Below are 53,772 nucleotides of genomic sequence, written 5' to 3' on the forward strand. Positions count from 1 at the left end.
GATTCTGAAGAGCAGACAGGTCTAGAGAGGCGTCTAGAAGAGCAAGTCTGAGCTCGGAGCATGGCACTCAGAGCCCTCCATGGCTGCCCCTACCAAGCCCACACGGGACCACCTGCTGCTTCCATACACACTGACCCACCTCTTTGCCCTCCGGCGGGGAGGCCCCGCCTCTTTTCTCAGCCACTAAACGCTGCGCATGCTCCGAGGCGTACCACGAAGCCTGAAGATTCCCACCGCTGTGGGCTGGGGCTTTGCTTCCCCACCGCTGGAAGACCCCATGCCGTTCTGTTCCACGTCCACGCTTCATGTCCAGCCAGACCGTGGGCTCCCGGGTGGAAGGCTGGCTCCTCCTACCACGTGGCACCCCAGAGGGAATGACTTGTCCCAGTTGAAGGAATACCAAATCTACCCCAGCCTCTGCTGGGCACAACTGCTCCCACAACTGGGCCAAAGGTAGCAGGGTTGTGACCTGCTCCTCGAGATCCCTGCTCCAACCTCTTCTCCTGCCCTGGGTCCCGGGACTCCTCTGCTGGAGTCTCACTTCTCTCCCTCCCGCTGCACTCTTAGCCCTACGCTAGGGGCCAGGCCCTGGGATGAGAGACATTGCACAGTTATGCCCTCCGAAGCAGAGATGCTCCAGAATACCGCCTCTATCCCTGCTGAAGAATCAGGGCCCCTCCTTAGCTGCCTGGCCTGAGGGACGCCCACCCCTTGCTTTTGGGAAGCAGCATAGTATAGCCATACTGTCTGCGTTCAGATCCTATCTCTGCCACTTCCTAGCTAGTGATTTTGGCCACCTCCATGCCTCAGTTTCCCCATCTGTAAAATAAGGATAAATAGTACCTCTCTTAAGGGTCGTTATGGGCATTAAATGAGTTAATATTTGTAAAGAGTTTAGTAAACACATACATGGTAATCACTACGTGTGGTTATTAAATAATCTTTAAAATTCATGATTCTAAGAAGGTGATGCTTTAATCAGTCAACAAAGTGGGCCCTGATGATGTGCTAGGTCTGGGAGGCTGGGATTAAGATTCCATTTTACAGGTGAGGAGACTGAGGACCAAGGAAAGGAAGTGACTTGCCCAGATGACACCCAAACCTTGGGTCTGTGTCACTTCAAGCCTCCTCTCCCCAAGCAGCCCCAGGCCCACTTTCCTCACTCCTCAGGCGCCTGGCCTGGCCCGGCCCAGGTGGGCTCCATGCCTCGCAACAACAGAGGCCCTTTTATACCCCTGCCCAGGGTCACACCCTGAGCTCGGAGCCACGGGCCGGACAAGCGCCCTGTGTCTGGGTCTGTTTCACTGCCAGGTCTGCGGTTGCCCTGGCTGCTCCAGCCACGTGCTCTGGGTGGGCAGATCCAAGAGCCACCCCCCACCTCTTGCAGTCTCCCACCCCAACCTCGGCAGGGCATCCCTGACTCTCCCTCAGCCCCATTCAGCCAGGAGATGGACCGGGAGGGAGCCCCAAGGAAAACACCCTGGTTCTTTGGCTCCATCCTGTGCAAACTCTGAGTGGCCAGACTTTGGGGTGTCTGGGGCCTCAGAGGAAGGGAGGGGCAGGAGCTGAGGGTGGGAGGTGACATCGAGGTCACTCTGGGCACATAGGGAGGACCATGCTGGGGTCCTTGGGAGTGGGACAGGACCCTAATCTTTCTTCAATCAGTTCACTTCTCTTTACCACCCAGATTAGTATCACAGCCTCCTCATCAGCGTCCCTGCCTCCACTTCTCCACTTCCAGCCCTTCCGGTCTGCTCTCCAATGGCCAGAGGAGTCTTTTAAAAAGGCAAATCTAATCGTGTCACTCTCCTGTTTAAAACCTCCGAAGGCTTCTCCTTCACTTTAGGAGGAGCCTTACCCCAGCCTGGAAGATCTGGCTGCTACCTGCCTCCCCAAAGTCCTTCTCTCCCGACTGGCCCCTCCACCTTCCCTCCCACAGATTAACTGAGATATAAACACAATCCTCCATCTAAGAACATCACTGGTAGAAGTAACACTGACGATGGCTAGAACTGGAAAAAAAAAACTCATTATTCACTAAAATGGACAGAATTCAATCTTGACCACACATCTTGTTTTAAATTTAAATGTTCCAGAATTGGATGCAATTGATTATCTGCCAATCAATCACAGAATGGCAGAGACTAGGGTCAGGAGCCTTGGATCGATCAATGAGTCAAATCTCGGCAGCAGAATTTATACAGAATTGATGCCAATGAAAATAATTTCTGTAAAATTAAAAGGGAATTTAAAAAAATGGAAATTTGTTTAACTGCACCATAGGGGAAAAACTGAAAAATCTGACTGCGGAATTCAGTTGGATGAATAGAGTTCGAACTGGAAAACACTTTCTAAAAAAGTCTTCAGTGTTGGTATGTTTTGGTTTAAAATGTTTGCATCCAAAACATTGTTGGGGTCAAAATGTCCAGGTCAAAATATCCTATGCCCCTCCGATCTGTTTTCGAACCACTCCCTACCTTGCTTACATCCTCCAGCCACACTGGGCTCTTTCTCTCCCTGGAGCACAGCAAGCTCTCCCTCACCTCAGGGCCTTCCCTCGGCCTAGAGGGTGCTTTTCCTTCTGGCTCCAACCTCCCCTTCTCAGGATGATGCTGAAAGAGCCCCTCCGTGAGAGGCCTCCCCGGTTGCCCTCCTTAAAGTAGATTTCCTTCCTGCCTCCTCGTGTTCTCTCATATTCACCCTGTCTTCCTCCTCCTTGAATTCCCAGGGAAGGCCTAGCAAGTATAACACATAGGAGGTACTCAATAAATATCTGTTGAATGAATGAATGAGGCGGTGTCACTGGGTGAGGGGCAGGGGAATGGACTGGGGCTTACAAGGGGCCCTGGGAGAGAAAAGGGTCAGGCCAGAGACACATTCTTCTGTTTCTGCCTCCCCTTACTCGTGACACCAAGTTCCAGAGAAGCCCATTTCAGCAGGAGAGAAAAGTGGGACAATACCAGTCTTGCTCCATTTCTGCCCCTTGCCCAGCTTCCCAAGGTCCAGGTCCAAGTGCCAACTGGCCAGCTGCCCCCCAGCTGGGCTGCCCCCCTCCTCCCCCAACTTGGCTCCCACATTTGGCTGCTGGCCAGGCTATTTGGGGAAACTTCCTGATCTCCCCTCTGGCCTCACCGCCCCCACACTTCATCCTGCAGCCCCGGAATAGCTGTCCCCAGCCTTAACCTAGGGACAGTCACATTCCCAATTAGCACCCAGATGGTTGAAACCATCTCTAAAAGGTTCTCGTGTCCCTCTCCCCTCAGGAAGCTGCTAACTAGCACAGCAGATCTTAGAACAAGGTCACAAGAATGTTACCTCTCCCTACACTTCCTCCCCAGCCGGAGACCCGGGAGGGAACCAGAGGTCTCCATGGCAGGCCTGTGAAGATGCAGGAGATGTGGGTGAGAGGGAGATGCAGGGAAAGCCAAGAAATGGCAAAAAAAAAAAAAGGCTCCTTTTTGCCCAAGGAGCAGCTCTGGCTGGCCCGGGGGGAGGCCTGGCTGTGTGGAGTGGGGAGGTGTGGGTTTAAGCCCAGACTCTGCCTGAATCGGGATTTCGTTCCCTCTCCAGGTGTTCATAGGGCAGGATGAGACAGTTCTGTGTACAGTACAGTACCACACAAAATCGAATGGAAAGACCCTTGGGGTCCCAGGGAGATCATTCTGGGATGGATCCTGGGAGGGGCCCCAAACCCATCAGAGAATTATTCCTCTGCTGAAGTCTCACTCTATCACTGCCTCAAGGCTCAGCCACCGAGAGCCGGACAGGCAGGTGGGGAGACTTCTCCACATTCTGAAGACCACACCCCATGGGTTCCTCTTTGGGAATCCCCAGAGAAGCCAAGGGTTCCAGTTCCCAACACTTTCTCCCGTATATCCCCTCCACTAGGCAAAGGTTGGGGGGATGCAGGGGTATATCTTGTATCTCCCGGTGCTGCCCGCCCAGTGGGAGGGGTCAGCTGGCATCAGATGTAGGAGTCAACAGACCTGAGATCAGGAGGGTTGAGAAATCAGGGACCTGAGGATGTTGAGAGGCACGTGGGGGGCTGGAGGGAGGGCAGCGAGGGCAGTGGGAGCATGGCGGGGCTGGCCTGGCCTCCTGCCGGGGCATCTGAAGTGGGGAAAAGGAGCTATGGAGTCGGTCCTCACCCCACCCAAGGAAACTTTAGTCAAATAAACAAACAGCCAACACAGCCGCTCCTGTGTGAGGAGCCATGGCAGTGAGGAGAGGCCCGTGGAGGTGGGGAGGCCTGGGAAGAGGGCAGGGAGGCTGCTGGAACAGGTCCGCAGCCCTGGGGCAGTTGGCGGAAATGTCTGGAACAGGGTGGGGAGCACCGCCGTGGTTTGGAGCAGGAAGCTGGGGCCTGGGCTGGGTGCGCCAAGCTCGGCTGCTTCGAGGAAAAAGAAAAGCGTCAAATTGCCCCACTCTGGTCAGTGCCTCTTCTGAAAGAGACTCACAGTCCCCAACACCCTTTGCTCGGCCCCAAGTCAATCAGGTCAACCACACAGACAAAGTGACCCCCCAGCCCTGCTCCCAGGCCTACGACCCCCGACCTTATCACTGAAGAACAACATTTCAGAGTCTGGAGTCAAAGTCCCCACATTCTCAAGTTCTCAGCAGAGGAGCTGGGGAGATGGGCCAACATCTGTCCTTGCCTGGAGTGGAGGGGCCCAGAAGTGGTGGCAGGCCCTGCGATGCTTTGTCCCCTTCTATGCACCCAGGGACATCTGGCTGTCCTATTCCCCTGGGGCACCTCACGAGAGTAAGACAGAGAGAGATCAGAGAGACACACTCAGACTTAGAGGCAGAGAGGGAGAGATAAGGACAGAAACAGATGCCACAGAATCAGAGACACAGAGAGACAAGGAGAGAGATTGAGAGTGAGGAGTGTGTGTGACAGAGAGACAGACACACAAGGGCAGAGACACACCCAGAAAAAGAGAGAGAGACAGAGACACACATCAGAGAAAGGAGAAAGAGAGAAAGACACACAGAAAAAGACAGACTCAGAGTCAGGGAGAGAGGAGAGACAGACAGAAAATGACAGGCACAGGGGCAGGGGAAGGACCAAGCAGAGAGCATGCACGGGACACAGGGACAGACACACTTACAGGATGAGAGGCAGAAAGAGGCTCAGAGAACTACACAGGGACAGACGGACTGAGAGACTCAGGACTGGAGACTCTCCTGTGGGACTTGGGGGAGCAGAAGTGCCAAATGTCGAGCCTGGCGGGGTTTGCGAGGAGTCCCAAGAGAGCGACGCTGCTACGTCCTGTCCCTAACACCGAACCAATGCAGGCATCTGGCCCCCAGCCACCCTCAAGTAAGCCAACCCCTGGCCACTGGAGCTGGCAGGTCACCCAAGGTGAATGAAAAGTCACTGACAGGGAGAGTGAGAGTGACGGTGGGGAAGGCGTGTGGTCAGCAGAGTGCATGTGTCAGGAGGGTGTGCAGGGGGCCCGTACCTGAGACTGCCCTTGAGGCAGCATTGAGGGGTATGCAACTGCGTACAGCAACATCTGTGAGTTAGTGTCAGCGGGCATGCACCCTGGGTGTGTGAGAGTGTCTGAGTGTGAGTGTGCGTGTGTGAGGGCATGCGTGAGTGTGTGTGTGTCCAGTTCCATCAAGCACTTCGCAGCACTAATGAGGCCAAGGTGGCAGGTGTGATCCTCAAACAGCCCAATCAGAATCCATGAGTGAGTCAGGGACAGCCACAAAAAGGCTGCGTGACTCTCTCTTCTGAACAGACGGTGTGTCCAGGTGCCACAGGGCACTCAACTATGGTTGAGACCGATATGCCATTCATTCCTGCCAGGGATGACTCCCACCATCTGGCCAGCTGGCCCCCACCCTCTTCCCCATCCAAAGCTCAAGATCCAAACTTACAGGAGGACCCACATTACAGACACATGGCCCCCTTCCTGGCGGCCGGCACAGCTCCTTCTGAGAAGGGCAGCTGGAGGGATGTGGGGTCCAGCCCTGATCCTCCCCCAGTCTAACTTCCATCTCTCCTGCTGCTGCAGCCCCATTTGGCTCCCTTGTTGCTCTCTGGGTCCAATGAGTGCCCACACCCTCCCCACACTCAGGAGATAAGCAAACTCTCTCCCCATCATCCCTTCCCCCTAAGCATCACAGGACATTTAAAACAATTGTCCCAATTTTGGGGTAGAGAATGAGGTCAGGAGGCCCAAGGGGGAACCGCTTGTTGGCGACAGCTGACAGTCTTCATTTCACCTTGAAACTCCTTCCTGGTCCAGGTGGTGTGTCCTGAGACCAATTTTACAGGGGCGCTACTGTATCGGGGGACAGGGAGAGCAGGAAGGGAATGCACCAAATAGCAGCTTCGGTCACAGGTGCTGCCAGGACCACCCCTAACTGTGCAGGGACTGGGGCAAGAGGACAAATGGGGGCCCACATACATGTTTCTAAATATTTAAAAGTTATAAATCAAGTGAACAACCTGTTAATTAAAATATGTTCTAAGCTCCCACCTTGACAAATACAATTTCATAATGACCTGGAAGACCAGGTTCCAATTTAGAGTCCTCTGACTCCTGGGAGTTTTGCAGGAGAACAATGCTGTGTAGGGAGAGACACCTCCACTCCCACCCTGGCCCCGGCCAGCAACCCACTTCCTACTGCCAGCAACTTTCTGCACCCCAAGCGACTCATATCCACATATGTGTTCACCTGGCCTCACATCTGAGTTCCATCTTCATGCCTAGCAAACAGCTGCCCCTTAGCTGTCTTCAGTCGTCCCTCAAATCTAGGGGTGCAAGTACTAGTGGCATAACGTGCCCTGAGGAGAACAGGCCCAGGGAAGATGTTTGCATGGGCTGGGAGCAAGCTGGCCACCATCTGGGCAGGGAGCTCCAGAGTGACAGGTCTGGAGAATGTGGCCTTGAAGGGGATGCATAGCCTCATCCCCTTGGCCCTGCTTACTCCTCACCCTACAGGGAGAGGGATGGCCAGAGTGGAGCCCTTGAAAGCGCCCAGCTAGGGCACGGGCACCCCCTCCCTTGCCCAGGTTTAAGGGTGCTTGCTAGACCCAGGCTTCCCTGGCAGCCTCCAGAGCTCGGGCCAGGGACTGAAGCTGTCTTTCCATTGGAGGGCAGCTTGGACAATCCCCAAACAGGACTTTCAGTCCCTTGCATTATTTATCTTCCTGGAAAAGTTTAGTGCAGCTCGACCCCAACTTGTGGGTTTCTGGACTGGGCAGGGCAGGGAGGTGATGACAACCAGGCATTTTTCTCGGTTGGGTCTCTAAGCCAGTTTGCTCCCCAGAGACACAGCCCCAAGTGGGCTCCTCCTGCCCCTGGTCCCTGCCCTGCTGGGGCCCCTCTGCTCACCCTGGAGACAAAAAAACAGGGCGATTAAGAGAGAAGGAGGCGAGGGGCCCTGGGCAGCCCAGACGGGTCCAGCAGAGAGCCAGGGACCAGCAGGGGGCAGGGGCTGGTGGGGTGATGTCGGTGAAGGGCATTGCTCTCTCTGGCCAAGTGAAAAAAAAACTTCCAACCACCACCACCACCCGCCGCAGACTGGCTTTGCTGTCCCACACATGAGGGGACACTTACACTGGCTGAGCCCTCACCCGGCGCCAGGCACTGGCTAAGCACTCTACGTGCATATTCTCATTTAATCCTTGCAGCCACCCTATGAGGCGGGTTCTATTATTATCCCCATTTTACAGGTGGGAAAGTGAGCTCGAAGAGGTTAAGTAACTAACCCAAAGTCACACAGTAGGTAGAGGAGACAGAACTCAAGTCTAATTGACCCCAAAGCCCCCACTCTTTCCACTATAGTGCATTGCCTCCCAGAAGCAAGAAGTTGGCATGGAAGCAGAAAGGATGAAGGGCAGAGCTGAGACAGAACTTACGATAGTGTGTGTGGTGGAGGGAGACAACAGAATGGGGGAACTAGATAGACAGAGCAAGCTCCCCCATCTGAGGTGGATCTTGGTCTGTCCGTAGGCTTGTGATGATCCCTAGGAGGTCCATGGATCCTGGATGAATCCAGATGGCAGCATACTGACTTCTCTCTGTTCTACAATCCGGGGCCCTCTGCTCTACCCAGACCCAGCACCCAGGCCCAAAGTCCGACTCTCCTTTGTGGCTCAGAGTTCTAAGTATCACATCTGAGCTGCCAGCCCAGGACCTCCTCTTCCAGGAAGCTTTTCTTGAGGTCCTAGGAGGCAGGACCCATTTCCTATAGCTCAAATCCCAACACAGAGGGTGCAAATGCACCCCACATCTACTATAAGGTCCGCTTATGTGATCACCTCCCCCAGTTGGCTCTGGGACACGGACACAGAAAAAATCTACTCAGTCTCCAGGCTCTGTGGGTTCCCCAGGCCATCTGGACGATCCCCCTCTCCCTTACTCGCGCACATCTGTACCCAGGTGTAAATACAAGATGCAGGTGTCCTGGGGCTCACCAGGAAAGCCAGGCCCCAGCTCAGCTAGGCAGTGGCTCTTACCTCATTAACCCACAGCACAGAAGCCGTTTGGGCCACTTCATCACTCCCTAAGGGAGGCGGTAGGATGCTGCACTCGGATGAGGCACGGGGCACCGCCAGTCAATGAGGTTCCTTACCCAGCGGAGGACTGCAGTCACCACCCCCAATCTCTCCTCCAGAAAGCTGCGTGCCTGGGGCCCTGTCGCTTCCCATCCCTCAGAGCCCGCCCCGGCATCGGCGACAGCCAGCCGGGACCCTCTAAACTTCCCCAGAGTTTAGTCCCACCTGCTAGATGCCTAGCGTCGGTGCGCAGAGCCGAGAGAGATGTCCTTGCTGTCCTCTGGGGTCCCCCAGTTTTGAGACGAGGGCACAGGACAGGTGGAAGGGGCTGCCTTGTTCTCCTGCGCTGCCCTCGAGGTCCTCAGAGTGGACCAGCGCGCGTCGCTGACTTACCTGCGGGGCAGAGACCGAGCTCGCCGCGCCACCTGCTCTCGCCGCGCTTCGGAGCTCAGCGGCTTCGGGCTGGCGGGGGACGGGGCGGGGCCCTGCTCGGGGGCGGGGCCTGGGAGGGGGAGCCGCGGTCGAGCCCCTCCCTGAGTCTCAGCCGGGTGGGGTGGGCCAGTCCGTCCAGGTGGGCAGAAAGGGCGGAGCATCCGGGCCACGGGGGAGGGTCTGGAGCTCTGGCTTTTCTGAGGCTGGGAAGTTAGGATGCCTGGGTCCTGAGACCTCACGGAATCCCGTCTTTCGGGCAGCCTTGCCCAGAAGACCTGGAGGCAGTGGCTCCATGTGAAGATCCGTCATTGGAAAAAGAAAACCCAAGAACCTCTTCTTGCCTGAGTTCCCCCTTGCATCTGAACTCAAGAAAGCTCTCCCAGCCTGGCAAGGTGGGTGAGAGAGAGAATACTCCCTCTAAAGCGAGGGTCACGCATCCAGCGGTCAGCTGGCTATGTATGGGCTCAGGCCACTGAGGGGACCATTAGGTGCCCAGGTCATCTTTATCCTCAATCCATCTCTCTCCCTGCAACACAGCTGCCCGCTCTGCCCCCAACACCAGCTCAGGTCCCTCAGCTGTCACTGTTTAGCCCTGGAATGACAGGCGTCCGGACTCCGTGCGTCCAGCCGCATTCAAGGCCATTGAGCTTAGCACCCCTAGGCCCCTGCCCCCCTCCCTCTGCCCCCAGTCGCTAATTTTATTGAGCTGTAAAAGGCACGTTCCTGGCAGGGGAGATAACAAGTGAAGGCAAAGTGGGGAGCAGATGGGCAGAAGAAGGGGCCCCTGGAGGTGGAGATGGGACAGGAGGGAGGAGAAGGGTGACTCCTGGAGCCAGGGCCAAGGGACACCAGAGATCAGGAGGAAGAAGGGCCCTAGGGAAGAGGGGAACACTCTGGGGGTATGGAGACCCAAAAGACTGGAACTGGAACTTCAGCCCCTAGTCGGACACGAGGTGGACTAAAGAAAGAAGATGCTGGGGGAGGGAGAGTGCACTATTTCCCATCTACCCTGAGGCAGGACCACTGATGTAGCAGGAGGGAAGCAGGTTAGATGGCAGGAAGGACTGCCATCCTGCTCTCAGATCTCTGCCCTAGCCCCCTCTCTTCCTCTTGAAGGTGACTCCTGCCTGCTGGGCCTCTTACTACAGAAATAGCCTTTCCCTGAAGAATCAACCTAGATCTTGCCTGTCTTTTTCTCTTTCTTTCCTGTTAAAATGAGAACAGAAAATTTAGGCCTTTACAACTCCCTCCACCCCCATGCCTACCTGAGCCCCACCCCTCGAATCCTGGCTCTCAGCCTCTCCCCAGCCCAGGGGAGATGACCTGGGGATTAAGAGAAGGTAGACAGCGGGGCATTGGGGTTGGAGCCTATTATGGGGTGGAGGGGGCAGGAAGGCCTCATTCGTGATGGCTCTCAAATCTAGACTTTTGATGTTCTCTCCAAATAAGGTTACATGAGAGCCATAAAGTGGGGTGTTAAAAAAAACTTTTAACATTAAAAATATAGCACAAAGCAGATCAGTGGATGGGGGGTGGTGGGGTTACAATGGGAACAATGAAACTTTTGAGGGTGACAGCTATGTTCATTATCTTGACTGTGGAGGAGCATGCAAATGTTAAAACTTATCAAATTAGACACCATAAATATTTACGTACAGTTTATTTTATGTCAATTATACCTCAACAAATCTGTTTTTCAAATACCACATGTTGTCTACACCAATTTCCCACTTCTTTACTTTTAATTTATGGGGAGCCTCAAAAAATAGAAGTGGCCTTCGCAGGGAAGGAATATCGAGGGGCCGAGAGAAACTGGTGATTCCTAGTACAGTGTGGCCATTCTCCTGCCTCAGTCTCCCCTCCATCCAGTGCGTAGGAAAGGGTCTGTGTGGTGTGAGTGGGGTCTGGGGCTGAGATGTGGTCCTCCAGCTGCTTCACCAGGGTGGGGGCCCAAGCCCGCCTGGGCGCCCAGGGTTCCTCTGTACCTGGTCAGCATGGTGCCCCCAGCTGGTGACTCAGGCAGGAGGGGCCTGGACTCAGGCTTTGCCCAGGGGAAGATGGTGGCTGCTGCGGACTCTCCCGCCCCCTGCAGCCTGAGCTGAGCACTGCAGCAACAAGGTGGTCAGTCCAGGGAGAGGTCCGACAGGCTCTGGGCACAGTGCTGCAGGTAGTTGAAGTCAGGTACCGGGAAGGGCACGTGGGACCACTTCTTGGCCTGGACCCGCCCTCGCGGGGTCTCCAGCAGCATGCTGCGGACTTTGATCACTGGCAGCTTCACAGACTTGTAGATCATCTGCATACCCCAGGACTGGGGGTGGGACAGAGACGGCCGGGTGTGGGTCTCTGTCCTCAGACTGGGCTTCTCTCCTCAAGGTAGCGTCCATGAATGCAGGGCCTGTGCCTCCCACCTCAGACTGAGAGCTATCTCCCCCATCACACTGTGGGCTCCCTAAGACAGGGAGTTGGACCACTCTCCTCAGACTGGGGGCTCCTAGGGGAGGGCTGTCTCCCCCATGCCAGTGGGGGCATCCTGATGTCCTGATGGCAGAGGCTGGGCCTCCTCTCTCAGACCGAGTCTTCTGAAGACTGGAGCTAAGAGCCATGGCCCCAGCACTTACCTCCCCACAGTTCCTGCAGCTAACGGCGCCCCCAGGCTTCCAGTCCTTGAACTCTCTGTCGATGACCACAGCCTTCTGGGAGACTTTGTAGTAGATCCTGGAGAGGAACGGGAGTGGCCACAGCCCTCATGGACCCTCTGAGCCCCAGCTCTCATGCCTGCTTGCTGAGCCTCTGCCTGGGCCTTTCTACCTTTCAAGAGGCCCAGACACCTCCCAGGACCAGGAAATCTGATCTTCGAAAAGCTCTGCCTGCGCTGCCTCCATTGCACTCCCTTCTGCCCACGTTCAGGCCTCAGCACTACCCACCTGGGTGATTTCAACAGTCTCCCAAGAGATCTCCCTGCGCCATCCATCCTTCCATCCCATCTCATCCTTACTCCCAACCCCACGCCATCCTTCCACCAGCTCATCTTCTAAAATGAGTGATCTTTTAGAGCGATCTCCTAAAAATGTAAATCTGGCCCTGACATTCCCTTGCTCAACATCCCTCCGGGAGCATTGAGTGCCTCCAGGACGAAGGCCCGACCTTCACGGTCCTCCACAGGCTCGGCTGTCTTCTTTCAGAATCTCATCCTTCACAGCCTTCTGCTCAGGTCAACCAGAATTATTCCTGTCGCATCAGCCCCGCCTATACTCATCTCACACTCCAGCCCGATCCACCGTGCCAGACCTAGCCGAAATGCTGCCTCCTCAAATGTGAGCCTGTATGAAGATCCTGGGCACAGTGGCCTGCACACAGTAGGTGCCTAATAAACACTGAACAAATGAATGCATGGAGGGAAGACAAGGGAAGCTTACCCTTTAGGGGACAGAGGAGGAGGGGGTGGCTCAGGGACAACTAGCCCCTCTTGATGTCTTCAGAGTAGGTAGGACCCAGGGGGCCAGCTTGTGGCCCCTCAGCATTTGGCTTCCTGAATTCCAGCTCTTGCTCAACCACATAGTTGCTGTGGGAGCTTGGGCACAAGCCTCTATTTCCTCATCTGTAAAATGCGATGGTGATAAAACCTGTCTGACCAGACTACTGTGAAAACGCTCTGTAAGTTCCCAAACCCTCCAAGCACCATCTGGATGGGAGGGATTCTTAGTCCCCCTGCACACCCCTCCCCCCGTCATCCAGACAGCCCCTTCCATAGGTCTCACGAGAAGTTGGGGTTCACGTTGACGTGGTGGGTGCCCTCCACCTTCCGCAGGTCACTCCCATAGCCCACAGCCACCATGCAGTTGATGCAGAGGAGCTGCACCTCGTCCGCCAGGAACTGCCGCCGCTGGCTCTCCCGCTGGGCCGCCTGGGCTGCCCGCTTGACCAGGGCTGCCCGCTGCAGATCCCGGATCTGGGGTGGGAGGGGACACTAGGCGTGATTGGGGCCCAAGAGACCCAACTCCAGGAATGCTCCCAGGGGACACAGAGCTCCCAAAGACCTCAGATCATTAGGACCCAGAAGAGACTTTCCTCGACCCTCCCTGGAGCTTTTAGAAACAGCTCTGGGGCTGGCCCCGAGTGTAGTGGTTAAATTCAGGCACCCGAATCGGCAGCCTGGGTTCGCAGGTTCCATTCCCGGGCGCGGACCTACACCACTCGTCAGCCATGTTGTGGCTGCAACCCACGTATAAAATAGAGAAAGACTGGCACAGATGTTAGCTCAGGGCTAACCTTCCTCAAGCAAAAAAAGAGGAAGATTGGCAACAGATGTTAGCTCAGGGCAAATGTTCCTCAACAACAACAAAAAAGGAAGCAACTCTGTGGAGAAAAATAATACAGGGGTGGGGCAAAGGTGGGGGCGGGGCAAGCTTTCTCATTGAATCTTTGGCCCTGCTTTGGAGGATTTTGTGCAAAGCTGATTCTTTGAGTCTAACACAAGGCATCATTAATAATTATGCTGGGACAACAGGAGTAAACAGGGACCATCCTGGGCAAGGGGACAATGGTGACCCTGCCTCACGGGAACTGATTCAAGTCCTGGTTCTGGGCTTATTTGTACATGTGTCTTGGTTTCCGCCCCCCCTCCACCCCCCCGCCCCCCACCACCTGGCTCCAGAAAGGCTGTAAGGCGGCTCTCACAGATACACTAAGTATTTAGTAACAAGGATAAATTAAAAGCCCTGGACAAGGCCTGTTCCCAAGGCAACTGGAGAACAGCCATTGCCTTCCCTGGCAGCCCCACCCCTGGCCTCTACCCATCCATCCATTCACACCCTCCCCAGGTGGGCCAAGAGGGCCCTCAGAGGAAGAGGGGTGCGCATGTGTGTGCAATCAGAGAGCTTCCAGGCAGAGCATCCTAAGCCCCTCTCCCTGCAGGGCGAACAGGCTGCCCACAGACCTTGGCCTGGTACTCAGCCTCATCCATCTCCTGCACAGCAGCCACTGCCCGTTCCATCAGAGCCTCCAGCTCCTCATTGGTCAGCTCCCGCCGCAGCTCCCGACTGTCCTCAGTTGCCACAAATGAGTACACACTCTGACCAGCCCGGGCACGGCCCCTTGCCTGGAGAGAGAGAGAAGGGAGGGGCCTGAGTGGGGCTGGGGTCCCACCCAGGATCCTTTGAGGGCTGTTGAGAGCGGGGTGGTTGGGCACCTGGACCATGGAGATCTCGTTGGTCAGGAGCCCATAGCGCACCACCACATTGCACTGGGGGATGTCCAGGCCCTCTTCCGCCACACTCGTGGCCACCAGGAGGTTCAGGGTGCCGACCCGGAACTTACGGATCACTTCTTGCTGTTCCCTCTGGGGATGGGGGAGGAGAAAGAGGATGGTGCATGAGGTGGGGTCAGGCCCACCCTCCTGCCAGCCCAGCCTCTTCTGGTTCAGCCCTTTGACTCACAATCTTGGCCCTTTCCCTAAGGACCCTGTGTCTCCACCTCTATCTCCAAGTACACCCCATCCCCACCCCAAGATCTTGCCCGTTTTCCCAGGTGACCATCTAACCCCTCTCTCCCCTAGGGACTCCCTATGGGTCCCTGCCTCTCTATCCAGGAGCTCTCAGGACCTAGCCTTCTCCTGCAAGGGACCCCAGGCCCCTGATTCCCTGTCCCAAGGACATCATTCACCTCTTTTCCTGCAGCTCCCCAAGCCTCTGCTTTTCTGCCCCCAGGGAACCCCAGACTAGGGGGACCTTCAAAACTGGGGATTTCAGTGTCCATCTCTCTCCCCCAGCTCTCTGCCCTCTGCCTGGGGATAATCAGCCTCCTATCTCTCTGTGAAGACCCCGACCCATCCCCTTTTCCCCTAGGGAGCCCCCCAGCCTCAGCTCCTTTCCCCAAAGCCCACACCTGGGTCATATGGGTGCTCTGGCTGCTGTTCCCAGCCCCAATCAGTGTCTGGGCCTGGATGTCCACTGTCTGCAGGCCAGGCTGGTGCTGGAGCCAGAGCAGGAGGGAGCGAGCGCTCTGGCGGGTTCGGGTGAAGATGATGCCCCGGGGGCTCTCGTTCCTGAACTGCTTCTTAAGGATCTGTTCCAGCTTCTCCAGTTTAGGGTTCTCTGGGCCACAAGTTGCCAGGCGGGCCAGCTCATTCTTGTGCTCTGCCAGAAAAGCCCAAAACAGGGACAGGACTCAGGCCTGGAGATGAGATGGGATGGGATGGGATGGGATGGGATGGGGTGGGGTGGGGTGGGGTGGGGTGGGCAGGGCAGGGCAGGGCAGGGCAGGGTGTGTGCTCACAGGGATAGGATTGCAGGAGTACAGAGGGGGACTGAGGATAACTGCTCCTGCCTAATTCCCCTTGAGCAGCACCAAGAGCACACTGAAGGACACCCTATGCCTGCGCAGCCTCAAGGCCAGCCAGCCTTACACCAGGGGCCTACCGTAGAGGACTTTTTGCCCACATACCTCAGGCCAACACTCCTCTTCCACCTAAGTACCAGGATGACCCTTGACCTTTTCATGTTGACCTCTGCTACCCAAGACTGACTCCACCTCAGGTCTCTTCAGAAAGATCCTTGCCCCCCCCAAACCCCTTGTGCTAGGGCCTCTAGCCTTAAATTTCATCTCTGGCCACCTCATGTCCCAGTTCAAAGGTATCACACACCCCAGACTTTCAGGGACAGTCCCAATTAAATGGTTTAAAAAAAAATCTTTGTCAATAACATGAATTAGTTTTTACATCTATGCAAACCTTCACAAATAAGGGCATACATCTTTTGTCATATCCACAGCTTTGACTTTAGGTTAGAAAAATAGGGCGCCCGTACCCTCACTGGTACCTTCCAAATCCGTGTTGGCGCCCGGTTCTCACCCCTCCCGCCTCCCCGAGAGCCTCACCATCGAACAGCGCCAGCAGCCAGCGCTCGGCATCCAGGACCTGCGTCTTAGTGGCACGCTCCCAGTCGTAGAAATCCTGCAGCGTGGCCAGGGCGTCCACGGCGCGCACCGTGTCGTGGATGAGCAGCGCGTCGTTGTAGCGCCGCAGGTGCAGCGCGTACACCCGCCGCTGCTGGAGCCCCGCCGCAGCCGCTGCGGGCGGCAGGGGCGCAAGGGCTGAGTGGCCACGCCCCTCCAAGGTCCGCCCCCACCTAGGCTCCGCCCCCAGGCAGGCCCGGTCCACAGCGCCCGCACAGCCGCCTCGCCCTCCGCCCGGGCAGCCCCTCTCACCAGTCTGGCTCAGCTCCACCACCTGCTGCTCGTACATCTGCGTCCCGAAGTCCCGGCTCAACTCGGGCATCTCCAGATGGTCGTGGACTTGGTCCATGAGATTCTTCAGCTTGTCCCCAAATGGGTCCTGGAGAGAAGAGTGCAGGGATTCCCATACACCTCAGGGGAATGGGCACCCAGCGGGGGCGCTGATCTCCACGGGAAGCCGCGCCGCTACTGGCTACTGCCGCCACGTCGGTGTTGGAGAGCAGGGAGCTCCTGGCTAGAGGCAGGGGTCAGGTTCCTGTACCGCTCCTGCTCTGTCTGCACCTCCTATGTCCCCTTGACCTCTGGCCTGAGCACAGTGAGGTCTAGTCCTTGCCCAGCCCTGTCCTAGCAGACACCAGGCAGTGTTAGCATGGCAGGAGAGAGCTCCTAACAGCCTTGGCACAGAGAGCCCCAGCTTTATGGTTTGCAAAGCACTCTACAGTGTGCCCAGGGTTTTGACAGATGCTCACGGTGTCATCTGAGTCAAATCAAACAGAGGCTGTGGGCATGGGCTGCATGAGCCCCATTTCACAGAAAGGAGAAATGGAGGCTCAGATACATAAGCAAGTAACCTGAAGTCACAGAGCTCCTGAGGGTAGAGTCAGGGCTCAACCCTGGGGGCCCTAATTTCACACCAGACCCCACCTCCACCCCGTGCCCATCCCTTCACACACCTGGCTGCGCCTTTGGCAGACATCATACTGTTTGCAGGGCTGGGGGCTGTGTTCCTGCAGCTGGGGGTGGTGGTTCTGGGGTGACATGATGCGCCACGTGTCCAGATTGGCACAGAGCTGGGGCAACAGAGAGGGGCTCATTGGAATGGAGGGAGTCCCGTGGGGACAATGGGCAGAGCTCTGGGGCAGGATGGGTCCAGCTGAGGCAGGGCCATTGGGAGTGGGGATTCATATATTCAACAAATATTTATTGCCCGCCCTCTCTGTCCTGGTGCTGGTGTCTAGGTACTGGGGAGACAGAGCATCTTAGACTGGAGCTGGGGAGACAGAGGATAAACCATGAAGAGTAACAAGAGAATTTTAGTGTTAACGAGCTCTGAAAAGAATGAAATTGGATGGTACGATAGAGTGCAGGGGGGTGATCAGGGAAGATCAGGGAGAGGTGACATTTAAGCTGTTCCCTGAATAACAAGAAGGAGCCAGAAAGGTAAAGTGCAGGGGGAAGAGCATTCAGGGCAAAAGGAATGGCAAGTGGAAAGGGAGAACAGCCAGGCTGAGACGCTGGAGATACAGAGAGAAGGCCAGTGTCATGGGAGTGAGGGCAAAGGGGGAAGAAGTGAGGCTGGAGAGGCAGGCAGGGGCGAGGTCACAGGGAACTTTGTAAGGCAGAGTAGAGAGCTGGCAGTTTATTCTAAGTACAGTGAGAAGCTACTGGAGCCTGGAGCTTAGGTGAGGAAGGGGCCCGTCCCTGCCTGAGGGAGCCTGGTAGGGCTGGTGGGCATGGGGTAGGGCAGGCCAGGGAGGTCCTAGGGGGTCAGGTTGGGGGAGGGTCGCAGGGACCAAGCTGACCTGCAGGATGTGGTCAATGGCCCCCTCGAGCTTGGAGGCCCCGCCAGTGCCTGGGGAAGCTGTGAGACCTAGCACCTGGGGCAAGGGCAGTGTCCTCTGGAGTTTATGCTCTAGGTACCGGCTCAGGATGATGTTGTAGACAGTGTCTTTGTGCGTGTGGTGACACTCGTCCACCACAAGCAGGGAGAAGGCTGGGAGCACAAGGGGAGAAGACTGTGACCCACAGACCCTTCCCCCCCCCCGATAAGTTTCGTTTCATGTATTCCCCACAACTCATCTACGAACTCCTTCCTCCTTTCACAACTTGCAGCCAGTCCCCAGAGAATGGGCCAGGCAGGGATAATTTATCTCCATTTTAGAGATTAGTAAACTGAGGCTCAGCTGGGGGACGGGACTCACCCAAGATCCTGCACTGTAGCCAGGTGTTTCTACTAGGGTGTATGCTGGAGTTTGGCAAATGGGGAACCCCTCACATCTCTACTACAAGTGCCCTGGGGGTGGCAGGCAGGGGAGCCTCAGGTGCACACCCTTTCCCCCTGCCCACAGCCCTCACCATTGAGCTCCACGTGCTCCTCTTCCTCAGAGCTTGTCAGTGCCATCTGCAGCAGCTCAGCTGTGCAGATGAGCAGGTCATGGTGCCGGGCCAGGTGGCCAAAGCCAGCTCGTGGCCCCATGTCCCCGCTCAGGGTTGTGATGGTCCAGCGTTTGTCCAGCATCCGGCTGAACTCCTCACAATGCTGGGTCACCAGGTGCACCTGGGGATGGAAAATGAGATGGGGAGAAGCAGCTGCATCAGGGGCAAGTGGGGTTGGGGGAGGCAAGGACCGGAATGGGTGAAGATAGGTGAGCTTAGAGTTGGCCACAGCAGCTCTGGAGTTCTGTCTTGAGGCACCCATGGAGCTAAGACCCCACTGAGGGGAGGGCAAACCACTCACCCTGTTGACCAATACGACCACCTTGGCTCCATCCACAGTCTCCAGATGCCTCTTGGCCACATAAGCAGCTGCCCGCGTCTTCCCAGCACCCGTGGGCAGCCATATGATGATATTCTTGCCCTCCAGGGCAGGCATAATCACCTCCCACTGGTAGGGTCGCAGCTCCATTCTGGGAATGGCAGGGGATTCAGACCGCCAGGCCCCACACCCCTCCCCACTCCCAGCCAGCCCAGTCTGGTACAGAGAGCTCTCTTTGCCCAGGACTCTATCCTGCCTGAGGGAGGTGGGGCAGGGCACCGCAGGGACCCACCAGGAACCTGATCTGGCCAAGAGGGGAGACAGGAGTAACAGAGACTACACCGGCCCCCTGCCCAGCCAGGTCTCACCTGTACCACCTGCGGAAGGCAGCCCCCCTGGGTTTGCTTGGTTTATTTAGCCCAGCCCGGATGCCGCTGGGCTCTGCTGAGATCGAAAATGGAAAGCGAAACTTAGGGGAGGAGCCAGCCCAGCTGGAGCTTGGCTTCAGGAATCTCCCTTCCCTGCCCCCCAGAAAAAACTCCTTGTGCACACTTTGGCAAGGGGACAGAAACACTGACAGTGAAGTCGAGTCTCCACACCCACACCCCTGCCCCTTCTGGAGTCAGCTGTAACCGTGTCCACCCAGGCAGAGGCAGCCAGGTAGAGATTCTGACCCCCGCCACCCTGGAACCTGGAGTAGGAGCAGGGACAAGCAGGGGTCTGCAGCCAGGCAGGTCCCATCACCCCAGGGGCCCAGGACTAGGCATGAGGCTTGCTGCACCGGGTTGGGGGGGGTGTCCCAGCACCACCGGGGGCTTTACAGGCTCCAGCCTGCAGGAGGTACTGGTCAGGGTCAGCCTGCTATGTCCGAGGACTCTACCCAAGAAACAACTACACAGAAGAAAAAAAGAGCTTTATTGTTCCCTCCAAAGGATTAATGCCAGGAAATGAATGGTCCCCACGCCCCCCACCCCTGGGGGACAGACAGAACAGTGCAGGGGGGGCAAGGAGTGGTCCCTCCAGTTCAGGTTGAACTTCCAACCTTGAAGCCCCCTCACTCAAACTAAAATTGGCAGTCCTGCCCCTGGGGAAACAGCGACCAGGGCCACGCCCTGGCCTCCCAGTCTCCACAGCTCCACAGGGACCAGGCCTGGGGACCACCAGCCACTCTAGCGGGGCTGGGTCTCACACCCAGGAGACCCCTCCCCAAGGTCAGACACAATGAAGGGTGGGACAGAGCTGCAGGCTTTGGGTGCCTGAGGGTCCCGAAAGGGCTGCAGGGTCCCTGGCTGGAACGTGTCAAGCTGAGAGGGCCCCGGGCGCCAGCTCAGAGCCCGAGGTGGAGATGTCCCAGTGAAGGTGGTCCAAAGTGGACTACTTGTCGATGAGCCCCCCCTCCTTGAGCTTGAAGTAGAAGAACTTCTCCAGGGCACTGGCGCAGCGGCAGTACTCGCTGTCCGGGGGGTTGTACTCGCGGCAGTTGGCGATGACCCGCTGCAGGTCAGCCACAAAGAGCTTCCGCGTCACATAGTAGCGGCTGCGCAGCCGCTCCGTCATGGTCTTCAGGTCTGGGCAGCAGGAGAGAACGGGCACGCCTTGAAGAGACTGAGGAGAGCGGGGCTGCCCGCCGGGGTGGGTCACCGGGGCCTGTGTGGCCCAGTGAAGGCAGGAGCAGGAGTCGATTTGGGGGCAGAAGTGGAAGGAGGGGATCGAATGGAGCGTCCTCACCGATGGGGAAGCGGATGACCTCATAGTAGTCCGGGGCCTCCGACTTCTTCACGGGCTCCATGAAGGGCCAGGCACTGGGGTGTGACTGGAGAGGAGAGCCAAGCTGGGGCCAGGCCCACGCTGCCCCATGCCCAGCTCGTGACTGCCACCCACCCCACACTAGGCCATAAAGCCACAGCCACTGGCGCAGGGACCCCCAGAAGGGAACCTGGTCTCCCCACCTTGATCTGGGCCAGCAGGTTTTTGAGGGTTGTGTAGAGCTGGTCAGGGTCCTTCAGCTCCTTCCTGGGGTGAGAGATGCCACGTCTGCGGCTCCTGATCCCTCTGCCTCCCCCAACACCCTCTCCCGCCACACAACACTCACCCCTTCTCCTTCCCAAGCGGCTTCCAGCCCGTCTCTCCTGCAAAGCGGGCAGTGGGGAGAACATCCCTAAGAAAGCCTGATACACCCCAAGCAGCGCACCCTGCTCCCCCCACCAAAACCCCTGCTCACGGATGCCAGGGACGCTCTCCACAGGGATCTGCCTCACGCCTTCCTTGAAGCAGCTGAGCCCGGGATAGACCTTTCGGATCTGGGCCTGTTTGCGCTCAATCAGCTTCTTGATGATCTGAGGAAAGGAAGGGTCTGAGGGGGAACCCGGCCCCAGCCACAACCCTCCCAGGGCCACTGCCAGGTCCTGCCCCTCCCCTCCTAACTTCTCCAAGAGGCAGAGCAAGAAGCAAGGTCTTGGCCCGTCCCCACCTCACACACGCACATGTGGCACCCATCCACACGTGTGTTCACCCCGACTTGTACATTCACGAAAAGCCCCATGGACAAGTCCAAGAGTGTGCGCGCGCGCGCACACACACACACACACAACCTCCTTCTGCTTCTTGATGATGTGGGACAGCTCCGTGTAGGGGATCCGAGGATTGAGCTCACACTCCATCAGTGTTGCACCCTCGTAGTCCTTGATATAACCCAGGTAGCGGCTCTTGGGCACCTTGATGTCCTTGGAGAAGCCCTAGGGAGGGGACAGTTATGGCCCAATCCATCAGCAAGGCTTTTCCAGCTTCAACGGGCCCCCCCCGCAGGAGCACCTGAGGGGCAGGGCATGCCATGTCCCCTCTTCCCAATTCCTGGACCCCCTATGGTACCCAGCACAGAGCTCTGCACTGTGCAGCCTCGATTACTCTGTCCCTGGAAAGGTTCCAGGTCAGCTGCCCCTCCCGACTCACCCCTGGGAGCCTCCCGATTCTTCCCTACTGCCCGACAGGGCCCTGTGCTTCACTGGGGCAGCAGCAGCGGGAGGGAGACGGGCATGAAGGACTTCCCCACAGGTGCTGAATGGAACAGGGGACACGAAGGGACTCCCACTGCATCCACACCAGGGGGCTGGACAGAATGACCCACAGACCCTGGTAGAGGGCGGGGGCGGGCTGAGGGTCACCTGCTTTTTAAAGTAGCCGATGGCGTACTCGTCGGCGTAGGTGAGGAAGTAGAGAATGTTGTGTTTGATGTGATACTCCTTCAGGTGGTTCATGAGGTGAGTCCCATAGCCCTGGGGGGAGGGGAGCAGGGCTCAGCAGGGGGCGCGGGCCCAGCACTGGAGGGGTCTCAGGAGGGCCCAGAGCAGAGGGGGCGGACTGGACGGGAGGTGGGGGGGGGCAGCAGGTCCAGGGCAGCTAGGAGGAAAGGCGGCCAGAGGAGGAAGAGGAGCTTATGCGGAGAAGAGTGGAGGACCCCAGATTTCTAAGCGCCTCTTCTGGGCCAGGTGTGGTGCTTCACAGACCACTTCTCACATTACCCCAAGAGGCAGGTATCACTACCCCCACGCGACAGTAAAACCCAAAACTCAGCAACGTGGGAAATGGTCAGACGGCCAGCCACGGCAGGGCCAGGATCCAAACCCAACCAGGAAGCTCTTGTCCCCAGGCCACTGATTCCCAGTCCCTGAGCCTCAGAACTGGGGGAAAGGCCAAGGGGAACGACAAGGCCCTGCTCATCGCAGCGTCTGAACCCTGCAGAGACACTGTCTCCCACACACGCCAGGACCAGTGAGGCAGCAGCAGACCTGGATTAGGCTCAAAGGAGAACAAGGGACCCGACTAGTGAGTCTGTTGTGATGATTAAAGGGCAGAAACCAGGACTAGCACCCAGCGCAGGGCTACTATAAAAAGGACTAACTCCCCAACGTACGCGAAGGTTCTGGTGATGAAAGAAACGTGGGACCATTTGAGCGTGGCTGCTTCTTGGGCTCCATTCACCAACAGGTGTTGCCTTAATCCAGTTACCAAACTACAACTGCCACCTGGTGGGGGTGTGAGGAACTGTCTGGCCATTAACAGGAGGTTTGAGGGCCTGCTGTTCTGACCTGATCCAAACTCAGAAGCAGGTGGTGGGATGGGGCTAGGGCCACAGGCGTGCGCTCACCTTGACCTGCTCATTGGAGGTGACAGCACAGAAGACAATCTCCGTGAAGCCCTGGGTGGGAAACATGCGGAAGCAGATCCCACCAATGACCCGCCCGTCCTTGATCAAGGCCAGAGTCTTATGCTTCCTGAGGGGAGAGGGGACAGGTCACAGCCCTGACCTGTCCCCTAAATGCTCCCCAGTCCCCACGGCCCTGGGGGCCTGAGCTGTACTCAGTGCTGGGAACTGAGGAGCAAGAATTCCCAAAGGTTGGAGGAAGAGGCCAGGGAGAAATGGGGAGGCCAAGGAGGAGAGGCGCCTGGGTGTGGTGCCCTGGGGTTTGGGCTCTGCCAGGGACGCACGGGTCAAAGACGAGGCGGGCGATATACTCCTTGGGCATGCGCGGCAGCTGGTGGGAGAAGACATTCTGCAGCCCCACAAGCCAGAGCAACACCCGCCGGTTGGCCTTGGGTGTCAGCGAGTTGCCGATGACATGGAACTCGATGATGCCGCGGCGCTCCTCCAGGCGGGCTGTCTCGTCCCGGGCTGCGTTGGCTGACAGCAGGCTCGTCTGGATACCAGAGGAGGGGTGGTGAGCTAGGGTCTTGGTGGGTGAGGCCCCCTTCCCCGCATCAGTTAGCAAGCCAGGCCGCCCACCTCGGGCCCCAGCATGGCGGCAGGGTCAGTAATGGTGAGCATGACCTCGTTGACCAGCTCCATGGGAATGTCGCCCATCACACGGAGCCGCTTGGCATCCTCCAGGGTCAGGTTCTCTGGGAGCTTCCTCTTCTCGCCTGCTGGGGAGGTTGGCAAGGTCTCCCAAGGATGGGGAGAGAGGTCGGGGGAGGGGTGAATGAGGAGCAGATGTCAGGGGTCAAGTACCCACCTGGCATGGGCTCAGCCCCTCCAGAATCCAGACTCAAGGAGCTGTTGCTGCTCCCACCCATGGTGGGGCTGAAGATGGGGGCACTGGGAACAACAGCTGCGCTGACTGTAGCTGAGAGACAGAGAGAAAAATCAGCAGACGGGGTCAAAGGTGTTGGTGGGTCCTGAAAGGGATCCGGGCCCTCCAACCCCCGGGTGAGCCGTCCTGCACTTCCTCACTGCTACCACTCACAACCCGTCTTCCACAGCGGGGGCTGAGCTCAGTCAGGCAGGCCAAGCAGAGATCCTGCAGGGCCTGCTGTGGTACATACCTGGCCGGGGCACCAGCTGGGTCCCCTCTGAGGGCGGCATGGTGAAGCCCGACTCCCAGATCGGAGAGTTTGCCCCATAGATCTCCTCCTCCAGCATGGACAGGAATCTGTGGGGAGGGTAGGTCTGTCTCACAACTCTGTTCTCCAACCAAGGGAGCAGCCTGGGCCAGACACCAGAGGGACTGGAGGTGGGTCAAAGAGACAGACCCCGCTCTCAGGGAACTGGGAAGCTAAGAATGTAGACAGCCTCTGCCTTGAGACTAGGGGCAGGCACAGCCCCCTGCCTTCTAGGAGTCTGTAGTCACAGGTAGGACAGGACAATCCAGGACAGAGATCAGAGGACCAGTTTCCCACGGTGGACAGCACAGGGAGACAGGGTCTGAACTGACGCTGTCCTGTGCTGTGTGGTCAGGCAGGGCACCACGTCACCCTGGGTCTCAGGATCAAAATGGGGCTCAGAATCCACCCCTCCTGCCACCTCTTGTTCCCACCTGGTGGCAGAAGAGGAGCGCCAGAGGGCCAGGATTAGTCAGCACAGGCTTCTTGAACTGGGTAGCTACAAGCCAGGCTTAAAACAAAAGGAAGGTGTGGCAAAACAGAGGAAAATCTTACAGAAAGGACTAGAACGGGATGGAAATAGGTTCCACCTCAAGTGTAAGCTCTGGTTTCTTGGAGTACTGTGGTGGGAAGGATTCTGAGGCTGTGTCCAGGCCCCGTGGGAAATAATTAGTAACATCTACCAGGGTGTGGGCAGGGGTAGTGTTAGCACTCGGGCCATGTACCTGCCATCCCCAGACTAGTACACGCAAAGGCAAATGCTAGCAAGGTGCGTCTGGGCCATGGGCAAGTCTGCCAGGTAGACGCCCAGATCCCAGAAGGCTCATGGAGGGAGAGGAGGGACCAATCCAGGAAGCCTTCCTGGAAAAAAGGGGACAACAGGGAGGATGTGAAGTTGGGGCAAAATCCTGATAGGCCAGAACGAGCCTTACTTGGGGAAGTGGGTGAGGATGAGGGTCCTCTTCTCGGGCACCAGCTTGTCTTTCTCCACCCGGAACTTCTCCAGCAGCTGCCGCCGGGTCACAGTGAAGATGGAGCGGAGAAGGCTTCGCCCAAAGACGTGAGTGGTCTCGTAGCGGGGGAGGCTATCGCAGCTCTGGGGCACATGGCAGTAACAGAGCCATCTGTGGGGAGTGGGGAGGTGGTGAGAGTGGAAACCACTGAACCCAGGTTATGCCTATGAGCCTCCCCCGCTGCTATCCCTGGCTGGGCCTACCTGGTATAGTTGACCTTGTAGGTAGCCACGTCCTCGGCCTGAGACCTCTGCCGAAACTGGGCAGGCGTCTCAAGCTTCCAGTAGTTAAGGCAGAGCAGGAACATCTTCGAGAGCTCGAACATCGTCTGCCGCTCCCGCGGAGCCAGGTGACTAAACTTGTACTGCACAAAGTTCAGCACACCCTGAGAAGGGGCAGGCAGAGACAAAACCAGGAAGGAGGGGTGAGCAGCCAGCTGGGTTCTTATCCAAAAACAGGTGTTTCCCAAGGGCAAGGGCCAGGCTCTCCGCTCACTCTGGGGCTCTCTGTGAAGAGAAACTGTGCCCTCTCCCCACTCCCATGCCCACCCTGAGGTTAGTGCAAAATGTCCTCTCTTCCTGAACCTCTCCCCTGTTCTCAGCTTGAGGATGGAGAACACAGGCTCCCCACTCTTCCAAGATGCCCCCAGTTCTCTTACCACCTTCCTCATCCCACCTGCTCAATATTAGGCTTCTCAAATGGGGGGCTGCCCAGGGAGCCCTCCACCACAGGCCGGGTCATCTGCAGGATGCATTTCCGCAGGAGCTGGAGGAAGAGGAACAGGGAGGAGTGGAGGTCAGCAGAGCTCAGAGCTGCAGATGCCCCCAGCCTCGCCTCCTTCGCTCACTCACACTCCCGGAGGAAGCTCACCTTGAAGAGGTAGAAATAGACCTGTTTAGTGTCTGTGTCCTCCTCCTTGTGAACAGACATGAACAGATTCTCCACGTCCACCACCATCCCCAGAAGCCGGTTAATCTCATCCTCTGACACATTCTCCAGGTGGGACACATGGTCAGCTACAAGGACAGATGGCAGCATAGGGAAGAAGGAACAGAAGAGATCAACAGGGCTTCCTGCCTCCCTACATTGCCAGCCAAGATTCACCTTCAGTCCCTCCAACCAGGGTGACCAGCAACGAGACTGACTGCTCCTGCGTCAGCCCTTGGGTGGCCTCTTGTCTCTTCTGGGCTGGCAAATTTCCTTTCTCCTCCCTGGGGGATACACGCTCCCAACCCAATCCCTCCTTAGGAGGAATCTTTGGTTTTTCAGAGGTGAAGCTCTGTGACACTTAAGTCATCCTGTCCAAGCAGGACCCAGCACCTGCCCACCCTCCCCAGCTCCAAGGGCACTACCTGCCTTACCCAAGGGGTGTTCACAGCTGCGGCACAGCTCGCTGAGGTTGGCAGCTGGCTGCTGCAGGTCCATGCGAGGAGCAGTCGGGGGCTTGGGGTTTTTCCAGCCATTACACTTGCAGGTTTCATTGGCCTGGAGGCAGAAGGATCAGTCAATAACCCTGTATCCCGGGACGAGGAGCCGCTCCCCAGCCAGAGCTTTGCCACCCTTCCCACCCGAGCCCTAGGATGCCCCAAGCCCCGCCCCTTCTCACCCCAGGCCCCGCCCCCACCTTGCAAGCCGAGAAGACCCCTAGCTTCTCAAGCTTCTTGGCGCGCGGCAGTCCCCGGACTTGCGCCTTCCTCTGGCTGGCGCGCTGCTGCTGGCTCAGGCCAGGTCGAGCCGGATCCCCCCCGCTCCCGGTCCCCCCACTTCCTACCCCGGGCCCCCCCGTCCCTGTGCTCCCGGCTGGGGCTGCAGCTGGGGCGGGGGCTGGTGCCGGAGTGGCAGCCGGAGTCGGGGCCGAAGCCGGGCTAGGGGCAGGAGTCGGAGTTGGGGCCGGGGCTGGAGACTGAAGGGTACGGGGCTGTACGGCCGGAGCCGGGGTCGACGCCTGGGAAGGTTCCGCCATGGCCTCCCCCGCAGCGGAGCGCAGCGCGGCGCGGCGCTCCCAGCCCTAGGGCCGCATGGGCAACGGGCGCACAGTGCGCAGGCGTCGCTGTCCCGGAGTATGATGGGAGTTGTAGTCTTCCACCGCCGGTCTCTTCGCCTCCAGCTTCCAGACTTTTCTGTCCTTTTGGTCCCAGACAACCAAGCAAGGCCCGAGTTAACACTCCAGATTGACCCCTCCTCACTTCTAGTCCCTCTTGAAGGCTTCCGACAGAGTCCAGATCGCTGTCTTCCTGGGGACAAGGAGAAGCGTCCCAGAAAACGGGCTTCTTTTTGGGGGAATCTTGGGTTCTGCCCACCTCCCGAGCCCGAGGGTGGAAGTGCAGGCCTGGGGCCTGAGGTGGCGTTAGCTCCTGTCACATCTCCCTCCCACTCCTACTCGACCCTGTCCCACATGTCCCCGGACACAGAATTGCAGCTACAGTGGAGATTAAGTAGCAACAGTTCTATTTCTTGACCTGTGAAGTGGTTTCATGGGTGTGCTCTTTTCGCGATAATTCAGCTGTACCCTTCTGTGCACTTTTCTGTATGTACATTGCATTTCAACAAAAAGGGTTTATTATAAAAGCCCTGAAAGCCAGAGGCTACCGAGGTGGGGTTGAGGTAGAGGCAGAGGAGGGCAGAAGCTTTCCTGCGTCTGGGAAGGCTCTCCTCCCACAGTGTGGGCACCACGAGGGCAGGGCCCGTCTTCATCTCTGTGGTCCCAGAACCCAGTCCTGAGCCTGGCACAGAAGGCCCAGGGTGGATGAATGAAGGAAACCGAGGAAGACGCATTCACTTCCCCATCCCCGTGTGTCACAGGATTGTGCATGGTCAGAGAACGGCATCACACTCGGATGGCTCTGTTCAGGGGACAATCCTTGCCCCCAGGCCTGATTCCTGGAAGAGCAAGAACAGGGAGACTCAATCTCATATCCGCTCTGTGCTGGTGACCACTCCAGGGTCGCGCTCACACACGTCCAGTCTCGTTTAGTCGGTCCAGTTGGGTCACGGCCCAGGGCCGCCTGGGCCCTCTGATGGAGAAGGGGGAGGGCCCGAGAAAGGGGCAGGATCCAGGATAAAAGCAGCAGCGGGCGCTCCAGGGCGGCTGACAACCTGACCCGTGCATAGCTGACGCCAAACTCTGCCAAAGCGAACCCTTATGGAAGCGAAGGAAGCCCGGCTGAACAAAGCCGAGCGGCGCAGGGGTCGCGCAGAGCCGAAGGGGAGCCGCGCGGGGCCGCGTGAGGCCCCTCCTCTCCCGGTGTCCACGCCCCTGCCCGAGCGCACGCTCCGAGCCTCGCGCCTTTGAACAGCAGTTGCTCACTCGGATGCAACGGGTCGGTAGCGGTCTCCCCAACGGGAGCCAGGTGGCGTCCCGGCGTCCCAGCGTGGCCCTTGCCGAACAGAACCAGGTGGCCACACTGCCGGTGCGACTGCTCCGGGACGATGTGGCAGCTGTGCCGGACGATGTCCATGCGAAGGATGGCTTCCAGATGAAGGTGGATGCCCGCGGCTTCACCCCCGAGGAGCTGATGGTGCAAGTGGACGGCAGATTCTTGATGGTGACGGGCCAGCGGCAACTGGAGGGCTGCAGCTCAAATGGCTACAGCTACCGCATGGCGCAGCAGGTGCACCAGCAAGTGCAACTACCGCCAGACCTGGATCCCACTGCCATGACCTGCTGCCTGACCCCCTCTGGCCAGCTGTGCTTCCGAAGCCAGTCCCCAGCGCTGCCTTCCCCTGAAGCCCAAACAGGACCGTCCCCAAAACTCAGGAGCCGCGGCTCTAAGAAGGGTTCCAACCTAGCCTGAGCCAGTAAACCACCACCGTAGTGTGCAGCAGCAACCTAGTGTCCGTGGTCTTTTCTCTGTGATGCGGTCAGAGGTAGAGATAGAACAAAGGTAGAGGGAGGCCAAGTGGTGGGCTCAGGGAGGCAGGAAAGGCACCTCAAGGTGGTGGTCCACCAAGAATCAGGCCTCTGTGGCCCTTGGAGGAAGCTGGGAGGGACAGTGTTGCCCTACTCAGCTCAGCTCACTGCCTGGACCAAGAGCCCCAGCCCTTGGCAGCTGAGAGCAGCAGCTCCAGCAGGGAGCAGCAGAGGGCCAGGAGGGCCCAAGCATCACCTGGCTCCAGAACCAGCAGAGGGCCGAGAGGCCAGGGACCAGATGACTGGACCTGGTATGGGGCTGCTGTCTTGGGCTTCTGACCAGTCCAAGGTTCTAGAGGTCATCGGTGTTCCTTCCTCTTCAGAGAAGAGGTTGAGAGGACTCAGTGCCTCATGGGCATGGTATAGACTAACCAAAAAACCCCAAAGATGTTGTTTTTGGTCTTTCAGAGACCAGCAATTTTCAAATGTAAACTGCACATCACCCCAATATAATCTGGAGGGGGTGGGGGAGAGGCAAATGCAGGACCCTCAACTGCAAACTTGGTGAGATTCAGGTCACTCTTACCTCCACTCCCACCCCATCAGAGCTGATAACAGTAAGGGCCTCTTTCTCTTGGTTACCATAACCACGAGCATCCCCTCATGGTGTGTGTGTGTGTGGGGGGGGGGGGGGGCTTTTGTTTAATAGGATTCAGTGGTTCATTTGAATTAACTTCAAGTAAGCCAGAGAGGATATGGTCTGATAAACTCTGCCAGAGAAAGACAAGGAAGACAAGCGGAAGGTCGATCGATCGGCTGACTATATTGACAAGATACTGATTGGTTACATGTTGAAGAAAACATACAATACAAAATACAGAAAAAGTTGGTTCCATCCCCTCCCACTCCCCCCTTACCCACCCACCCCCAAATATTCATCATCGTGATTTGGTCAGAACAGGGCTCAGAGCCAGAGGTCGGGGGCGAGGGGGCTGTGGGCAGTGGGTTCATGGCTGTCACAATAACGCTGTGGTAATGCTGTGGTTTCTCCCCCGGCTGAGTCAGGGGGTGAGGGGGGGCTACAGCCTGATGACAGCCAGCTGAGGGAAGAGCTGCCTCTCCCTTCTCTAGCCCCGGCACCTGCCCCACCACCCAGAACCAGCCCACTCCAAACACAGTAAGGATATGGATGCTCTTGCTGAGTCTGCTGATCAGCAAGAGGGAAAGAAGGGCAACTGCTCCAGCCCCTGCCTCCCCATATATAAGGGTAGGGGACGGGCACGTGGCTACTACCAGCAAAAGAAGAGTGGGAGAGCAGTAGAAAGGGCAGGAAGTGGGAAGAGCAGAAGATCATATATATTAAAAAAGTGACTTAAGACTTAAAATTGAATTAGTATTTGTACAGAAAGGTGCAGGTGGAATAACTCACTCCAGCCTATGATCAAAATTATACGGAGAAATCATGGTGGACCCCTCCCCCTGCCCCCCCAGTGGTGGCCCGAGTTGTTAAGTGCGATTGGTTAGAGTGGATTCCAGTCGGGTCGTTCAGGCGGAGGAGGCGGGGGCAGCGGGCAGGCAAGGGGGGCTCAGTTGCTGCAGCACTGGCTCCGGCTGGCTGGGTTGTTCTCCTGGAGGTCCACTCCTCGGTTCCGGCCTGGAGCACCAACTGCATTCTGGGGCTCATTCTTGGGAAGCTTCTTAGCTGTTTGGGAGAGGAGGGAAAAATGCATTTGTGGGGGTACCCAGATACTCTCTCTCAAGTCCACTTGAGTAGACTCTGGCCTTTACCACCCAGTCAGTGACGACTAACATCCTGAGGGCTTCACTTCCAGGTACCAGGTGTGCTCTGAGTGTTTCAGGAAACTGAGGCAAAGAGAGGTTAAATAACTGGCCCAGGACCACAGAGTTACTAAGTGGTATAGTAAGGATTTGAACCTAGGCAGGATGACTCCAGAGTCAAATGAGCTAAAAGAATCCTAAGAAGTGGGCAAGGGGAGGGTGATGTGGGGTTTTCCGTGGGTGGTAAGCTAAAGGGTCAGGAAGTGAAATGCTGAGACTTTGGCCCAGGCTTTAGAAACATCCGGGCTAACTATCTACATCTGAGAGTCAGATGAAGACAAAATAATTTTATCAGAATATTAAAACTGGTGAAAGATCTGTCGGTGAAGGGACCCTACAGACCTCCTATGGAACAGCAGGCAGGCAGCGTACCCCTGGTGGGGGGAGGGGAGGAGAGGCATCTTACCTATTGCCATGAAAATTTCATTCACGTTCATTGCAGTCTTTGCCGATGTCTCCATGAACAGCAAACTGTTGTCGTCTGCATAGGCTTGTGCTTCCTGATTTGATGGAGGTGAGAAAGCAGAGGGGAGAGAAATGGTGACAGTTGGCAGGGGCCAGGGCCCAGCATAAACACCTTCCCTGATCCCGGTGCCTTATACACCAGAGAGACAACACGGGGGTTTTCCGGCCACAGGCTCTCCTGCTCTGAGTCCCCCTGAGACATCAGCACCATCCCCCCCAGCTCCCCACCTCATGCACAGCACCTCTCAGCTCACAAACATCGGTGCATGTCTTCCTCAGGTTTCCCTAAGAAGTTTTCCCTGCCTTCTTGCTCTTCAAGATCACTAGGCTAGAAAATACTTCTAGAAAGTTATCTTACAAATACACCCACACATTTGGACAAAAGCACAAAGAACGTGGTTATTGACTTCGGCATTGTTTCAGGCCTTTTGCTGTTACAAACCCCCTAAAGTCCGTCAGTTAGGGACTGGTAAAAACGAAATGAAATACACAGTATGTGGAGCATGCTCCCATCTGGGTGAAGAAAGGGAGTCATACATATGTGCAGGTTTCTGGAAAGACCAGAAACTGTGAGGAACTTGGGGGGAGATTGCGCTTCTAGAGTTAGAGACTTAAATTTCATTCTATATACCTTCTCTTATACTGTTTAAATTTTACTATGTGCATGTATTGCGTGAAAAAAAGTATTTCTTTTTCAATGAGTTTCATTAAGCAGTTTACAGAAAAAACAGGCAGAAGCTTCAGCTATCCACATGCACACATACCCTACTGCCAGCGACAGCAGGTAAAAGCTCCCCGGCTGCCTGCTATCGTGGGCCTTCCCAAGGCCCCGAGCAGCCTGGCGGAAGCCCAGGGGAGCTGGCTTGCTCGTTCCCGCAAGTCCTGTCCATGCCCCCACCTGGAATTCCACGGCTCTCTTGCTGGCCAGGTCCGCCTTGTTACCCGCGAGCGCAATGACAATGTTGGGGCTGGCCTGCCTCTGTAACTCTTTCACCCAGTTCTTGGCGCGTGCAAACGTATCCTGCGGAGACATGGCCAGAATGTCAAAGGGACAGAGGAGGCTTTCTGCCCAGGCCGCTCACTAGAGAAGCTTGAGCTGGCAGAGCCAAGCTGTCCAAGATGTCACCACCCTGGAGATTCTGGTGAGACACCCCCAAACAACAGAGGAAATCTGCCCACGCCCACACCCCATCCAGCAACAGAGAGCCAAGAAGCAAGAAAAAATCTTTACTGTGTTGGTGATGTCATAGACCACGATGGCAGCCTGGGCCCCCCGATAGTACATGGGGGCCAGGCTGTGATACCGCTCCTGTCCAGCTGTGTCCCAGATCTCAAACTTGACTGTTGTGTCGTCCAAGCAGACAGTCTGTGTGAGGAAGGCCGCTGTAAGAGGGAAGGTGGTGTTACCAGGCAGGAAGGAGCTGGAGAAGCCACCCCGCGTGTCTCCACTGCGGCATCCGAGCTCTGGCATTTACAAGCCTTTGGCTGAGATGGGCACAGAAAAGCCCCCGATCCAGGGGCCACAGCAGGTCCAGGCAGGGCAGGCGGAGTTTGTATTTTGCCTATGTGTCGAGGGGGCTGCGGACTGCACGGACTTTACGGCCCGACACTAGGCAAGGGCAGGAAGACAGGGAAGCCTGCGTGCGCTTGAGCCATTTCGGGAGCATTCTCTGAAGAGGAATGTGGCAAGGGGCAGGAGAGGGAAAGCCCAGGGGAACCCTGACTCCATGCTCAGAAGGGTGGGCCTGCCCACTCATCCGCCTCCCTCCCCTCAGAACAGTCCCACTGGAAACCACTAGTCCCTCAGTTTGTTCCAGCCCGGGGTGTCGCTGGCGTTGGGTTTCCTGAGGACACTCACACACTTAGCTACGCTGGGGATGCCCGTAAGTACATGCTGTTCCAACTGCCAGGCGGAGACTGGGTGGCTGGCTTCCCAAACACCCCTGCCACCTCCAGGCACACTGGCTAGCCACCACCCTCAGCTTTGACCTTGCGACACACTCCTGATTGGCCACCCTGTGGCTTGACCTTCAGGGAACACAGTGACCCTATCTTTGGCCTGAGGGGGCAGGGGAACCCAGAGCGCTTGTGCACATGCTTCCAGGAGGAGTCCCAGAACTGGGAGAGCAGGTGGGGACCCCTCTGCCCCAGGACCCAGCAGAGGATCCCCGAGGGCCCTGCGTAGACAGCTCGCTCTCCTTGTCTGCCCTCCCCCACGCCCTGAGGGGCCTAGGGTGCCGGCTCACTTCCCCCTCTGCAGCTCAGCAGCTGAGGAGGCAGCAGCAGACTGCTGACATGACCTGTTTTGTGTCCAGCTGCCTGGAAATCTCCTATCACCCAAGAGGGTAGAGAAAGGATGACTCAAGCCCAAGGTCGGCCCCAGCCCCTTAATGTTTACTGGCCACTGAGGCAGGAGGCTGAGTCCAGACCCTTATATCCCAAATGCTGACCACTGGGAAATCAATGACAGGCTCTGAGCTCAAGAAAGGATGACGGTCAGCTTCAGAAATGCCAGCCCACTCACAAGGCCATTTCCCCATTCTGGAAAGAGGGAGAGGCCAGGGCACACGCATTGCCTAGCACAGTAGGGAGGACCCTAGAGATTCAGACCCAGCATCTCCCTTCCCAGAGGCTGGGTGAGTGGAAGGGTCTTAGCCAAGGCCACACAAATAATAAAGAGGCAGGACCAGGAGGGAGGGCAAGCCAGTTTTTGACTCCCAGCTAATTCTTACCAGAGGCTTGTTGGGACTCTGGCATGGAGACCAGCTGTTGGAGTTGATTCCAGAGCCCAGATGAGGCAGAGGTGCTGCCACCTGCCCCAGGAGTGTTTAGTCTCTCTCAGCGGGCAGCTCCCTTCTCCTCAATGCCAAGGCATTTCTTTGCCCTACCAGAGGCCGCCCCTACTCCCTTGTGCTCGCTCACCTCCAATTGTGCTCTCCTGGTACTCGTGGAATTGTCCCTTGACAAAGCGGAGGACGAGGCTGGATTTGCCGACTGCAGACTCCCCCAGCAGGACCAGCTTAAATTGACAGATCTTGTTCCCAGCGGCTGGTCCGTTGGGTCGTGCTGCACCTCCCCGACCCGCCATGGCCCGTGCCGCTGTAGTGGTCCCAGTGAGCGTGGGGGTGGGGGCCGGTGCTATGTGAAGAGGCACTTAGTGGGGAGGGGGCCTCCAACTGCAAGGGAGAAATCAGAAGAACTAGGTCAGTCCAGAAACTCTTGCATAGTGAGCCCTTCTTCAAGCACAGGCCTCTCCCTCTGCCCTCTCTGATGGCCTGGCTGACTGCCTCCCCTCACCCTAACTCCCCGGCCCCACCCCAGAAGTTAGGAGAAGAGCCATAACCAGGCCTTACTACACGTCTGTTTGCTCTCCAACCATCTAAGTGATAAAGAGAAAAGTGGTCTCCCAACTTTAGGCTCATGCTTCTGAGCAAACACACTGACTTCCCAATCCTAAATATGTACATTCACATACAAATAAACACACACAGGAGAGGAATGGGCATATGCCATCCTGGTGACAGTCACGAACAGGCTCCTTAGGGTACCAAAATATCACCCAGGAAGACAGTAGGATCCAGCTCAACAAACAATGAACCTGCAGCGTGGTAGCTAAGATCACAGCCCTCTGAGCAAAAGCAGCATGGGAGGTAAGGCTGCCCGGGACACAGGGCGTCCCAGTAGAAAGCTCCTCAGACAAGGTGCTTGGCCAACCTCGTGGGGACTCCCGGACCAGGGCCTGGCCAGCGCAAGTTGTTATCAAAATAGCCATTTTGTCTCGTCATCTCCGGAGGACTGACCGACTTTCTCGGTCTGAGGCTGGACGGTGCACTGGAATCGAAGCCTCGTCTCACTGCCTCATCCTGAGCCTTTTCCCCCCAGTTCTCTCATTTTTGATGGGCCAGAAGTCTCACACACAAAACCAAACACACACAAAAAAGCAAAACACACACAAAACCAAACACACACCAAAGCCAGAGAGCTCTGCTGGCAGTCAGAACGGCTGCCAAATTTCCCTTTAAATAGAGACCTCAGTTCCATTCTCTCTTGGCAGAGGCAGAGAACGACACACAGAAAGAACAAGGGGGAGGTATGGGAGGGCGGAGACACAGGGGACACCAAGACCTGTACCCCCAGCTGGTGTTCCAGCACTGACATCTTACTCATTTGGTCAGTGATAGCTTTGGAGGCGCAAACTTGCTTTTTTTTAAGGTTTGGAACTGCAAAGGAGAATGAGGAGCCTACCTCCAGAAGCCTCTAGAAGACTTATACTAAAAGATATCAGAACATACACAGAATGTTTTACAAATGAGTACTGCAAGTAGATATTACATCCTGAACACTCGGTACAGCGTTTGAAGCTAGGCTGGAAAGAAATGTTTGGTTAGACTGCCCTCTGTGTAACAGAGTCTTTGCAGGAGGGTCTTCAGAACAAGATGCCAGGGACAGCCCTGAGCTGCCCAAACAAGGGGAGTGCATCCCCGACGGTCAAAGGCAGGCGTGGAAGTGAAGAGACGGGTATCTGTGGGCAGCAGCGGCCTGTGCTCATGCTAGAAGCGGACAGCAAAGGGCTTGCTTTGTTCAACCTCAAAGCGTTCTTCACATCCAAGTTCTCCCAGCAACTTGTTTAAAAAGTGAGCTTCAGGAAGAATGATTCACTAACCAGGAACAACAGTTTCCGTTCTGGACAGCACCAAAAGAAAACAGGTTTGAAATGGAGGCCACCTCTTCCCCAAGAGTACACGGAAGGAAGCATGGGGGGAGGGTTTCAATTAGTGACAAGAAATGCCAGTTTTGAAATGTTTTATAGTTTAAGATGCTTTCTCTTTTCACCCCAGTCAATGATGTTTGCAAGAGTCTACAGACCTTGAAGCAAAGTCTGTGCTTTTGGCTTCTGAGATGCCTTCCTCGCAATGCTGATGTACACACTGGGAATGCAAAGCACGCTCACCAAATGAAATAACGTTCAGAGACAGCTAACATTTACAGAGCAACGCACAACCATTATCTCTTTTAAGCTTTAAAACAATCTTCCATTTTTCAGATAAACAGCCAGACGCTCAGGTGTTAAATGCCCTGCTCAAGGCCACCCAGCATACAGGTGACACAGCCTGGATGCAAACTTAGGCTGCCTGCATGCTCATTTGTCATCCTGCCATTCTCCCTGCTGTGGGAAGAAAGATGGAGGCAATGCCCACCCTCTGTGCTTGGTTTCAGGTTCCTGGGTGAATGACAGTCTCTTTTTGTTGCAGCAGCTTTGCTGGCCCAGCAAGGTCTGGCGCCCACCGACAGGCACAGTGATCTTGCACTCCCTCAGTACTCCCAACAGTAGGAGGAGCCATCCAGTGCCAGGCAGGGTGACAGTGACAGAGGGAAACCACAACGGAATTACAAGTTGGTTATTACCACGAATCCATACGACACATAATCGTGGCAGGGCAACAGAGTGTGGCTGGGGCACCAGAGGAGGTATGAACGAGTGAGAAGAGAGGAAGAGAAGACGGAAGTCCCTAATTCCAAAAAAATCAAAGCAGCTGGAGCTAAGGGCTCCTGGGGCGGGGAGTCAGCAGCACCTCCAAGTCAAGAAAAACAGTAACATCTAAGTCTTGTCCCTATCCAACCAGTGGGCTTCCAAACCTGCCCAGATAGAATCTGATCTTTCAACAAGCCAGAAGGAGAGACAAATATGTCTTATTTGTGGTTCTCGACCCTGTCTGCACATCGAAATCACCTGTGCAGCCTGCCTCTCCGAACTGGATGAAGGTTTGGAGGAGGGTCGGGTATCTGTATTTGTTTAAAGAACTGTCGCTGCTCCGCCTGGCACCAACTGGCTGGTGATATGTTCTGCCTGGATGCTGGTCCTGCCTTCTAGAGACACCTGAGCAAGCAGACATGTGCTTTTTTTGTGAGGAAGATTGGCCCTGAGCTAACATCTGTGCCAATCTTCCTCTATTTTGTATGTGGGATGCCACCACAGCATGGCTTGATGAGTGGTGTGTAGGTCCACGCCCAGGATCCAAACCCAAGAACCCGGGGCCACCAAAGCAGAGCATGTGGACTTAACCACTACGCCACCAAGCTGGCCCCACACATGGCATTTTTCTTTTCTTTTCTTTTTTTTTTTTTTAAAGATTGGCACCTGAGCTAACATCTGTTGCCTTTTTTTTTCTTTTTTCTTCTTTGGGGACAAAGCCTCCCAGTACATAGTTGTATATTCTAGGTGCAGGTCCTTCTGGCTGTGCTTTGTGGGACTCTGCCTCAGCATCGCTTGAGGAGCGGTGCTAGGTCCACACCCAGGATCCGAACCGGCAAAACCCTGGGGTGCCAAAGTGGAGCACGCGAACTTAACCAGTCAGCCAAGGGCCAGCCCCACATGGCACTTTTTATAGCCTCTTGCCTCGTTGTTTCCCTGGCCCCATTTGGTATTCAGTGATCACATGAACAGAGGTGCCGAACCTCCTAGACAATAAAGCATGGAGGAAGCAGATTTTGCCACAAAGGGCACAGAGAGATATGGGGGTGTCTGAGACAGGTGAAGGCCACACCCAGAGCCCCAGGAAGCTTTATGCCCTCCCTCCCAAGACTGGGAAATGGAGCACATAGGCCAGTCAGGTGGTTAAGGTGAATTCATGCACCTGAATTCTGACCTGCCTGCCACCTCAGGGAGGGAATCTCACTGTGGGAGTCTTTCCTCCTGAAGCAAGAATCATCCACGGGTACAGTCAGGTGATGGAATTATAACCAAAAATGGCATAGCAAAAGTCTTTTTTCAGACAAAAATCAAATTCTCTTTAAGAGCTAAAGTTGTATAAGATACAGAATGAGCCAAAGATTTTTTTAATCAGTTTCCCCAGCACCAGGAAAAACACACAAGTAGGTTGAATTTCCTCCTGGATATTTTCATGAAGCTGCTGAAGTGGGTAGAGCTTCAGACCCACAGTCTCTCCTTGCTCTCCGTGCCATGACCTGCCCCCCCGCCCACCTTCCAAATCAGAACTCTGGTTTGTTCAAAGGCCGTCAAGAACGAGCACCAGTCCCAAACTCATGTCTTCACAGGAAATGGGAGAGGATGCAAGGACTTGGGGGCACCCTATGCATTTTCCCACAATGCACATGAAAGGGTGGAAGGGATCGAGCTCCTATACACTCTGGCCCCGGAGACAGGCATAATGGGCATATGCCCAGCCAGTTCTGGGGCCAAGAGTGGGAGACAAAGAAAAAGAAAAAGCAGGACACTGCTCTTCCTTGCTCTGGATTTCCTCTGCTCTGGACACCATATACAGGTGGGTCTCAAACTTTTTTCATCAGAATCACCCAAGGCGTTTAGAAAATAACCCTAACCAACTGAATCAGAAACTCCAGAGGTGGAGTCCTGCAATCACTGTTTGAAAAGTAAGTTCCCCAAGTAATTCTCGGCAGCTGATTTCAGTAAGCACAAGTGTTAGAGTTGACACAGGAAGGAGGGAGGAATACAAGGGACAGAAAGGCATCGCCCATCAGCGCTGTGGACAGCACAGGTGGATCAATTGGCTTGGAACTGGTTCCTGGCTTCACTCAACAACCAATGCCTTCTCCAAGACACCAGAGGCTGCTGGAATCTTGCCCCTCCCCCTAGCCTCCACTCAAAAATTTCACCTTTCTCTTCTTTAATCCATGAAGTCACCCACTTGATATTTTTTGTCCTTTCTGGTAAAGCGTGAGCAATTCCAGTTGGTGGGTGTCTCTCATGCTTCCTGTTTGCTTCAGGGACTTCCTCTAGCTGACAGTCCCGACGCAGCCTGGATCAGTGAGCCGATTAGGGAAACCAATCAGAGGCTGGCCTAAGGCTCACTCAAGGTTAGCCCAGAGGCCCTGAGAACCAAGTGACCCTGGAGGTGGTTTTGGTGAGCTACACTTTACTCTGGAAAAAAACATTGCTGAACATTTACTACCACGAGAGTTGGGCAAGAGAAGATGACAGCGGGAGCAACTTGTTAGCTTAAAGAGAAGGAAACATGGGACACGGGAGGAGAGGTAATCAGGCTTAAAGGCTAGGTGGAAGACCTTCAAAAGCTCAGACCAGCCAGGGAGACGATTTACCCACAGACTCGAAAACACAGCTCTTCCTCAAAGGGGAACCCCCCACTACCGGCACACAGGACCAGAAGGCAGACTCAAGCAGGACTACCCAGACCTCTAGCTGGTGCAGACCCAGAGGGAAGACGAAGAATCTGAAGCAACACAAGCCATGAGCCACATGAGGTACCTGCTCGCCTTTTCTCAGCACGACTAGCAGGTTAGGACTTGGGAGACTGAACTGGGTTTGTTAAAGCCTGGCTCCACTGTTTATTAGCCAGGTGACCTTGGCCAAGCCAGACAAGTGACTGCTGTCAGCTTCCATCCCTTATCTATAAAGTGGTATTATTTAGTACTAATCACACAGAGTTGCTGTGAAGGTTAAATGAAACAATGCACAGCGTGCACAACACAGTGTAAGGCTAAAGGGAAGGTTCCAACAAGTGCCAGGTTTATTACACTAAAAGGTTAATGCCTTTTCACTCATTGGGCGTCAAAGCTCAAAAGGTCCTTGAAGACCTACTCCTTCTCTTCCCAATTACAGAGAAGGAGCTGAAGGTGAAGTGAGGAGACCTGCCCAGGGTCACAGGCAGGTGATGGCAAAGCCCATGCCCAGGACTCCTAACTCCAGCAAGGCTCCTCCAACAGAGACAGAAAACCCAAGAATATTAATAACGTCGTTATATCTACCAAGAATAACAGGGGCTACCACCTTCTATGGATGCTTCAATAAAATACGGCTTTTAACGATGGAAAAATGAGTTTATATCAAATTTAAAAACCACGCTGCTGGATGGAAAAGTTCTCTATCTTGCTTTGGGAGCTAGATACATGGATGTATACAAATGTAAAAATCCATCAAGGTGTCCACTTAAGATTTGTAAGCTTTACTATATGTAAGTTACATGTCAATAAAAAGGTAAAAAATGCTGCTGGTACAGAGTTTTACATACAATAATGAGTAATTAAAGCTTAGAAATGATATGAAACCAATCTAGCACCCCTGTATACAAAATATTTTCTACCTCCTCTTTAGTGTGTGAAAAAATTCAGAATAATAAAGACACTCAAAAAGATGATGCCTGACTTAGAAGAGGACGGAAAGAGAACAAAGATACCCAAACCAGCAAGGGGCAAGATAACAGGATTCAGCACAAATGCGATTGCTGCATATACATTAAGAAAACATTTACTGTTTGTAATTAACTGTGGGCTAAAGAATTTTTAAGTTGTTTAAAGCTTCATGATAATAACAAGAGAAGCTAAGATTTATGTCTTTTCAATGGAGAGAAAGGTTACAATGGTTTGATGGTCTGCACTCCCCAGCCAGCCCAGAGAATATCTGCCAAGGAAAAAGGGGTTTGGGGTGGCGGGGATGGACTCAAAGAGAGGGGTGTTTTCCTGTGTGACCAGGACTATGTGATCAGTACACATCGGGCCTGTGTCTAACCTGGAGAGTATAACAGAGGAAGCTTGGCCTGGGAAGCAGGAAGCTTAACAGCCCAAGTTGAGACCTGGGGAGAATTCTGACCGGGTGTGTCAGGCCAGGGCTGGAGCTCCTCATCCCACCAGGAAGTAGGGGGCTTAGAGGAGATGGCAGCAGGAGAGGAAGGGGTGCTGCCTTTACCCAGCCACAGCAAGATGACTCCCTTTCCAGGGGAAGAGAGGGAAATCATCCCAGAGGGGGCCTCAGCATGGACTGGGTTCCCCACCATGGGGACAGCCTTGAAACTGCCCCAGCCCGCCCAGCTCCCTTAACTGGGATCAGTTTCATCTCACTCTCCTTTCAACAATAAGATTCTTCCTGGGCTGAGTGCCTAGATTTCTGCACCACAGTGAGGCCCAGCAAGAACACCGAGAAATCCCTCCCTGAACTCCAAGCTGCTTTCTCAGCTCTCGACAACAGATGGGTTCCCCGGAGAGGCCGAGAGAAGCGGAGTCAGCGCTAACTTTCACGGAGAGGGTGGAAACCTCCAGTCCCTGCTCCCTCTCTTCCTGTGCCCACAGGGAGGAGGACTGCTGGAGGGCGGGGGGCACATCTCTATGTATCTGCTGACACTGCTTGGTCAGTGTGGTCTGCCCATACTGTCCATGGAAGGGCCTCTAGGATTCTCATTCACTGTCCCTGCTGGCCAAGACAGGAGCCAGGCATTTGGATGGCAGGGTGGTGAGGAAGGCCAGACAGACAGGGGATGGCCTGCAACTGCACCAGGCAAGGCTCATCCTGCCTACTGATTCTAACACGCACCAGGGGCCCCAGGCCATTCCTAACAGACTACTCTCCTTAAGAGAGCCTGGCCTCTGACTCAGAACTCCTCAGTCAGCAAAGTTGTGGCAGATCCTCTGGCCCCATATGAGGCAGCTCTCTAAAAAGCCTCAAGCAAAAGCTCAATTTGGAGTCTGGCACTTTCTTCAGCACAAATCCACGAACGTGTCTAGCTACAGGGCATGGTGGGGAAGGGACTGAGGCTGTGGGTGGCTCATGCCCCACCACTCTTCACCTGACAGTGCAAGGTGGGATGCAAAGAAGAGAGCCAGCCAAGGGACAGGCTCTTCCCTGGTGCCAACCTATACCGGCCGCAGTCCCAGGATGCAACTCGGGTCGCATGGAAGCCACTCAGGAAGGTGCAGAACACCAGCTGATCCACAAGCCTCACAACTACTCTGTATTTCATTTGCTCACACAGTTACTGTTTACTTAGGACTTCTAACTGGAATCTCATCAACGCAGGTCCATCTTCCCCTACATCTTGATACGGTCCAGGACAGCTGCCACTTCTTCCGCTGCCCCAGGCCCAGAAGGACTCCAAGAACCTCCGCTGAAAGTCAGGGTCATCAGCAGCACCTGTTCATCCAGCTACTCATACCAACAAGTACAACTGACACCTCTTACAAACTCTTCCTGTCTTTACAAAAAACAAAAGAAAGCCAATTTAATTCACTGCCCATTTTGTTTTGCCCTTAGCTCCCAATCAGAGGGAAGAGGTCATGTTTGAGAGGAGAGCAGGGGAAAAAGAGAATCAGATACTAGCAAACCAAATTCCTCTTGCTCAGACACCACGTACAGTGTGGTCAGAGGCTGCCCAACTAATGAGAAACAAGGTCAAAGTTCCCACTCTGGGATCTGAGGGATGACGGTTGCTCTCAGGAGCCTGGATGCCAAAGAACATTTTAGGTCAACTTTTCCTTTCTTAATTTTTGCTGAGCAAAATGTAGAAGGGTGCCATTCATCAGGCAATGAATGGGTCTCAACAAGTTTCAGTAAGTGAATCACACTTCCACTTCCAAGGCCCCAAATTTTCCTAAGACTGTTGCAGGTGGTAAGAGGTTGGAGAACTTGGGGCATGAAGGTTGGGAGTGAGAAAGCAAGAGAAACTACAGGCATTGTTGCAGATGATATGGGTTTCCTTTGTTTTTACAGCACATAACATCAAACCTGACAAACAGTAGGTGCTCATAAATGTGGTAAACTGAGCCTGCAATATAGGGACGGCCCGGTTGGGTTTGGAAAGTGAAGGGGGGCAGCTGAAGGCTTAAATACACACCCATCTGAAGGAGGCTCAGATCAGCTGACAGAGCCATAGGCCAGCTGACGAGATGCCTCACCACCCCAGAGAGGGCCTCTTAGGTTCCTTCTGCACAGGGGTTAAGAGCACAAGTGCTAGAGCCAGAGAAACTTCAGTTCAAGTCCTGGAGCCACCACTTACTAGGGTGACTCTGTGTTGTGTCACTGAACCCATCTCCTTATGGGTAAAACGGAGAGACTAGCACCACCCATCTCCCAGGGCTGTTGGGAAAGGATGCAATGCAAGACTCTTAGCAAAGGGCCTGGCTCAGAGCCAACACTCAGTAAACGTCCTGAAGTCCCTACAAAGGAGGTGAATTCCTCAATCGGAAGGTTTAGACACTATTCGTGCATCGCTTTTGCTTCCAGTTTCCCTGGACCCCATTCTGCAGGGCCCTCATTTGGAGAGAATGCTGAATAGAACAACCGTTATGGCCTGAATGTGTCTCCCCAACACTGATATGTTGAAATCCTAAGCCCCAATGTGATGATGGCAGAGCCCTCATGACTGGGATGAGGCTCCAGAGAACTCCCTTGCCCCTTCCACCATGTGAGGACACAGCAAGAAATCAGCAGTCTACAACCAGAAGAGGGCCTCCACCAGAACCTGACCATGCTGGCACCCCGATCTTAGACTTCCAGCCTCCAGAACTCTAAGAAATAAATTCCCCCGTCTATAAGCCACCCAGTCTGCGGTATTTTGGTATAGCAGCTGGAAGAGTCTAAGACAACGACTTTCACCAGTGTTCTAGAAAAAGGACCGGCTCATACCTGATGTCCTGTGTCCTGTCAACAACCCTAACCTTGTATTCTCTGGAGACTGGCTTCTAAAGCCACAGGAACGGAGGGGGGAAACACCACCATCCAAAAAAATCAGCACTGAGTTAAAGCCCTCAACTGGCAAATCTTAATGCCTTAAAAAAAAAACCCACAACACGAAGCATCTTAAAGCCCAAATGCCCTTCCTTCCATCTCAAAGCCTCTTTCAGGAAAGGGAAGAAGTAGTTCAGTTGTGGAGAGGGGGAGGGGACAGGACTAGGACAGCTGACAAAGACACCAGAGTTCCTTTTAAAAAACCAGGCTGAAAATGCTAGAGGTTTGCAAAGTGGCGTCGTTAATCACCACAGCCTTCTGAGCAGTTCGGAGAGCAATTGGATGACTAGGAGAGCAGCCAGGGTTAGGGGCGCCACCCACGCCCTCCCCCACACCTGGGATGCTTCTGAGAGTCACCTGAAGGGGACACACATGAAGCTATGAATAGAAGGCAAGAGGTTTGTAAACTAACTCCTGTTAAGATCCCAAGTTAGTGTTTCCAGCAGAGCTCAGGTTACACATCTTCAGAAAGATGACAGTACAATGGAAGGATTTAAGTTATTCAATGATTCAGGATCGCAGCTCTAAGTGATAGCCTACCCTGAGCCCGCCTAGATCCATAAGCCCTCCCAAAGGGGAGGCAGTGAAGAATGCCAACCTAGACCACATGGACTCTCTTATAAGACCTAGTGTCCTGGATGCTTTGGCTGGAGAACTTGGCACCTGAAATAGAGAACGATTATGTACCTCATCTTCCCAACTGGATAGTAAAGTCCAGAGTAAATACCAAATCTGACTATTTTGGGATCCGTCAGAGCATCAGGGAGGCATATGAGAAGTGTGAATGGGTGAGTGGAGAAGCAAGAGCCTGCTATCAGGGTCAACTGCCAGGATTCTTGCAGGGTGGATTTCCCAGGGGCATCTCCACCTCACCTAACTCTGGAGTCTTCAGTGACTATGACTAACCATCAAGAGAAGAAACAACTTGACCCCATCCACATAACTCCCCATCAACACACTGAAGAGGAAACGTTTGCTGCAAAGGCAGTGGCCCTGGAGAGACGGCTGATTCTAGGACGGGGACAGGAAATCCACAAGGTGAGCCTGGAGCATCTGAAAGAGCTCCCAATGACCGAAGCTGGAACAATTGGAGCAATAAAATCAACTAGTATTGGATTATAAACCAAAGTGTAAAATAAATATCCACGAGTCCATAGTAACATAAATAAGTAACTGAGTAAACAAACGGGGGAGAACAGACAAATCTCTCACGTACAAGAATTCCAAATACTTCATGTAGACAACCTGCCCTCGAGCAGAGCAGCGTAACTGCCTAATCCACGAGTGTGGACTACACAGAGTGACTTCCTTCCAAAGAGGACAACACGAAAAGGAGGAGGGGAGCAGCAACTTTACAAACATCGCCTCAGCCGAGTGACCAAGGATGGCATCAAGAGCCATAAGTCATGTTGATAGCGCGTCCCCTTGATATGATGTGATGAGAATGGCACTTCACCTCTGTGGTCTTCCCCCCAAAAACCCATAACCCCAGTGTAATCGTGAGAAAAACATCAGACAAATCCCAATTGAAAGACATGCCATAAAATACCTGGCCAGCACCCCTCAAAATTGTCCAGGCTATCAAAAACAAGGAAAGTCTAGGAAACTGTCACAGCCGAGAGGAGCCTAAGGAAACATGACAACTAAATATAATGTGGTGTCCTGCCTGGGATCTTGGAATAGAGAAAGGACATTAGATAAACACTAGGGAAATTGGAATAAAGGATGGACTTTATTTTTTTTTTTTTTCCTTTTTCTCCCCAAAGCCCCCTGGTACATAGTTGTATATTCTTAGTTGTGGGTCCTTCTAGTTGTGGCATGTGGGATGCCACCTCAGCAAGGCCTGATGACTGGTGCCATGTCTACGCCCAGGATTCGAATGGATGAAACCCTGGGCCACCGCAGCAGAGCAAACAAACTTAACCACTTGGACACTGGCCGGCCCCAAGGATGGACTTTAACTAATAACAATGTATCAAAATTGGTTCATTAACTGCGACAAATGTATAGTGCTAATGTAAGAGGTTAATCACAGTGGAAACCAGGTACAGGGGTTTGTGAGAAAATTGTACTACCCTCACAATTTTTCTGAAATAAAGTTTATTTTAAAAAAAGGCAGTGGCTCACCTTGTGACAAAATGAGATCCAAGGACTCCAGTTACCATAAACTCATGTTCGGAAAGACAAGTTAACTTTACATGGAGATGGGCCGAGGGGTGTGCGGGAAGGGGGCTGGTGGGAGCCACATCAACAGGCTCGAGATGAGCAGAGGATAATGCCCAAATTCCGCAGGCACGGGGCAGGCCTGTGGATTATACAAGGGAGGGCTGGCTCACTACTCACGGTCTCAACAGCTGCTGACCCAGCTTTCTTAAGCCCACCATCACTCAAGAATGAGCCTTGTGCCGACGTGCAAAGTAGCACCCATGGACCAGAGTTAGATTCACTTCCACTGATCCTTGCTGGTCCCAGCCTGGGGTCAGTGCTGCCTGACCACACACAGCTGCAGAAGGACGGCGACCAGACACACATGCTGTAGAAGCTGGTCAGCAGGGCTGTGTATGGCCAAAAGCATGGTCGTCTGTTCCTAGGAAACCCTTCACTGGGGGCCAGCCTGGTGGCATAGTGGTTAAGTTCACACGCTCCACTTCAGCAGCCTGGGGTTCACAGGTTCAGATCCTGAGTGCTGACCTACACACCACTCATCAAGTCACGCTGTGGCAGCATCCCACATACAAAAAGTAGAGGAAGATTGGCACAGATGTTAGCTCAGGGCCTATCTTCCTCACACACACACAAAAAAAAGAGCAAAGGAAACCCTTTACTGGAAATGGAGATTCAGAAAGCTCCACCCTCTAGAAGTTTAGTTTGTGACCGTCCCTGACCCTTCTATGCTCCCTCTCTCATCGGTACTGTAACACTCATCCTGTTTACCTGTTTGCTCTCCCATCTGTGAGCAACTTTCTGGAGGATGGACCAAAGAAATGGCCCAGGCTTTGGGATCAGATGGGTGTGAGTGTGAATGCCAGGTTCCCCACATCCAAGCTGTGTGAGCTTAGGGAGAGTGTGTTGAAGGAAATGGGCAGGCATTTCCTTCAGGGGCAGGTGAGAACATCTGCCCCTTCCTTTAAGAACCACAATGGGGGGCCAACCACCATGGCAGATACAGGACACGATCTGTGTCCCTACAGGACTCACACACTAGACACGGAGGAAGATAAGGAGAAATGAGCGGAAAGCGCAGGGAGGAGAGAAGCCCGCGGCCTACCTGGGGAATGGAAGGCTTCACTGAGGCGGCGATGTTCCAACTGAGCTTTGAGAGAAAGCAGGGAGATGTAGCTCCCAGGCAGGTGAGGTGGAGGAGAGCCTTCCATGCAAAGGGGAGAGCACACAGTTAGCCCAGAGATGGGGCAACGAGGCGCTGGGCTGCACAGGGATCTTTCGATTCTGTCCCCTGCTCTGCCACCTACTGCGGAGTTCCCCACCATACATGGGGATTAAAGGCAGTACCTTCCTCCTGGGGTTGTGGTGAGGATTAATGGAGTCAGTACACGCAAAGGGCTCAGGAGAGTGCCTGACACACGTAAGCAAAACTCAAAAAGTTTAGCTTTTACTTGTATTATTATTGCTATATATAGTAGATGAGGATATTTACTCTGAAAACTAACCTCATAATACAAACCATTAATGCAGAGCAGTCCTTAAGAAATATTCCAATTCTCCCCTGCCAAGGCTCTTGAAAGCATTATTACCTGGATTTGGGGACATCCTAGTTTATAACTCCTACCTGAAGCAGTGCTTCTCAAATGGCCTTAGCAAAAGTCCCCTGATTCAAGTCAGGGAAGAGAAAATACAAAACCCCAGGAATTCAGCAATTGAACCCAAAGCAGCCTGTTGCAACTAAAATATTGTCCTCAAGTTTCCTGTCTTAGCTTAAATTCATGCAAACTTTGCATTCCAATCTATAACAGATCCAGGACTGTTTTTAACGTGAAAATGTTTACAACTGAGTAAGACTGAAGTGCCTAGAAGATGCAAAGACCTCACCTAGTCTGTAGCTCTGAGTATCTACAGCACATGACCCCAGCAGGGCCTGAGAACCCCAGGGGGAGAGGCACAACCGTGGCCTTAGCATTCTCTTCTGTAAAATGGGAATACAGCCCACATCAATTCTGTTCAATATCTATGAAATGAGAGAATATGTGAAACCACTCAGCAGAGCACCAGGAATCACAGTGACACTTGGTACAAACGTTGAATCAGAATCCTAGGGATGAATTATGATGTACCTTCAAAAGCTCATGGACCCATAAAATGGCTATTTTGTGAGTATCTATTCTGTGCCAGGGACTGGACTAGCTGCTTTACCCTTTGTTTCTAATTCTGCAAGATATTTTGTATCCCCATTTTACTGGAAGAAACAGAAGTTCAGCAAGGTCAAGTAACAAGCCCCAGGCCATGCAACTGGTCCACGGCGGGGGTGGGGGTGGTGGGGGGGAATCCAGATGACAATTCAGGTGTGGCTAACTCTAAAGCTCTCGTGCCTTCCACCCCACCACATCGCCTCTGTTTACTGGGCAAGGGTGTTAGAGGAAGATGGTTCTTTCTAAGAAGTACTTGCTTGGTGGGGTTGAATTTAAATTCATGACCCTGCTCTGTTTCCAGGTAAATTCTAGTGAAAGGAGCTCCTGGTGGAGTCACATCCTTCCTACCTGCAAACAGCAGGCAGCACCAAAGGGGAATCAGGCGGCTAAGCAGAGGCCGGCTCTGCTGCTTCCCTATGCCCTTAACCCTGCCCAGAGGGACCCCTGTGTCCACCCACTTTTACTTTCATTTTCTAGCCATCATGACTTTCAGGTTCCCAAGAAAATAATGGCATGCAGATGTCAGCAAATTCTTGGGCCCTGAAGAATACTGACTTGGGCCTCATAACGGTCATGGTCCCCAGAGGCGGAGGAGAAGGGGGTGAAGGAAGAGGATAGGAGGATGGGGTAACGGTGGGGAAGAAAATCAGAAGCAGAGGAGGAGTGTCAATGATGAGGAATGCTAAAAGGCCTGCACTTGGGCCACTGCTGGCTCACCCTGCATGTTCCCTGCTTTAAGAAACAGACAAAGGAGGGCCCACTATTAGGGAAGATGAGGCACATCTAATCCCAAGTCCCAAGCCCCAGCTCCACCACTTTCTAACTGTATGATCTAAGGCAGGCTACTTAAATTCCTTCAGCATCATCTCTAAAGTAGAGATACAAATCCCACTATCTCCCACGACTCTCGGGAGGAACATGTAAAAAGATCTTTGCAACTTCAAAATGATTTATAAAAATCAGTTTTTGCCACACTTCCACAGTACAAAGGCAGAAAAAGGCTCACCAGTTGTAAGAGGCAAGAGAGGGGAGGAAGTGCAGGAGGAGGAGGGGCTTATGTCCCACACAGAGCCTTCCCTCCTTCTGCCAAGCAGTGTCAGATCTCTGCTTGGACTCTATAATCTCTGGATGCCACAAGTGGCTGCCTAACCACCCGGGGCACTGGTGCTTTCCTGTCTCTCTGAAAGGGAGAGCTTGTCCTTCAAAAGCCTGTTTCAGAATCAGAGCTGGGAGAGCACGTCCAGACAAAGAAGGTCTGGCCAGCCTCGGAAAGCTGGCCAGCCTCATCCTGAGACTCCCAAAGAGTTCCAGAAACCACAGCCCACTACTGAGGCGGTAAGTTTGGTCAGAGACCAGTGGCTGGTGAGCAGTCAGGCCTCTCCGGCCCTGGTCCTCAGAGGCACAGGTTGACCAGATTAGAGAAGCTAGGTTGGCTGTAAAAGTCTCCAACAACCCTGCAGAGAAGTCCACACAGATAGAGAGCTTGTGATCTGACTGTTGGCCCTAATAAGGAAGGTTTTTTTTGTTATCCAGCAAAAAATGAAGTAAGTGCATCCCAGGTCTAGCTCAAAAGTTTGGAAGAGTCAGACACTGTTAACTGTGCAGAAGTAGTCAAAAAGATCTCAAGGCAAAACACCTTTAGCACTTGTAAGTAGCATCCAAGGGCAGTAAAGACGGCCCAGACCACTGAATAGCTACGGAAACTCCGAGAGATTGCATGGCCTTCCCTCCCTTCCTCCGCTGTAGATAGCAAGGGTCAGTCATGGCCTCAGAGTCAGGCTGCTCTCATTAAGGTAGTCTCTGGCCTGTACTTTGGCCACATAACAAAGAACTTCCCAGCTTGGTTTGAGACAGCAGCCATTTCACACACCTAAGTCCCAAGCAATAGACAAGGATCAGATGTCAGCACGGGCTGTCTTTTGGAAAGGCTTGGGGGAATCAGCACTTTCTGGCAAGTATGGGAATGCTGGGGGTTACAAAAATTAGCACACTAAGAACCCAGAGGTGCCATTGTGATCTCAACTTATTCCTCTGTGATCTAGAATTTATCTGAGCCCAGAAGGTCTTAGAGATAGACCCTGGGACTAGAAGTGGCATGGACCTGTTGATCAGGGAGGTGTGTATGTGTGTTTGGAGGTGTGAAAGGGATAGCCCAGGACCCTTCAATTCCAGTCTCCTCATTTTTGGTCTTTCTCTTCCTCCCTGAAGACCAGCAGACAGCAGTCCCAGGAGCAGCAGTCCTCTGAGGCAGCGCAAAAACCACTCACGTGCTCTAAGAGGACAGGACTGAGCCTGGAGCAAGGGGGAAGGAGGAGGGGAGACAGAAGATAATGAATGGGCAGATCCACCCTGATCTGTGATCTCTAGCTGGAATTGAGCAAACCTCAGCTAAATTTTTCAGAGGCAGGAAGAAAGATACACTCAAGAGAACAACACAACTAGAGAACAACATAACTAGAGGACAGGGCTGGGGGCGGAGGAGGGGACAAGACGAGGAGAATACAGCTCATTCCTAAAAAGTGACCCAGACTTTAAACTCTGCTGAGATCTTGGTTGGCTCTCTGGCTTCAGGAAAGAGAGGAAGTAAGGAGTTGTGGAAGCGTGTGCGTGTGGAACGGTCTCACCGAGGACCCCTCCACCCCCCCCCTCCCCTCAGGAAATCGAGATAAAATTTCTCTAGGACTGGAGGGGACAACTGTTTTTGTGGGACGGGTGGAAGGAAAACGCCGACAGACAGCACTCCTGACCACGTCTAAAAGAGAAGGGGGACCGGCTCCTTCACATCTGGCAAAGATTCCTCCAATTCTGTGAGCGGAGGGAGCGGAACTTAGGGTCTTTCCCTCCCACAACTGGACTGGACAAGCCAGAGGAGAGCCACAGGGACTTCCCAAGGCTCACGAAGCACATGGAAGGGAAGGAAAGAAGGGGCCCCCGTTTGGCCCGACGCCTGAGGAGCCCCTTAAGAGGGGGCTACGGGTCGGGGGAGGGGTCAGTATCCCCTAAGCCGGGGTTGGGCGGGTGGAAGAGCTGCCCCGGAGAGGCTTCAACGCGAGCGAGACACTGGATCCCGAGACAGGCACACTCACAGCGGCTCCGGGGCGGCGGCGTTACTTGGGGCCGGGGCTCGGGCAGGCTCCGCTCCTCTCCCCCCCGGCGGTGTCCCAGGCTCCGGCCTCCACTTCCGCCTTTCAGCTGCTCCGGATCCGGATCTCCACCTCCAACCCGCCCCTCAGCACTCCCAGGTGACTGACAGGGAGGAGAGACCAATGGGAGGCACTCTTGGCTGACTCAAGAGAGACGCCGGTGGGGGGCGCGGGAGAGGCGGGAGAGCGCGCGCAAGGGTCGGCGGGACTTGTAGTTCTCAGATCTGGGAGGAGCCGGCGGCCGCCTGGGATTTGGGTTTAGGGTGGAGCCGGCTGCCGGCGAGGCGGAGCCCGACTGGGAACTTTTTAAGGCCGAGCCTGCCAACCGCGTCACCGCGGGTTGCAGGCGCCCCGAGGGGAGGCGGGTGGCGGAGCGTTGAAAGAGGGCAGAAGGCTGTGTGTGCAGAACTGGGGAAGGAAAAATATAGTGTGAATGAATATGCACATGAGGCCGCGTGGACCAGTCCTGAGCTCTCGCAAACCCAGAGAAGCCCCTGTCCGCGCTTTCGGGCCAAGTCAGCTCTGGGAACCTGACTGTTGGGGACATTCTTTGATGGGGAAGATGATGGAAGCACTGTGGGAAGGGTTCTCTGGAGGCTGCCGGATGAGATCAAAGGGAGACCTCTTGCCACTGCACAGCCTTAAAAAAGGACCCTCCTCCTTTGGCTCAACCCCAAAACACACCAGCACCACTTCTGCCTCTGCCTCCCCCGACCTCCAACCAGGACCAGCTCTTGTCTCTGATACCAGATGCAGAGCTGGGCCACGTCTGCACTGACTATTTGCCCCCACCTTGCCCTCCATATGGATGAGGACTATTTCTAGTTTTTCTGCTCCTCTCAATATGGATTAGGACCACTTCTGCTTCTGCCTACCCCCTACCCGCCAACACAGACCAGTATCTCCTCTGCTTCTGCAGCCCACCCCCTGAGATACTACTCAACACCTGTATGGAATTAAAGCTCCACCCCAGAGACAGCTGTGAACATTGTTCCTATGACACCAGCCAACACCAATCATACTCTGGAGCCTAAGCTGGAGAATCAACCTCTCTGGAACAATCTGCCACAAAACTGCCCACACCTAGTTCCATCTGGTCACCAGGGTGCCTCTTTCTAACGGCATCCACACACACACACCTCCCCCCACCCCCCACGCAGAGATCATCAGAGAAGTGAAAGCTGAGAGGCAAGAGAGGGTTTAGGTGAGCAAAGGGGATAGGGCAGAGAGGGATTCCTAGCAGGTTCTTGGCTGGTGACAGCTCTTCCCCAGACCCTGCTGTACCTAGCCTGCAACAGGTACAGGATGGGTTATACAGGATTGGTGGGGAGTCCTTTGGGCCACTTTTCCAGGACTGGAGGTGGGCCTGAGCCAGGACTTTGTCCCTCCCGCATACTGTGTCTGAACCTGTGGCTGTGACTGGGGTGGGGGGAGGAGAGGCTATAAGGGCCCATAGTGACTCATTAAGGTTTCTGCCTCATCCCTGGGGCCCCTGGTGGCGTGAATGTAGTGCCAAGTGGATTGGTTGGCGCCTTTGCCCTTTCGAGAGACAGCAACAGGGCCCTAGGGCATGGTGGGGGACTGACTGCTGTGCAGGCTCCTCCAAAGCCCTGGGGCTCTCAGACCAACCCCCAGAAATGTAAGAGCAAACAGCTACAAAAATAAAGAATTTATTTCCTATCCAAAAGTGAGCCCAGGTTGCTGGGTGGTGAAGGAAAGCTGGAAACCAGGGTGAGTTTGCAAGAAGTCAGGACCCTGAGTGAGACCATCTTGGAAGGAGGGAGAACAGGCTCGGCTGAGGTCTAGGGGCGGGGAGGGACAGGGAGTGCTGCTGGGACTGTTTCAAGTTGCTGACAGCAGAAGAGACCACCTTTGGTGACAGCCTGCAGAGAGATAGAGACAGAGATGTTGACAGGCCCAGGCCAGAGGTAGAAATATACACTGCAGGGCCCAAAAAGCACCCACTGGGGCACAGGAACCTGGGAGCCACTCTAAGGCAGGGATTGCAAACTCAAATACCCACAGAGATCAGACAAAGAATCCAAATGAGGGAAGCTAGGTGGGTGTCAAGAGATGATGGAGAAACATGGGGACTGCGAAGAAGTGGAGAGTACAGGCCCCATCTAAAGAAGACAGTGTGGGGCCGGCCTGATGGCGCACTGGTTAAGTGCGCACGTTCCGCTTCGGCGGTCTGGGTTTGCCAGTTTGGATCCTGGGTGCGGACATGGCACTGCTTGGCAAGCCATGCTGTGGTAGGTGTCTCATAGAAAGTAGAGGAAGATGGGCATGGATGTTAGCTCAGGGCCAGTCTTCCTCAGCAAAAAGAGGAGGATTGGCAGCAGATGTTAGCTCAGGGCTAATCTTCCTCAAAAAAAAAATAAATAAATAAAGAGGACTGTGGCCATCCAACACCAGCTAAGTATTGCCACATGGGATGTTGGCCCAGGATTGCCAGATCTTCCAAATTTTTTTAGAGAAGTTGGAATATCTGGATTTTTATGTGAATTCTCCTGATTTTTAACATCAGCAATTCATTCATATTTTGAAAAGAAAAATGCTGTGAGAACCAAAGAACA

At 54.5% G+C, this 53,772-nt stretch overlaps 4 protein-coding genes across 5 annotated transcripts; 1 reads left to right on the forward strand and 3 right to left on the reverse strand.

Annotated features, from left to right (window-relative positions):
- Positions 1 to 10,588: 10,588 nt before the first annotated feature.
- On the reverse strand, positions 10,589 to 19,139 carry DHX58 (DExH-box helicase 58). The gene is made up of 13 exons (XM_046674509.1): positions 19,022 to 19,139; positions 18,636 to 18,804; positions 18,254 to 18,455; positions 17,701 to 17,891; positions 16,852 to 16,968; positions 16,151 to 16,277; positions 15,821 to 16,012; positions 14,831 to 15,081; positions 14,136 to 14,285; positions 13,884 to 14,045; positions 12,706 to 12,896; positions 11,566 to 11,662; positions 10,589 to 11,255 (listed from the first exon to the last, which is right to left on the reverse strand). The coding sequence occupies exons 2-13, from the start codon at positions 18,801 to 18,803 to the stop codon at positions 11,070 to 11,072; spliced, it is 2,034 nt and encodes a 677-aa protein (XP_046530465.1). The 5' UTR covers position 18,804; positions 19,022 to 19,139; the 3' UTR covers positions 10,589 to 11,069.
- Positions 19,140 to 19,552: 413 nt separating this feature from the next.
- On the reverse strand, positions 19,553 to 27,150 carry KAT2A (lysine acetyltransferase 2A). 2 transcript variants are annotated; one of them, XM_046676176.1, is made up of 18 exons: positions 26,667 to 27,150; positions 26,404 to 26,527; positions 25,913 to 26,058; positions 25,718 to 25,807; positions 25,246 to 25,427; positions 24,962 to 25,153; positions 23,973 to 24,079; positions 23,663 to 23,773; positions 23,434 to 23,570; positions 23,139 to 23,347; positions 22,798 to 22,924; positions 21,815 to 21,925; positions 21,245 to 21,388; positions 20,875 to 20,989; positions 20,746 to 20,782; positions 20,603 to 20,666; positions 20,382 to 20,466; positions 19,553 to 20,221 (listed from the first exon to the last, which is right to left on the reverse strand). In XM_046676176.1, exons 1-18 carry the CDS (start codon positions 27,003 to 27,005, stop codon positions 20,028 to 20,030), a joined length of 2,514 nt encoding a protein of 837 aa, XP_046532132.1. In that variant the 5' UTR covers positions 27,006 to 27,150; the 3' UTR covers positions 19,553 to 20,027. The 2 variants fall into 2 exon arrangements, with proteins under 2 accessions (XP_046532132.1, XP_046532131.1); XM_046676175.1 differs by having other exon boundaries at positions 23,434 to 23,573.
- A 331-nt stretch (positions 27,151 to 27,481) lies between these two features.
- On the forward strand, positions 27,482 to 29,599 carry HSPB9 (heat shock protein family B (small) member 9). Its single transcript, XM_046676179.1, has one exon. The coding sequence runs from the start codon at positions 28,354 to 28,356 to the stop codon at positions 28,834 to 28,836; it is 483 nt and encodes a 160-aa protein (XP_046532135.1). The 5' UTR covers positions 27,482 to 28,353; the 3' UTR covers positions 28,837 to 29,599.
- Positions 29,600 to 29,691: 92 nt separating this feature from the next.
- Positions 29,692 to 51,275, reverse strand: RAB5C (RAB5C, member RAS oncogene family). The gene is made up of 6 exons (XM_046676178.1): positions 51,140 to 51,275; positions 34,119 to 34,372; positions 32,428 to 32,579; positions 32,095 to 32,217; positions 31,138 to 31,231; positions 29,692 to 30,594 (listed from the first exon to the last, which is right to left on the reverse strand). Exons 2-6 carry the CDS (start codon positions 34,282 to 34,284, stop codon positions 30,479 to 30,481), a joined length of 651 nt encoding a protein of 216 aa, XP_046532134.1. The 5' UTR covers positions 34,285 to 34,372; positions 51,140 to 51,275; the 3' UTR covers positions 29,692 to 30,478.
- Between the last annotated feature and the right edge of the window lie 2,497 nt (positions 51,276 to 53,772).

Source organism: Equus quagga, chromosome 11 (genome assembly GCF_021613505.1).
Source record: "Equus quagga isolate Etosha38 chromosome 11, UCLA_HA_Equagga_1.0, whole genome shotgun sequence".
NCBI classification, from domain to species: Eukaryota; Metazoa; Chordata; class Mammalia; order Perissodactyla; family Equidae; genus Equus; species Equus quagga.

Excerpts from the sequence above, each read along its gene's own strand:
- DHX58 (XM_046674509.1), bottom strand. The coding sequence starts at position 18,803 with ATGGAGCTGCGACCCTACCAGTGGGAGGTGATTATGCCTGCCCTGGAG. Across the intron at positions 14,046-14,135 it reads ACGAGATCTCCATGGTCCAG|GCAAGGGGCCGTGCCCGGGC; the intron begins GTGCCCAACCAC and ends CTCTCTCTCCAG. Across the intron at positions 12,897-13,883 it reads AGGCTGAGTACCAGGCCAAG|ATCCGGGATCTGCAGCGGGC; the intron begins GTCTGTGGGCAG and ends CTCCCACCCCAG.
- KAT2A (XM_046676175.1), bottom strand. The coding sequence starts at position 27,005 with ATGGCGGAACCTTCCCAGGCGTCGACCCCGGCTCCGGCCGTACAGCCC. Across the intron at positions 26,528-26,666 it reads GGGTCTTCTCGGCTTGCAAG|GCCAATGAAACCTGCAAGTG; the intron begins GTGGGGGCGGGG and ends TTCTGCCTCCAG. Across the intron at positions 25,154-25,245 it reads TACAAGGTCAACTATACCAG|ATGGCTCTGTTACTGCCATG; the intron begins GTAGGCCCAGCC and ends CACTCCCCACAG.
- HSPB9 (XM_046676179.1), top strand. The coding sequence starts at position 28,354 with ATGCAACGGGTCGGTAGCGGTCTCCCCAACGGGAGCCAGGTGGCGTCC.
- RAB5C (XM_046676178.1), bottom strand. The coding sequence starts at position 34,284 with ATGGCGGGTCGGGGAGGTGCAGCACGACCCAACGGACCAGCCGCTGGG. Across the intron at positions 32,580-34,118 it reads CCAGGAGAGCACAATTGGAG|CGGCCTTCCTCACACAGACT; the intron begins GTGAGCGAGCAC and ends TCCCTCTTACAG. Across the intron at positions 32,218-32,427 it reads TCTATGACATCACCAACACA|GATACGTTTGCACGCGCCAA; the intron begins GTAAAGATTTTT and ends ATGTCTCCGCAG.